The sequence below is a fragment of the Scyliorhinus torazame genome, chromosome 4, assembly GCF_047496885.1.
Source record: "Scyliorhinus torazame isolate Kashiwa2021f chromosome 4, sScyTor2.1, whole genome shotgun sequence".
NCBI classification, from domain to species: Eukaryota; Metazoa; Chordata; class Chondrichthyes; order Carcharhiniformes; family Scyliorhinidae; genus Scyliorhinus; species Scyliorhinus torazame.
Window position 1 is genome coordinate 55,413,845 of NC_092710.1, and position 64,742 is coordinate 55,478,586.

Sequence of the window (64,742 nt, forward strand, 5' to 3'; positions counted from 1 at the left end):
GTGAGATACAGAGTAAAGCTCCCTCTACACTGTCCCCATGAAACACTCCCAGTACAGGTACAACACAGGGTTAGATACAGAGTAAAGCTCCCTCCACACTGTCCCCATGAAACACTCCCAGGACAGGTACAGCACGGGGTGAGATACAGAGTAAAGCTCCCTCTACACTGTCCCCATCAAACACTCCCAGGACAGGTACAACACGGGGTTAGATACTGGGTAAGGTTTCCTCTACACTGTCTCCATGATCACTCCCAAGACATGGCAGAGGCAGTACAACGTGGAAATCACCATCCCTGTGTATAGTCTGAACAGTACTGTTGGAATGTAATACATTCCAATCAGAGCTCACAGAATCATAGAATATACATTGCAGGAGTAGGCCATTTGGACCATCGAGTCTGCACTGGCCCTCGGAGAGAGCACCCTACCCAAGCCCACGCCTCCACCCTCTCCAAATAACCCCAGTAACACCACCTAACCTTTGGGCCACTAAGGGGCAATTTAGCACGGCCAACATCTCCTCTCATCCTTCTCGGCTCTAGTGAATACAGGCACAATCATAGAATCCCTACAATGCAGAAGGAGGCCATTCTGCCCATCGAATCTACACCAACCCTCTGACACAGCACTCTATGTAAGCTCAGTCACCCGCTCTATCCCAATAACTCCTTAACCTAATCTAAACAATCTTTCTTGGACACTAAGGGGTAATTTAGCAGGACCATTCCACCTGGCCTGCACATCTTTGGACTGTGGAAGGAAACCGGAGCACCCGGAGGAAACCCACGCACACACGGGGAGAAACTGCCAACTCCACATAATCAGTCACACAAGGCCGGAATTTAACCCGGGTCACTGTGAGGCAGCAGTGCTAACCACTGTGCCACAGTCAAACCAATCTCTCCTTGTAGGACAGTCCGGTAACCTCCCTATCAGCCGATTGACCCTCCGCTGCACTCCCTCTCTGGCAACTCTCTCCTTTCTTAGTTAGGGCGACCGAAACTGTACGCAATACTCCAGGTGTGCTCTCACCAAGGCCTTGTGTAACTGCAGTAAGACATCTCCACTTCTGAACTCGAATCCCTCTTTCAATGAAAGCCAACATATCATTGGCCTTCTTAACTGCTTGCTGCACCCCCCTCTCCACTTTCAGTGACTGGTGTACAAGGACAGCCAGCTCCCTTTCTACATCCACATTCCCCAACAAATCACTGTTTAAATCAGACACTTTCCATCAGTATTTTGTTATACCAACGTGTACAAATGTCAGAAATGACTGTGCTGTGCTCACCTAAAATGGCCACCATTAAGTAACTTAAAATGGCTGACTGCTGATCGTGGATTTTGTTTTGACAATATTCCCAGACAGACAGAAAGAGAAGCAGAAACAGAGAGATTCATCAAATTCATAGAATTTACAGTGCAGAAGGAGGCCATTCGGCCCATCGAGTCTGCACCTTCTCTTGGAAAGAGCACCCTACCCAAGGTCAACACCTCCACCCTGTCCCCATAACCCAGTAATCCGACCCAACACTAAGGGCAATTTTGGACATTATGGGCAATTTATCATGACCAATCCACCGAACCTGCACATCTTTGGACTGTGGGAGGAAACCGGAGCACCCGGAGGAAACCTACGCAGTTCGGGGAGAATGTGCAGACTCCGCACAGACCCAAGCCGGAATCGAACCTGGGACCCTGTAGCTGTGAAGCAATTGTGCTATCCACAATGCTACCGTGCTGCCCTTACCATCCCACTTTTCCGGGTAATCTTAAATAGATAAACATAGAAATAATTAGCAATAACAGACCACAAGGAATAGGAGCAGGCCTGAACCATTCAGCCCTTCGAGCTCACTCCACCAGTCAATATGATCATGGAGATTCTTCCATTTCAACCCCGTGTTCCTGCCCTATCCCCGTGCCTCTTGCTGACCCATCAATCGCAGTCTAGAGCCGGTTCAATGACGGAGTCTCCACATCCCTCTGGGATAGAGAATTCCCAGGATTCACCACCATCTGAGTGACAAAATTCCTCCTCATCTCAGTCCGGCATATCGTTGGTTAATACATACAATAAATGATATCTGGGAATGAATTATAGACTGCAATCTAATCGAGGGGTTCAGGATAGATTATATACAGAATAACAGATACCCGGGAGTGAGTTACAGACTGCAATCTAATCGAGGGGTTCAGGATGGTTTATATATAGAATAACAGATACCCGGGAGTGAGTTACAGACTGCAATCTAATGGAGGGCTTCGGGATAGATTATATACAGAATAACAGATACCCGGGAGTGAGTTACAGACTGGAATCTAATCGAGGGGTTCAGGATGGTTTATATATAGAATAACAGATACCCGGGAGTGAGTTACAGACTGGAATCTAATCGAGGGGTTCAGGATAGTTTATATATGGAATAACAGATACCCGGGAGTGAGTTACAGACTGCAATCTAATCGAGGGGTTCAGGATAGTTTATATATAGAATAACAGATACCCGGGAGTGAGTTACAGACTGGAATCTAATCGAGGGGTTCAGGGTGGTTTATATATAGAATAACAGATACTCGGGAGTGAGTTACAGACTGGACTCTAATCGAGGGGTTCAGGATAGTTTATATATGGAATAACAGATACTCGGGAGTGAGTTACAGACTGGAATCTAATCGAGGGGTTCAGGATAGTTTATATACAGAATAACAGATACCCAGGAGTGAGTTACAGACTGGAATTTACACTGTCCCCATCAAACACTCCCAGGACAGGTACAGCACAGTGTTAGATACAGAGTAAAGCTCTCTCTACACTGTCCGCATCAAACACTCCCAGGAGAGGTACCGCACGGGGTTAGATACAGAGTAAAGCTCCCTCTACACTGTCCGCATCAAACACTCCCAGGACAGGTACCGCACGGGGTTAGATACAGAGTAAAGCTCCCTCTACATTGCCTCAACAAACACTCCCAGGGCAGGTACAGCATGGGGTTAGATACAGAGTAAAGCTCCCTCTACACTGTCCCCATCAAACACTCCCAGGACATGTACAGCACGGGGTTAGATACAGAGTAAAGCTCCCTCTACACTGTCCCCATCAAACACTCCCAGGACATGTACAGCACGGGGTTAGATACAGAGTAAAGCTCCCTCTACACTGTCCCCATCAAACACTCCCAGGACAGGTACAGCACGGGGTTAGATACAGAGTAAAGCTCCCTCTACACTGTCCACTTCAAACACTCCCAGGACAGGTACAGCACGGGGTTAGATACAGAGTACAGCTCCCTCTACACTGTCCCCATCAAACACTCCCAGGACAGGTACAGCATTGGGTTAGATACAGAGTAAAGCTCCGTCTACACTGTCGACATCAAACACTCCCAGGACAGGTACTGCACAGGTTTAGATACAGAGAAAAGCTCCCTCGACACTGTCCCCATCAAACACTCCCAGGACAGGTACTGCACGGGGTAGATACAGAGTAAAGCTCCCTCTACACTGTCCCCATCAAACAATCCCAGGACAGGTACAACACAGGGTGAGATAGAGAGTAAAGCTCCCTCTACACTGTCCCCATCAAACACTCCCAGGACAGGTACAGCACAGTGTTAGATACAGAGTAAAGCTCCATCTACACTGTCCCCATCAAACACTCCCAGGAGTGGTACCGCACGGGGTTAGATACAGAGTAAAGCTCCCCGACACTGTCCCCATCAAACACTCCCAGGACATGTACAGCACGGGGTTAGATACAGAGTAAAGCTCCCTCTACACTGTCCCCATCAAACACTCCCAGGACATGTACAGCACGGGGTTAGATACAGAGTAAAGCACCCTCTACACTGTCCCCATCAAACACTCCCAGGACAGGTACAGCACGGGGTTAGATACAGAGTAAAGCTCCCTCTACACTGTCCACTTCAAACACTCCCAGGACAGGTACTGCACGGGGTTAGATACAGAGTAAAGCTCCCTCTACACTGTCCTCCATCAAACACTCCCAGGACAGGTACAGCACGGGGTTAGATACAGAGTAAAGCTCCCTCGACACTGTCCCCATCAAACACTCCCAGGACAGGTACAGCACGGGGTTAGATACAGAGTAAAGCTCCCTCTACACTGTCCCCATCAAACACTCCCAGGACAGTTACAGCACTGGGTCAGATACAGAGTAAAGCTCCCTCTACACTGTCCACATCAAACACTCCCAGGACAGGTACAGCACGGGGTTAGATACAGAGTAAAGCTCCCACTACACTGCCCCATCAAACACTCCCAGGACAGGTACAGCACGGGGTTAGATACAGAGTAAAGCTCCATCTACACTGTCCCCATCAAACACTTCCAGGACAGGTACAGCACGAGGTTAGATACAGAGTAAAGCTCCCTCTACACTGCCCCATCAAACACTCCCAGGACAGGTACAGCACGAGGTTAGATACAGAGTAAAGCTCCCTCTACACTGTCCCCATCAAACACTCCCAGGACAGGTACCGCACGGGGTTAGATACAGAGTAAAGCTCCCTCTACACTGCCCCATCAAACACTCCCAGGACAGATACCGCATGGTGTTAGATACAGAGTAAAGCTCCCTCTACACTGTCCCCATCAAACACTCCCAGGACAGGTACCGCACGGGGTTAGATACAGAGTAAAGCTCCCTCTACACTGTCCACTTCAAACACTCCCAGGACAGGTACAGCACGGGGTTAGATACAGAGTACAGCTCCCTCTACACTGTCCCCATCAAACACTCCCAGGACAGGTACAGCATTGGGTTAGATACAGAGTAAAGCTCCTTCTACACTGTCGACATCAAACACTCCCAGGACAGGTACTGCATGGGTTTAGATACAGAGAAAAGCTCCCTCGACACTGTCCCCATCAAACACTCCCAGGACAGGTACTGCACGGGGTAGATACAGAGTAAAGCTCCCTCTACACTGTCCCCATCAAACACTCCCAGGACAGGTACAACACAGGGTGAGATAGAGAGTAAAGCTCCCTCTACACTGTCCCCATCAAACACTCCCAGGACAGGTACAGCACAGTGTTAGATACAGAGTAAAGCTCCATCTACACTGTCCCCATCAAACACTCCCAGGAGTGGTACCGCACGGGGTTAGATACAGAGTAAAGCTCCCCCGACACTGTCCCCATCAAACACTCCCAGGACATGTACAGCACGGGGTTAGATACAGAGTAAAGCTCCCTCTACACTGTCCCCATCAAACACTCCCAGGACATGTACAGCAAGGGGTTAGATACAGAGTAAAGCACCCTCTACACTGTCCCCATCAAACACTCCCAGGACAGGTACAGCACGGGGTTAGATACAGAGTAAAGCTCCCTCTACACTGTCCACTTCAAACACTCCCAGGACAGGTACTGCACGGGGTTAGATACAGAGTAAAGCTCCATCTACACTGTCCTCCATCAAACACTCCCAGGACAGGTACAGCACGGGGTTAGATACAGAGTAAAGCTCCCTCGACACTGTCCCCATCAAACACTCCCAGGACAGGTACAGCACGGGGTTAGATACAGAGTAAAGCTCCATCTACACTGTCCCCATCAAACACTCCCAGGAGTGGTACCGCACGGGGTTAGATACAGAGTAAAGCTCCCCGACACTGTCCCCATCAAACACTCCCAGGACATGTACAGCACGGGGTTAGATACAGAGTAAAGCTCCCTCTACACTGTCCCCATCAAACACTCCCAGGACATGTACAGCACGGGGTTAGATACAGAGTAAAGCACCCTCTACACTGTCCCCATCAAACACTCCCAGGACAGGTACAGCACGGGGTTAGATACAGAGTAAAGCTCCCTCTACACTGTCCACTTCAAACACTCCCAGGACAGGTACTGCACGGGGTTAGATACAGAGTAAAGCTCCCTCTACACTGTCCTCCATCAAACACTCCCAGGACAGGTACAGCACGGGGTTAGATACAGAGTAAAGCTCCCTCGACACTGTCCCCATCAAACACTCCCAGGACAGGTACAGCACGGGGTTAGATACAGAGTAAAGCTCCCTCTACACTGTCCCCATCAAACACTCCCAGGACAGTTACAGCACTGGGTCAGATACAGAGTAAAGCTCCCTCTACACTGTCCACATCAAACACTCCCAGGACAGGTACAGCACGGGGTTAGATACAGAGTAAAGCTCCCACTACACTGCCCCATCAAACACTCCCAGGACAGGTACAGCACGGGGTTAGATACAGAGTAAAGCTCCATCTACACTGTCCCCATCAAACACTTCCAGGACAGGTACAGCACGAGGTTAGATACAGAGTAAAGCTCCCTCTACACTGCCCCATCAAACACTCCCAGGACAGGTACAGCACGAGGTTAGATACAGAGTAAAGCTCCCTCTACACTGTCCCCATCAAACACTCCCAGGACAGGTACCGCACGGGGTTAGATACAGAGTAAAGCTCCCTCTACACTGCCCCATCAAACACTCCCAGGACAGATACCGCATGGTGTTAGATACAGAGTAAAGCTCCCTCTACACTGTCCCCATCAAACACTCCCAGGACAGGTACCGCACGGGGTTAGATACAGAGTAAAGCTCCCTCTACACTGTCCACTTCAAACACTCCCAGGACAGGTACAGCACGGGGTTAGATACAGAGTACAGCTCCCTCTACACTGTCCCCATCAAACACTCCCAGGACAGGTACAGCATTGGGTTAGATACAGAGTAAAGCTCCTTCTACACTGTCGACATCAAACACTCCCAGGACAGGTACTGCATGGGTTTAGATACAGAGAAAAGCTCCCTCGACACTGTCCCCATCAAACACTCCCAGGACAGGTACTGCACGGGGTAGATACAGAGTAAAGCTCCCTCTACACTGTCCCCATCAAACACTCCCAGGACAGGTACAACACAGGGTGAGATAGAGAGTAAAGCTCCCTCTACACTGTCCCCATCAAACACTCCCAGGACAGGTACAGCACAGTGTTAGATACAGAGTAAAGCTCCATCTACACTGTCCCCATCAAACACTCCCAGGAGTGGTACCGCACGGGGTTAGATACAGAGTAAAGCTCCCCCGACACTGTCCCCATCAAACACTCCCAGGACATGTACAGCACGGGGTTAGATACAGAGTAAAGCTCCCTCTACACTGTCCCCATCAAACACTCCCAGGACATGTACAGCAAGGGGTTAGATACAGAGTAAAGCACCCTCTACACTGTCCCCATCAAACACTCCCAGGACAGGTACAGCACGGGGTTAGATACAGAGTAAAGCTCCCTCTACACTGTCCACTTCAAACACTCCCAGGACAGGTACTGCACGGGGTTAGATACAGAGTAAAGCTCCATCTACACTGTCCTCCATCAAACACTCCCAGGACAGGTACAGCACGGGGTTAGATACAGAGTAAAGCTCCCTCGACACTGTCCCCATCAAACACTCCCAGGACAGGTACAGCACGGGGTTAGATACAGAGTAAAGCTCCCTCTACACTGTCCCCATCAAACACTCCCAGGACAGTTACAGCACTGGGTCAGATACAGAGTAAAGCTCCCTCTACACTGTCCACATCAAACACTCCCAGGACAGGTACAGCACGGGGTTAGATACAGAGTAAAGCTCCCACTACACTGCCCCATCAAACACTCCCAGGACAGGTACAGCACGGGGTTAGATACAGAGTAAAGCTCCATCTACACTGTCCCCATCAAACACTTCCAGGACAGGTACAGCACGAGGTTAGATACAGAGTAAAGCTCCCTCTACACTGCCCCATAAAACACTCCCAGGACAGGTACAGCACTGGGTTAGATACAGAGTAAAGCTCCCTCTACACTGTCCCCATCAAACACTCCCAGGACAGGCACCGCACGGGGTTAGATACAGAGTAAAGCTCCCTCTACACTGCCCCATCAAACACTCCCAGGACAGATACCGCATGGTGTTAGATACAGAGTAAAGCTCCCTCTACACTGTCCCCATCAAACACTCCCAGGACAGGTACCGCACGGGGTTAGATACAGAGTAAAGCTCCCTCTACACTGTCCACTACAAACACTCCCAGGACAGGTACAGCACGGGGTTAGATACAGAGTACAGCTCCCTCTACACTGTCCCCATCAAACACTCCCAGGACAGGTACAGCATTGGGTTAGATACAGAGTAAAGCTCCGTCTACACTGTCCCCATCAAACACTCCCAGGACAGGTACTGCACGGGTTTAGATACAGAGAAAAGCTCCCTCGACACTGTCCCCATCAAACACTCCCAGGACAGGTACTGCACGGGGTAGATACAGAGTAAAGCTCCCTCTACACTGTCCCCATCAAACACTCCCAGGACAGGTACAACACAGGGTGAGATAGAGAGTAAAGCTCCCTCTACACTGTCCCCATCAAACACTCCCAGGACAGGTACAGCACAGTGTTAGATACAGAGTAAAGCTCCATCTACACTGTCCCCATCAAACACTCCCAGGAGTGGTACCGCACGGGGTTAGATACAGAGTAAAGCTCCCCCGACACTGTCCCCATCAAACACTCCCAGGACATGTACAGCACGGGGTTAGATACAGAGTAAAGCTCCCTCTACACTGTCCCCATCAAACACTCCCAGGACATGTACAGCACGGGGTTAGATACAGAGTAAAGCACCCTCTACACTGTCCCCATCAAACACTCCCAGGACAGGTACAGCACGGGGTTAGATACAGAGTAAAGCTCCCTCTACACTGTCCACTTCAAACACTCCCAGGACAGGTACTGCACGGGGCTAGATACAGAGTAAAGCTCCCTCTACACTGTCCTCCATCAAACACTCCCAGGACAGGTACAGCACGGGGTTAGATACAGAGTAAAGCTCCCTCGACACTGTCCCCATCAAACACTCCCAGGACAGGTACAGCACGGGGTTAGATACAGAGTAAAGCTCCCTCTACACTGTCCCCATCAAACACTCCCAGGACAGTTACAGCACTGGGTCAGATACAGAGTAAAGCTCCCTCTACACTGTCCACATCAAACACTCCCAGGACAGGTACAGCACGGGGTTAGATACAGAGTAAAGCTCCCACTACACTGCCCCATCAAACACTCCCAGGACAGGTACAGCACGGGGTTAGATACAGAGTAAAGCTCCATCTACACTGTCCCCATCAAACACTTCCAGGACAGGTACAGCACGAGGTTAGATACAGAGTAAAGCTCCCTCTACACTGCCCCATCAAACACTCCCAGGACAGGTACAGCACTGGGTTAGATACAGAGTAAAGCTCCCTCTACACTGTCCCCATCAAACACTCCCAGGACAGGTACCGCACGGGGTTAGATACAGAGTAAAGCTCCCTCTACACTGCCCCATCAAACACTCCCAGGACAGATACCGCATGGTGTTAGATACAGAGTAAAGCTCCCTCTACACTGTCCCCATCAAACACTCCCAGGACAGGTACCGCACGGGGTTAGATACAGAGTAAAGCTCCCTCTACACTGTCCCCATCAAACACTCCCAGGACAGGTACAGCGCGGGGTTAGATACAGAGTAAAGCTCCCTCTACACTGTCCCCATCAAACACTCCCAGGACAGGTACAGCACGGGGTTAGATACAGAGTAAAGCTCCATCTACACTTTCTCCATCAACACTCCCAGGACAGGTACACAGGAACAGTAATGGGCCATTCAGCCGATCGAGCCTGCCTTAGCGACTAGACCACCTTGATCAATAACCTATTTTAATAATCCGATACAAAGCCCTTGATCAATTTATTTCCTGGCAGCATCAGTAGCTGTAAATGCTGCTCTACGCTATGTCTGAAATATTGCTGCATTAGAGAATGTCATTGTGAATATTACCTTGTAATATATAACCGTTCTCATCCATATCTCTATTTAAACACATTAGCTCCTATCCCAGTGATCACTGCAGTTAACCCAGTCACTGTTTATACTATAAGCTCTTGTCCCAGTTAATACTACATTACACCATACTGCCGTGGACACTACAATTAACCCTTTTGGAGTGCTGACTACAATGTACCCAGGGTAAGAGCCTGTGGGACTACCATGTATAATAATCTTTATTGTCACAAGTAGGCTTACATTAACACTGCAATGAGGTTACTGTGAAAATCCCCAAGTCGCCACATTCTGCCGCCTGTTCGGGTACACAGAGGGAGAATTCAGAATGTCCAAATTACCCAACAGCACATCTTTCAGACTTGTTGGAGGAAACCGGAGCTCCCGGAGGAAACCCACGCAGACACAGTGAGAACGTGCCGGGAATCGAACCCGGGACCCTGGACCTGTGAAGCCACAGTGCTACCCACTGTGCTATCGTGTCGCGTAATGAGTCACACACACAACCTCCCCCCCCCACCCCAGCCGCACAAACATGTGTACAGACAAACACAAACTCACACACAGACACAAACTTAGACAGGCTGCGTCAATATATCTTTCAAATGGAGCGAGATCCATTCTCCACCTTTAACTTGGAGAGGTGTATCTGGCCTGTGTGTGACCCAAGTTACACACTGACTCTGAATATCCTCACAACAGCTTGCGGACAGACTTTTCTAAAGCACTTTTCATAACCTTTGGGTATCACAAACTGCCAAAGTGATACACTTTGAAATCTAGTCAGTGGTTATTTAGGAAATGGACCAGCTAATTTCAGGGAGAGAGAGACACAGAAACAGGATGAGATTGTGCTGTGCATGTTTCACAGCTGACACTGAGACACACACGAGACGTACAATATCAATTATTATTCTGAAGCATGTGATTAAATCACCCCTCAAACTAAATTCCAGTGTTTCAGAGTAAAGCTTCATCTACTCTGTCCATCAAACACTCACAACCCAAATACTGTCTGGGCTTAAATACAGAGTCAAAATCCCTCTGTCCTGTCCAAGGAATTTTTCATTGCAGATAGTTATTTTTATTTTTTGGAAAAACAGAACTCAAATTGCACCGAATCCCAGGGTGGACTCATGTTTATTTCAGCCCTTCACATTTAAACATGAAGTTTAAGCTCTGATTACAGATGTCTGCTTGTCTCTGTTTGTATATTCTCTTTTACTGTTGTTTTGTCACTTGTATGAAGTATTTGAATAACAGCCTTGGTTAAGCAATCCTTTCTCTCAGCACATGGAAGTTGTGAATCTTCAAGGCTGTCAGTCTGATGAAGATAACAAAAAACGACATGCTTTGATCATCAATCAATTCCCCAACCCTAAATAGATCTCACACATTTCCATAATGCAGGATTATCTCCATCAAAACTTCTAATCAATTCCCAATACTCTTGTAAACATTTGTCTGTATAACCTAAATTCCACTGACAGATTCCGAAAGCTGCACAGAAAAATGACTGGTTATTTTAAACTTTGAAACAAAACTATTTGAACTTGTGCTTCAATCCTATTATACAGAAATGTTGTCCCTGTGGGCTGACAGTTTCTCAGTAAGACTGAAACATTGAGGTACGCCTCGCACTGCACTGGACAACATTTGTGGCACTTCCAAAATTCTACGACACATTGCTGTCTGTATTGTGTGAATCCAGCTGTGAAATATCTGTACAGTTTAAACTTCCACTGTTTCTGTCTTCTCATCATTTTTTAAAAAAATATATATATTTTATTGAAATTTTTCAAACAAAAATGTTCCGTTTTTGCAGCTTAATAAAGGAATATACATTAAACGTTATTTAAATAATATATTAAACTAACAACAAATGAAAAAAGGAAAAACAAAAAGCAAATATCAACAACTGGCAAAAAACAAAAACACGGAATAATACTCCCCCCCCCCCTCCCCCCTGGGTTGCTGCTGCTGTCCTTTCTGTTTTTTTCCCATTAGCGTTCCACGAGATAGTCAAGGAACGGTTGCCACCGCCTGGTGAACCCCTGAGCCGATCCTCTTAACGCATATTTTATTCGTTCCAGTCTTATGAACCCTGCCATGTCGTTTATCCAGGCCTGCACGCCCGGGGGCTTCGCTTCCTTCCACATAAGTAGAATCCTTCGCCGGGCTACTAGGGACGCAAAGGCCAAGACGTCGGCCTCTTTCGCCTCCTGGACTCCCAGTTCTTCTGCAACCCCAAATATAGCTAACCCCCAGCCTGGTTTGACCCGGACCCCCACCACCTTTGAAATCACTCTTGCCACACCCTCCCAGATCTCATGCAGTGTCGGACACGACCAGAACATGTGGGTGTGGTTCGCCGAGCTTCCCGAGCACCTCCCACACCTATCCACCACCCCGTAAAACCTGCTCAGTCTTGCTCCCGTCATATGCGCCCTGTGTAGAACCTTAAATTGAATCAGGCTAAGCCTGGCACACGAGGACAAGGAATTTACCCTACTTAGGGCATCTGCCCACAGCCCCTCCTCGATCTCTTCCCCCAGCTCCTCTTCACATTTTCCCTTCAGCTCCTCTACCATCGCCTCCCCCTCGTCTCTCATCTCCCTGTATATTTCGGACACTTTACCTTCTCCAACCCATGCCCCCGAAATCACTCTATCCTGGATCCCTTGCGTCGGGAGCTGCGGAAATTCCCTCACCTGTTGCCTCGTAAATGCCCTCACTTGCATGTATCGGAAGACATTCCCTGGTGGCAACTTATATTTTTCTTCCAGCGCTCCCAGACTCGCAAACGTCCCGTCTACAAACAGGTCCTTCAGCTTCCTCATTCCTGCTCGCTGCCAACATTGAAATCCCCCATCTATCCTCCCCGGGACGAACCTGTGGTTATTCCTTCTCGGGGACCACACCGAGGTACCCGTCACTCTCCTGTGACGTCTCCACTGCCCCCAGATCTTCAAGGTCGCCACCACCACTGGGTTTGTGGTGTACCTTTTCGGGGAGAACGGTAGCGGCGCCGTCACCAGAGCTTTTAGACTCGTTCCCTTACAGGACGCCATCTCTAACTTTTTCCACGCCGCACCCTCTTCCTCCCTCATCCACTTACAGACCATCGACACATTGGCGGCCCAATAGTAGTCGCTCAGACTCGGCAGTGCCAATCCACCTCTGTCCCTACTGCGCTGCAGGAACCCCCTCTTTACCCTCGGGGTCTTTCCAGCCCACACAAAGCTCATAATGCTCCTGTCTATTTTTCTGAAAAAGGCCTTTGTGATCAGGATGGGGAGGCACTGAAACACGAAAAGAAACCTCGGGAGGACCACCATTTTAACCGCCTGTACTCTGCCCGCCAATGACAGGGGCACCATATCCCACCTCTTAAAGTCCTCCTCCATCTGCTCTACCAGTCGCGTCAGGTTAAGTTTATGCAGGGTTCCCCAGTTCCTGGCCACCTGAATCCCCAGGTATCGAAAATTCCTTGCCACTCTCCTCAGCGGCAGAGCATCTATCCCCCTGCCCTGTTCCCCATGGTGCATCACAAAAAGCTCACTCTTTCCCATATTTAATTTGTATCCGAGAACTCTCCAAACTCCCTGAGTATCTGCATTACCTCTGGCATCCCCTCCACGGGGTCCGCCACATATAACAGTAAATCATCTGCGTATAGTGACACTCGATGTCCCTCTCCTCCTCTAAGCACCCCCCTCCACTTCTTAGAGTCCCTCAGCGCTATGGCCAATGTTTCAATTGCCAACGCGAACAGTAACGGGGACAGGGGGCATCCCTGTCTTGTACCCCTATGCAGTCGAAAGTATCCCGATCTTTGCCTGTTTGTAACGACGCTTGCCACCGGGGCCCGGTACAAGAGTCTGACCCATCTAATAAACCCCTTCCCGAACCCAAATCTCTTCAGCACCTCCCACAGATAGTCCCACTCCACCCTATCGAATGCCTTCTCGGCATCCATCGCCACCACTTTCTCTGCCTCCCCCTCCGGTGGGGGCATCATCATCACCCCCAGCAGCCTTCGTATATTGGCATTCAATTGTCTCCCCTTTACAAACCCTGTCTGGTCGTCATGTACCACCCCTGGGACACAATCCTCTATCCTTGTCGCCATCACTTTGGCCAGCAGTTTGGCGTCTACATTTAGGAGGGAGATGGGCCTGTATGACCCGCACTGCAGCGGGTCTTTGTCTCGTTTCAGAATTAGCGATATCGTCGCCTCCAACATTGTCGGGGGTAATATCCCCCTTTCCTTAGCCTCATTAAAGGTTCTCGCCAAAAGCGGGGCCAGCAGGTCCATATACTTCCTATAAAATTCCACCGGGAACCCATCTGGTCCCAGGGCCTTCCCTGCCTGCATGTTCCCTATTCCTTTGATCACCTCATCCACCTCAATCTGCGCCCCCAGACCTGCCGCCTCCTGCCCCTCCACCCTCGGGAACTCTAGCTGATCCAAAAAGTGTATCATTCCTTCTTCCCCTTCCGGGGGCTGGGACTTATACAGCCTCTCATAAAATGTCTTGAACACCTCGTTCACTTTCCCTGCTCTCTGCTCCATCTTTCCCGTTTCGTCCCTAACTCCTCCGATCTCTCTCGCCGCCCCCCTCTTCCGAAGTTGTTGGGCCAGCAGCCGGCTCGCCTTTTCCCCATATTCATATTGTATCCCCTGTGCCTTCCTCCACTGTGCCTCTGCCTTTCCCGTGGTCAGCAGGTCAAACTCCGTCTGTAATCTTCGTCTTTCCCTGTATAGCCCTTCATCTGGAGCCTCCGCAGCATACTTCTTAATCACCCTCAAAATTTCCCCCACTAATCTCTCTCTTTCTTTACCTTCTTGCTTCCCCTTGTGGGCTCTGATGGAAATCAGCTCTCCTCTAACCACCGACTTCAGCGCTTCCCATACTACCCCCACCTGGACCTCCCCATCGTCATTAACCTCCAGGTATCGTTCGATACATCCCCTCACCCTTCCGCATACCCCCTCGTCCGTCAGTAGTCTCATGTCTAATCGCTACCATTAAGTAACGTAAAATGGCTGACTGCTGATCGTGGATTTGTTTAGACAGATCCCCAGAGAGAGATAGAGAGATGCAGAGACAGAGAAGATGTGGAGAATAACTGAATACATGAATTCAAGATTCAGAATCTCCTTCAAACACTGTTAGCAAAAGTACATCATGGGGTTTGATACAGATTACACATCCCTCTACACTGTCCCCATCAAACACTCCCAGGACAGGTACAGCACGGGGTTAGATACAGAGTAAAGCTCCCTCTACACTGTCCCCATCAAACATTCCCAGGACAGGTACAGCACGGGGTTAGATACAGAGTAAAGCTCACTCTACACTGTCCCCATCAAACACTCCCAGGGCAGGCACAGCACTGGGTTAGATACAGAGTAAAGCTCCCTCTACACTGTCCACATCAAACACTCCCAGGACAGGTACATCACTGGGTTAGATACAGAGTAAAGCTCCCTCTACACTGTCCCCATCACACACACCCAGGACAGGTACAGTGCTGGGTTAGATACAGAGTAAAGCTCCCGCTACACTGTCCACATCAAACACTCCCAGGACAGGTACAACACGGTGTTAGATATCGAGTAAAGCTCCCTCTACACTGTCCCCATCAAACACTCCCAGGACAGGTACAGCACGGGTTTAAATACAAAGTAAAGCTCCCTCTACACTGTCCCCATCAAACACTCCCAGGACAGGTACAGCACGGGGTTAAATACAGGGTAAGGTTTCCTCTACACTGTCCCCATCAAACACTCCCAGGACAGGTACAGCACGGCGTTAGATACAGGGTAAGGTTTCCTCTACACTGTCCCCATCAAACACTCCCAGGACAGGTACAGCACGGGTTTAGATACAGAGTAAAGCTTCCTCTACACTGTCCCCATCACACACACCCAGGACAGGTACAGTACTGGTTTAGATACAGAGTAAAGCTCCGTCAACACTGTCGACATCAAACACTCCCAGGACAGGTACAGTACGGGTTTAGATACAGAGAAAAGCTCCCTCGACACTGTCCCCATCAAACACTCCCAGGACTGGTACAGCACGGGGTAGATACAGAGAAAAGCTCCCTCTACACTGTCCCCATTAAACACTCGCAGGATAGGTACAACACAGGGTGAGATAGAGAGTAAAGCTCCCTCTACACTGTCCCCATCAAACACTCCGAGGACAGGTACCGCACGGGCTTAGATATCGAGTGAACCTCCCTCTACACTGCCCCATCAAACACTCCCAGGGCAGGTACAGCACGGGGTTAGATACAGAGTAAAGCTCGCTCTACACTGTCTGCATCAAACACTCCCAGGACAGGTACCGCACGGGATTAGATACAGAGTAAAGCTCCCTCTACACTGCCCCATCAAACACTCCCAGGACAGGTACAGCACGGGGTTAGATACAGAGTAAAGCTCCCTCTACACTGTCCCCATCAAACACTCCCAGGACAGGTACAGCACGGGGTTAGAGACAGAGTAAAGCTCCCTCTACACTGTCCCCATCAAACACTCCCAGGACTGGTACAGCACGGGGTTAGATACAGAGTAAAGCTCCCTCTACACTGTCCCCATCAAACACTCCCAGGACAGGTACAGCACTGGGTTAGATACAGAGTAAAGCTCCCTCTACACTGTCCCCATCAAACACTCCCAGGGCAGGTACAGCACGGGGTTAGATACAGAGTAAAGCTCCCTCTACACTGTCCCCATCAAACACTCCCAGGACAGGTACAGCACGGGGTTAGATACAGAGTAAAGCTACCTCTACACTGTCCCCATCAAACACTTCCAGGACAGGTACAGCACGAGGTTAGATACAGAGTAAAGCTCCCTCTACACTGCCCCATCAAACACTCCCAGGACAGGTACAGCAAGGGGTTAGATACAGAGTAAACCTCCCTCTACACTGTCCACATCAAACACTCCCAGGATAGGTACAGCAAGGGTTAGATACAGAGTAAACCTCCCTCTACACTGTCCACATCAAACACTCCCAGGACAGATACAGCACTGGGTTAGATACAGAGTAAAGCTCCCTCTACACCCCATCAAACACTCCCAGGACAGGTACAGCACTGGGTTAGATACAGAGTAAAGCTCCCTCTACACTGTCCCCATCAAACACTCCCAGGACAGGTACACAGGAACAGTAATGGGCCATTCAGCTGATCGAGCCTGCCTTAGCGACTAGACCACCTTAATCAATAACCTATTTTAATCATCCGATACAAAGCCCTGGATCAATTTATTTCCTGGCAGCATCAGTAGCTATAAATGCTGCTCGACACTATGTCAGAAATATTATTGCATTAGAGAATGTCATTATGAATATTATCTTGTAATATATAACCGTTCTCATCCATATCTCTATTTAAACACATTAGCTCCTTTCCCAGTGATCACTGCAGTTAACCCAGTCACTGTTTATACTATAAGCTCTTGTCCCAGTTAATACTACATTACACCATACTGCTGTGGACACTACAATTAACCCTTTTGGAGTGCTGACTACCATGTACCCAGGGTAAGAGCCTGTGGGACTACCATGTATAATAAGCTTTATTGTCACAAGTAGGCTTACATTAACACTGCAATGAGGTTACTGTGAAAATCCCCGGCATGAACCATCTTTGGCAGGTAGGATCAAGGAAAACCCCAAGGCCTTTTACACATATGTGAGAAATATGAGAATGACTAGAGCGAGGGTAGGTCCGATCAAGGACAGTAGCGGGAGATAGTGTATTGAGTCTGAAGAGATAGGAGAGGTCTTGAACGTGTACTTTTCTTCTGTATTTACAAATGAGAGGGGCGATATTGTTGGAGAGGACAGTGTGAAACAGATTGGTAAGCTCGAGGAAATACTTGTTAGGAAGGAAGATGTGTTGGGCATTTTGAAAAACTTGAGGATAGACAAGTCCCCCGGGCCTGACGGCATATATCCAAGGATTCTATGGGAAGCAAGAGATGAAATTGCAGAGCCGTTGGCAATGATCTTTCCGTCCTCACTGTCAACAGGGGTGGTACCAGGGTATTGGAGAGTGGCGAATGTCATGCCCCTGTTCAAAAAAGGGACTAGGGATAACCCTGGGAATTACAGGCCAGTTAGTCTTACTTCGGTGGTAGACAAAGTAATGGAAAGGGCACTGAAGGATAGGATTTCTGAGCATCTGGAAAGACACTGCTTGATTAGGGATAGTCAGCACGGATTTGTGAGGGGTAGGTCTTGCCTTACAAGTCTTATTGAATTCTTTGAGGAGGTGACCAAGCATGTGGATGAAGGTAAAGCAATGGATGTAGTGTACATGGATTTTAGTAAGGCATTTGATAAGGTTCCCCATGGTAGGCTTATGCAGAAAGTAAGGAGGCATGGGATAGTGGGAAATTTGGCCAGTTGGATAACGAACTGGCTAACCGATAGAAGTCAGAGAGTGGTGGTGGATGGCAAATATTCAGCCTGGATCCCAGTTACCAGTGGTGTACCGCAGGGATCAGTTCTGGGTCCTCTGCTGTTTGTGATTTTCATTAATGACTTGGATGAGGGAGTTGAAGGGTGGGTCAGTAAATTTGCAGACGATGCGAAGATTGGTGGAGTTGTGGATAATGAGCAGGGCTGTTGTCGGCTGCAAAGAGACATAGATAGGATGCAGAGCTGGGCTGAGAAGTGGCAGATGGAGTTTAACCCTGAAAAGTGTGAGGTTGTCCATTTTGGAAGGACAAATATGAATGCGGAATACAGGGTTAACAGTAGAGTTCTTGGCAATGTGGAGGAGCAGAGAGATCTTGGGGTCTATGTTCATACATCTTTGAAAGTTGCCACTCAAGTGGATAGAGCTGTGAAGAAGGTCTATGGTGTGCTCGCGTTCATTAACAGAGGGATTGAATTTAAGAGCCGTGAGGTGATGATGCAGCTGTACAAAACTTTGGTAAGGCCACATTTGGAGTACTGTGTACAGTTCTGGTCGCCTCAGTTTAGGAAGGATGTGGAAGCTTTGGAAAAGGTGCAAAGAAGATTTACCAGGATGTTGCCTGGAATGGAGAGTAGGTCTTACAAGGAAAGATTGAGGGTGCTAGGCCTTTTCTCATTAAAACGGAGAAGGATGAGGGGCAACTTGATAGAGGTTTATAAGATGATCAGGGGAATAGATAGAGTAGACAGTCAGAGACTTTTTCCCCGGGTGGAACAAACCATTATAAGGGGACATATATTTAAGGTGAAAGGTGGAAGATATAGGAGGGATATCAGAGGTAGGTTCTTTACCCAGAGAGTAGTGGGGGCATGGAATGCACTGCCTGTGGAAGTAGTTGAGTCGGAAACATTAGGGACCTTCAAGCAGCTATTGGATAGGTACATGGATTACGGTAAAATTATATAGTGTAGATTTATTTGTTCTTAAGGGCAGCACGGTAGCATTGTGGATAGCACAATGCTTCACAGCTCCAGGGTCCCAGGTTCGATTCCGGCTTGGGTCACTGTCTGTGCGGAGTCTGCACGTCCTCCCCATGTCTGCGTGGGTTTCCTCCGGGTGCTCCGGTTTCCTCCCACAGCCCAAAGATGTGCAGGTTAGGTGAATTGGCCAATGATAAATTGCCCTTAATGTCCAAAATTGCCCTTGGTGTTGGGTGGAGGTGTTGAGTTCGGGTAGGGTTCTCTTTCCAGGAGCCGGTGCAGACTCAAAGGGCCGAATGGCCTCCTTCTGCACTGTAAATTCAATGATAATCTATGATTAATCTAGGACAAAGGTTCGGCACAACATCGTGGGCCGAAGGGCCTGTTCTGTGCTGTATTTTCTATGTTCTATATTCTATGAGTCGCCACATTCTGCCGCCTGTTCGGGTACACAGAGGGAGAATTCAGAATGTCCAAATTACCCAACAGCACGTCTTTCAGACTTGTGGGAGGAAACCGGAGCACCCGGAGGAAACCCACGCAGACACAGGGAGAACGTGCCGGGAATCGAACCCGGGACCCTGGAGCTGTGAAGCCACAGTGCTACCCACTATGCTATCGTGTCGCGTAAAGAGTCACACACACAACCTCCCACCCCACCCCAGACACACAAACACGTGTACAGACAAACACAAACTCACACACAGACACAAACTCAGACAGGCTGCGTCAATACATCTTTCAAATGGAGCGAGATCCATTCTCCACCTTTAACTTGGAGAGGTGTATCTGGCCTGTGTATGACCCAAGTTACACACTAACTCTGGACATCCTCACAACAGCTTGCGGACAGACTTTTCTAAAGCACTTTTCATAACCTTTGGGTATCACAAACTGCTTCACAGGCAATGGAGCCCTTTTGAAATCTAGTCAGTGGTTATTTAGGAAATGGACCAGCTAATTTCAGAGAGAGAGAGACACAGAAACAGGATGAGATTGTGCTGTGCATGTTTCACAGCTGACACTGAGACACACACGAGACGTACAATATCAATTATTATTCTGAAGCATTTGATTAAATCAACCCTTCAACTAAATTCCAGTGTTTCAGAGCAAAGCTTCATCTACACTGTCCATCAAACTCTCACAACCCAAAGACTGTCTGGGCTTAATTACAGAGTCAAAATCCCTCTGTCCTGTCCAAGGAATTTTTCATTGCAGATAGTTATTTTTATTTTTTGGAAAAACAGAACTCAGATTGCACCGAATCCCAGGGTGGACTCATGTTTATTTCAGCCCTTCACATTTAAACATTAAGTTTAAGCTCTGATTACAGGTGTCTGCTTGTCTCTGTTTGTATATTCTCTGTTACTGTTGTTTTGTTACTTTTCTGAAGTATTTGAATAATAGGCCTTGGTTAATCAATCCTTTCTCTCAGCACATGGAAGTTGTGAATCTTCAAGGCTGTCAGTCTGATGAAGATAACAAAAAACGCCATGCTTTGATCATCAATCCATTCCCCAACCCTAAATAGATCTCACACATTTCCATAATGCAGGAATATCTCCATCAAAACTTCTAATCAGTTCCCAATACTCTTGTAAACATTTGCCTGTATAACCTAAATTCCACTGACAGATTCCGAAAGCTGCACAGAAAAATGACTGGTTATTTTAAACTTTGAAACAAAACTATTTGAACTTGTGCTTCAATCCTATTATACAGAAATGTTGTCCCTGTGGGCTGACAGTTTCTCAGTAAGATTGAAACATTGAGGTACGCCTCGCACTGCACTGGACAACATTTGTGGCACTTCCAAAATCTACGACACATTGCTGTCTGTATTGTGTGAATTTGGTGTGAAATATCTGTACAGTTTAAACTTCCACTGTTTCTGTCTTCTCATCATTTATTTTTTTTAAAATATATTTTATTGAAATTTTTCAAACAAAAATGTTCCGTTTTTGCAGGAATACACATTAAACGTTATTTAAATAATATATTAAACTAACAACAAATGAAAAAAGGAAAAACAAAAAGCAAATATCAACAACTGGCAAAAAACAAAAACACGGAATAATACTCCCCCCCCCCCCCTCCCCCCTGGGTTGCTGCTGCTGTCCTTTCTGTTTTTTTCCCATTAGCGTTCCACGAGATAGTCAAGGAACGGTTGCCACCGCCTGGTGAACCCCTGAGCCGATCCTCTTAACGCATATTTTATTCGTTCCAGTCTTATGAACCCTGCCATGTCGTTTATCCAGGCCTCCACGCCCGGGGGCTTCACTTCCTTCCACATAAGTAGAATCCTTCGCCGGGCTACTAGGGACGCAAAGGCCAAGATGTCGGCCTCTTTCGCCTCCTGCACTCCCGGTTCTTCTGCAACCCCAAATATAGCTAACCCCCAGCCTGGTTTGACCCGGACCCCCACCACCTTTGAAATCACTCTTGCCACACCCTCCCAGCACTCATGCAGTGTCGGACACGACCAGAACATGTGGGTGTGGTTCGCCGAGCTTCCCGAGCACCTCCCACACCTATCCTCCGCCCCGAAAAACCTGCTCAGTCTTGCTCCCGTCATATGCGCTTTGTGTAGAACCTTAAATCGAATCAGGCTAAGCCTGGCACACGAGGACGAGGAATTTACCCTGCTTAGGGCATCTGCCCACAGCCCCTCCTCGATCTCTTCCCCCAGCTCCTCTTCACATTTTCCCTTCAGCTCCTCTACCATCGCCTCCCCCTCGTCTCTCATCTCCCTGTATATTTCGGACACTTTACCTTCTCCAACCCATGCCCCCGAAATCACTCTTTCCTGGATCCCTTGCGTCGGGAGCTGCGGAAATTCCCTCACCTGTTGCCTCGTAAATGCCCTCATTTGCATGTATCGGAAGGCATTCCCTGATGGCAACTTATATTTTTCTTCCAGCGCTCCCAAACTCGCAAACGTCCCGTCTACAAACAGGTCCTTCAGCTACCTAATTCCTGCTCGCTGCCAACATTGAAATCCCCCATCTATCCTCCCCGGGACGAACCTGTGGTTATTCCTTATCGGGGACCACACCGAGGTACCCGTCACTCTCCTGTGACGTCTCCACTGCCCCCAGCTCTTCAAGGTCGCCACCACCACTGGGTTTGTGGTGTATCTTTTCGGGGAGAACGGTAGCGGCGCCGTCACCAGAGCTTTTAGACTCGTTCCCTTACAGGACGCCATCTCTAACTTTTTCCACGCCGCACCCTCTTCCTCCCTCATCCACTTACAGACCATCGACACATTGGCGGCCCAATAGTAGTCGCTCAGACTCGGCAGTGCCAATCCCCCTCTGTCCCTACTGCGCTGCAGGAACCCCCTCTTTACCCTCGGGGTCTTTCCAGCCCACACAAAGCTCATAATGCTCCTGTCTATTTTTTTGAAAAAAGGCCTTTGTGATCAGGATGGGGAGGCACTGAAACACGAAAAGAAACCTCGGGAGGACCACCATTTTAACCGCCTGTACTCTGCCCGCCAATGACAGGGGCACCATATCCCACCTCTTAAAGTCCTCCTCCATCTGCTCTACCAGTCGCGTCAGGTTATGTTTATGCAGGGTTCCCCAGTTCCTGGCCACCTGAATCCCCAGGTATCGAAAATTCCTTGCCACTCTCCTCAGCGGCAGAGCATCTATCCCCCTGCCCTGTTCCCCGGGGTGCATCACAAAAAGCTCACTCTTTCCCATATTTAATTTGTATCCCGAGAATTCTCCAAACTTCCTGAGTATCTGCATTACCTCTGGCATCCCCTCTACCGGGTCCGCCACATATAGCAGCAAATCATCTGCGTATAGTGACACTCAATGTTCCTCTCCCCCTCTAAGCACCCCCCTCCACTTCTTAGAGTTCCTCAGCGCTATGACCAATGGTTCAATTGCCAACGCGAACAGTAACGGGGACAGGGGGCATCCCTGTCTTGTACCCCTATGTAGTCGAAAGTATCCCGATCTTTGCCTGTTTGTAACGACGCTTGCCACCGGGGACCGGTACAAGAGTCTGACCCATCTAATAAACCCCTCCCCGAACCCAAATCTCTTCAGCACCTCCCACAGATAGTCCCCCTCCACCCTATTGAATGCCTTCTCTGCATCCATCGCCACCACTATCTCTGCCTCCCCCTCCGGTGGGGGCATCATCATCACCCCCAGCAACCTTCGTATATTGGCATTCAATTGTCTCCCCTTTACAAACCCTGTCTGGTCGTCATGTACCACCCCTGGGACACAGTCCTCTATCCTTGTCGCCATCACTTTGGCCAGCAGTTTCAGAATTAGCGATATCGTCGCCTCCGACATTATCGGGGGTAATATCCCCCTTTCCTTAGCCTCATTAAAGGTTCTCGCCAAAAGCGGGGCCAGCAGGTCCATATACTTCCTATAAAATTCCACCGGGAACCCATCTGGTCCCAGGGCCTTCCCTGCCTGCATGTTCCCTATTCCTTTGATCACCTCATCCACCTCAATCTGCGCCCCCAGACCTGCCGCCTCCTGCCCCTCCACCCTCGGGAACTCTAGCTGATCCAAAAAGTGTATAATTCCTTCTTCCCCCTCCGCGGGTTGGGACTTATACAGCCTCTCATAAAATGTCTTGAACACCTCGTTCACTTTCCCTGCTCTCTGCTCCATATTTCCCGTTTCGTCCCTAACTCCTCCGATCTCTCTCGCTGCCCCACTCTTCCGAAGTTGTTGGGCCAGCAGCCGGCTCGCCTTTTCCCCATATTCATATTGTATCCCCTGTGCCTTCCTCCACTGTGCCTCTGCCTTTCCCGTGGTCAGCAGGTCAAACTCCGTCTGTAATCTTCGTCTTTCCCTGTATAGCCCTTCGACTGGGGCCTCCGCAGCATACTTCTTAACCACCCTCAAAATTTCCCCCACTAATCTCTCTCTTTCTTTACAATCTTGCTTCCCCTTGTGGGCTCTGATGGAAATCAGCTCTCCTCTAACCACCGCCTTCAGCGCTTCCCATACTACCCCCACCTGGACCTCCCCATCGTCATTAACCTCCAGGTATCGTTCGATACATCCCCTCACCCTTCCGCATACCCCCTCGTCCGCCAGTAGTTCCATGTCTAATCGCCACCATTAAGTTACTTAAAATGGCTGACTGCTGATCGTGGATTTGTTTAGACAGATTCCCAGAGAGAGAGATAGAGAGATGCAGAGACAGAGAAGATGTGGAGAATAACTGAATACATGAATTCAAGATTCAGAATCTCCTTCAAACACTGTTAGCAAAAGTACATCATGGGGTTTGATACAGATTACACATCCCTCTACACTGTCCCCATCAAACATTCCCAGGACAGGTACAGCACGGGGTTAGATACAGAGTAAAGCTCCCTCTACACTGTCCACATCAAACACTCCCAGGACAGGTACAGCACTGGGTTAGATACAGAGTAAAGCTCACTCTACACTGTCCCCATCAAACACTCCCAGGACAGGTACATCATGGGGTTAGATACAGAGTAAAGCTCCCTCTCCACTGTCCCCATCACACACACCCAGGACAGGTACAGTGCTGGGTTAGATACAGAGAAAAGCTCCCTCTACACTGTCCCCATCACACACACCCAGGACAGGTACAGTGCTGGGTTAGATACAGAGTAAAGCTCCCTCTACACTGTCCACATCAAACACTCCCAGGACAGGTACAACACGGTGTTAGATATCGAGTAAAGCTCCCTCTACACTGTCCCCATCAAACACTCCCAGGACAGGTACAGCACGGGTTTAGATACAAAGTAAAGCTCCCTCTACACTGTCCCCATCAAACACTCCCAGGACAGGTACAGCACGGCGTTAGATACAGGGTAAGGTTTCCTCTACACTGTCCCCATCAAACACTCCCAGGACAGGTACAGCACGGGTTTAGATACAGAGTAAAGCTCCCTCTACACTGTCCCCATCAAACACACCCAGGACAGGTACAGTACTGGTTTAGATACAGAGTAAAGCTCCGTCAACACTGTCGACATCAAACACTCCCAGGACAGGTACAGTACGGGTTTAGATACAGAGAAAAGCTCCCTCGACACTGTCCCCATCAAACACTCCCAGGACTGGTACAGCACGGGGTAGATACAGAGAAAAGCTCCCTCTACACTGTCCCCATTAAACACTCGCAGGATAGGTACAACACAGGGTGAGATAGAGAGTAAAGCTCCCTCTACACTGTCCCCATCAAACACTCCGAGGACAGGTACCGCACGGGCTTAGATATCGAGTAAACCTCCCTCTACACTGCCCCATCAAACACTCCCAGGGCAGGTACAGCACGGGGTTAGATACAGAGTAAAGCTCGCTCTACACTGTCTGCATCAAACACTCCCAGGACAGGTACCGCACGGGATTAGATACAGAGTAAAGCTCCCTCTACACTGCCCCATCAAACACTCCCAGGACAGGTACAGCACGGGGTTAGATACAGAGTAAAGCTCCCTCTACACTGTCCCCATCAAACACTCCCAGGACAGGTACAGCACGGGGTTAGAGACAGAGTAAAGCTCCCTCTACACTGTCCCCATCAAACACTCCCAGGACTGGTACAGCACGGGGTTAGATACAGAGTAAAGCTCCCTCTACACTGTCCCCATCAAACACTCCCAGGACAGGTACAGCACTGGGTTAGATACAGAGTAAAGCTCCCTCTACACTGTCCCCATCAAACACTCCCAGGGCAGGTACAGCACGGGGTTAGATACAGAGTAAAGCTCCCTCTACACTGTCCCCATCAAACACTCCCAGGACAGGTCCAGCACGGGGTTAGATACAGAGTAAAGCTACCTCTACACTGTCCCCATCAAACACTTCCAGGACAGGTACAGCACGAGGTTAGATACAGAGTAAAGCTCCCTCTACACTGCCCCATCAAACACTCCCAGGACAGGTACAGCAAGGGGTTAGATACAGAGTAAACCTCCCTCTACACTGTCCACATCAAACACTCCCAGGATAGGTACAGCAAGGGTTAGATACAGAGTAAACCTCCCTCTACACTGTCCACATCAAACACTCCCAGGACAGATACAGCACTGGGTTAGATACAGAGTAAAGCTCCCTCTACACCCCATCAAACACTCCCAGGACAGGTACAGCACTGGGTTAGATACAGAGTAAAGCTCCCTCTACACTGTCCCCATCAAACACTCCCAGGACAGGTACACAGGAACAGTAATGGGCCATTCAGCTGATCGAGCCTGCCTTAGCGACTAGACCACCTTAATCAATAACCTATTTTAATCATCCGATACAAAGCCCTGGATCAATTTATTTCCTGGCAGCATCAGTAGCTATAAATGCTGCTCGACACTATGTCAGAAATATTATTGCATTAGAGAATGTCATTATGAATATTATCTTGTAATATATAACCGTTCTCATCCATATCTCTATTTAAACACATTAGCTCCTTTCCCAGTGATCACTGCAGTTAACCCAGTCACTGTTTATACTATAAGCTTTTGTCCCAGTTAATACTACATTATACCATACTGCTGTGGACACTACAATTAACCCTTTTGGAGTGCTGACTACCATGTACCCAGGGTAAGAGCCTGTGGGACTACCATGTATAATAAGCTTTATTGTCACAAGTAGGCTTACATTAACACTGCAATGAGGTTACTGTGAAAATCCCCGGCATGAACCATCTTTGGCAGGTAGGATCAAGGAAAACCCCAAGGCCTTTTACACATATGTGAGAAATATGAGAATGACTAGAGCGAGGGTAGGTCCGATCAAGGACAGTTGCGGGAGATAGTGTATTGAGTCTGAAGAGATAGGAGAGGTCTTGAACGTGTACTTTTCTTCTGTATTTACAAATGAGAGGGGCGATATTGTTGGAGAGGACAGTGTGAAACAGATTGGTAAGCTCGAGGAAATACTTGTTAGGAAGGAAGATGTGTTGGGCATTTTGAAAAACTTGAGGATAGACAAGTCCCCCGGGCCTGACGGCATATATCCAAGGATTCTATGGGAAGCAAGAGATGAAATTGCAGAGCCGTTGGCAATGATCTTTCCGTCCTCACTGTCAACAGGGGTGGTACCAGGGTATTGGAGAGTGGCGAATGTCATGCCCCTGTTCAAAAAAGGGACTAGGGATAACCCTGGGAATTACAGGCCAGTTAGTCTTACTTCGGTGGTAGACAAAGTAATGGAAAGGGTACTGAAGGATAGGATTTCTGAGCATCTGGAAAGACACTGCTTGATTAGGGATAGTCAGCACGGATTTGTGAGGGGTAGGTCTTGCCTTACAAGTCTTATTGAATTCTTTGAGGAGGTGACCAAGCATGTGGATGAAGGTAAAGCAATGGATGTAGTGTACATGGATTTTAGTAAGGCATTTGATAAGGTTCCCCATGGTAGGCTTATGCAGAAAGTAAGGAGGCATGGGATAGTGGGAAATTTGGCCAGTTGGATAACGAACTGGCTAACCGATAGAAGTCAGAGAGTGGTGGTGGATGGCAAATATTCAGCCTGGATCCCAGTTACCAGTGGTGTACCGCAGGGATCAGTTCTGGGTCCTCTGCTGTTTGTGATTTTCATTAATGACTTGGATGAGGGAGTTGAAGGGTGGGTCAGTAAATTTGCAGACGATGCGAAGATTGGTGGAGTTGTGGATAATGAGCAGGGCTGTTGTCGGCTGCAAAGAGACATAGATAGGATGCAGAGCTGGGCTGAGAAGTGGCAGATGGAGTTTAACCCTGAAAAGTGTGAGGTTGTCCATTTTGGAAGGACAAATATGAATGCGGAATACAGGGTTAACAGTAGAGTTCTTGGCAATGTGGAGGAGCAGAGAGATCTTGGGGTCTATGTTCATACATCTTTGAAAGTTGCCACTCAAGTGGATAGAGCTGTGAAGAAGGCCTATGGTGTGCTCGCGTTCATTAACAGAGGGATTGAATTTAAGAGCCGTGAGGTGATGATGCAGCTGTACAAAACTTTGGTAAGGCCACATTTGGAGTACTGTGTACAGTTCTGGTCGCCTCAGTTTAGGAAGGATGTGGAAGCTTTGGAAAAGGTGCAAAGAAGATTTACCAGGATGTTGCCTGGAATGGAGAGTAGGTCTTACAAGGAAAGATTGAGGGTGCTAGGCCTTTTCTCATTAGAACGGAGAAGGATGAGGGGCAACTTGATAGAGGTTTATAAGATGATCAGGGGAATAGATAGAGTAGACAGTCAGAGACTTTTTCCCCAGGTGGAACAAACCATTATAAGGGGACATATATTTAAGGTGAAAGGTGGAAGATATAGGAGGGATATCAGAGGTAGGTTCTTTACCCAGAGAGTAGTGGGGGCATGGAATGCACTGCCTGTGGAAGTAGTTGAGTCGGAAACATTAGGGACCTTCAAGCAGCTATTGGATAGGTACATGGATTACGGTAAAATTATATAGTGTAGATTTATTTGTTCTTAAGGGCAGCACGGTAGCATTGTGGATAGCACAATGCTTCACAGCTCCAGGGTCCCAGGTTCGATTCCGGCTTGGGTCACTGTCTGTGCGGAGTCTGCACGTCCTCCCCATGTCTGCGTGGGTTTCCTCCGGGTGCTCCGGTTTCCTCCCACAGCCCAAAGATGTGCAGGTTAGGTGAATTGGCCAATGATAAATTGCCCTTAATGTCCAAAATTGCCCTTGGTGTTGGGTGGAGGTGTTGAGTTCGGGTAGGGTTCTCTTTCCAGGAGCCGGTGCAGACTCAAAGGGCCGAATGGCCTCCTTCTGCACTGTAAATTCAATGATAATCTATGATTAATCTAGGACAAAGGTTCGGCACAACATCGTGGGCCGAAGGGCCTGTTCTGTGCTGTATTTTCTATGTTCTATATTCTATGAGTCGCCACATTCTGCCGCCTGTTCGGGTACACAGAGGGAGAATTCAGAATGTCCAAATTACCCAACAGCACGTCTTTCAGACTTGTGGGAGGAAACCGGAGCACCCGGAGGAAACCCACGCAGACACAGGGAGAACGTGCCGGGAATCGAACCCGGGACCCTGGAGCTGTGAAGCCACAGTGCTACCCACTATGCTATCGTGTCGCGTAAAGAGTCACACACACAACCTCCCACCCCACCCCAGACACACAAACACGTGTACAGACAAACACAAACTCACACACAGACACAAACTCAGACAGGCTGCGTCAATACATCTTTCAAATGGAGCGAGATCCATTCTCCACCTTTAACTTGGAGAGGTGTATCTGGCCTGTGTATGACCCAAGTTACACACTAACTCTGGACATCCTCACAACAGCTTGCGGACAGACTTTTCTAAAGCACTTTTCATAACCTTTGGGTATCACAAACTGCTTCACAGGCAATGGAGCCCTTTTGAAATCTAGTCAGTGGTTATTTAGGAAATGGACCAGCTAATTTCAGAGAGAGAGAGACACAGAAACAGGATGAGATTGTGCTGTGCATGTTTCACAGCTGACACTGAGACACACACGAGACGGACAATATCAATTATTATTCTGAAGCATTTGATTAAATCAACCCTTCAACTAAATTCCAGTGTTTCAGAGCAAAGCTTCATCTACACTGTCCATCAAACTCTCACAACCCAAAGACTGTCTGGGCTTAATTACAGAGTCAAAATCCCTCTGTCCTGTCCAAGGAATTTTTCATTGCAGATAGTTATTTTTATTTTTTGGAAAAACAGAACTCAGATTGCACCGAATCCCAGGGTGGACTCATGTTTATTTCAGCCCTTCACATTTAAACATGAAGTTTAAGCTCTGATTACAGGTGTCTGCTTGTCTCTGTTTGTATATTCTCTGTTACTGTTGTTTTGTTACTTTTCTGAAGTATTTGAATAATAGGCCTTGGTTAATCAATCCTTTCTCTCAGCACATGGAAGTTGTGAATCTTCAAGGCTGTCAGTCTGATGAAGATAACAAAAAACGCCATGCTTTGATCATCAATCCATTCCCCAACCCTAAATAGATCTCACACATTTCCATAATGCAGGAATATCTCCATCAAAACTTCTAATCAGTTCCCAATACTCTTGTAAACATTTGCCTGTATAACCTAAATTCCACTGACAGATTCCGAAAGCTGCACAGAAAAATGACTGGTTATTTTAAACTTTGAAACAAAACTATTTGAACTTGTGCTTCAATCCTATTATACAGAAATGTTGTCCTGTGGGCTGACAGTTTCTCAGTAAGACTGAAACATTGAGGTACGCCTCGCACTGCACTGGACAACATTTGTGGCACTTCCAAAATCTACGACACATTGCTGTCTGTATTGTGTGAATTTGGTGTGAAATATCTGTCCAGTTTAAACTTCCACTGTTTCTGTCTTCTCATCATTTATTTTTTTTTAAATATATTTTATTGAAATTTTTCAAACAAAAATGTTCCGTTTTTGCAGGAATACACATTAAACGTTATTTAAATAATATATTAAACTAACAACAAATGAAAAAAGGAAAAACAAAAAGCAAATATCAACAACTGGCAAAAAACAAAAACACGGAATAATACTCTCCCCCCTCCCCCCTCCCCCCTGGGTTGCTGCTGCTGTCCTTTCTGTTTTTTTTCCATTAGCGTTCCACGAGATAGTCAAGGAACGGTTGCCACCGCCTGGTGAACCCCTGAGCCGATCCTCTTAACGCATATTTTATTCGTTCCAGTCTTATGAACCCTGCCATGTCGTTTATCCAGGCCTCCACGCCCGGGGGCTTCGCTTCTTTCCACATAAGTAGAATCCTTCGCCGGGCTACTAGGGACGCAAAGGCCAAGATGTCGGCCTCTTTCGCCTCCTGGACTCCCGGTTCTTCTGCAACCCCAAATATAGCTAACCCCCAGCCTGGTTTGACCCGGACCCCCACCACCTTTGAAATCACTCTTGCCACACCCTCCCAGATCTCATGCAGTGTCGGACACGACCAGAACATGTGGGTGTGGTTCGCCGAGCTTCCCGAGCACCTCCCACACCTATCCTCCGCCCCGAAAAACCTGCTCAGTCTTGCTCCCGTCATATGCGCTTTGTGTAGAACCTTAAATTGAATCAGGCTAAGCCTGGCACACGAGGACAAGGAATTTACCCTACTTAGGGCATCTGCCCACAGCCCCTCCTCGATCTCTTCCCCCAGCTCCTCTTCACATTTTCCCTTCAGCTCCTCTACCATCGCCTCCCCCTCGTCTCTCATCTCCCTGTATATTTCGGACACTTTACCTTCTCCAACCCATGCCCCCGAAATCACTCTATCCTGGATCCCTTGCGTCGGGAGCTGCGGAAATTCCCTCACCTGTTGCCTCGTAAATGCCCTCACTTGCATGTATCGGAAGACATTCCCTGGTGGCAACTTATATTTTTCTTCCAGCGCTCCCAGACACGCAAACGTCCCGTCTACAAACAGGTCCTTCAGCTTCCTAATTCCTGCTCGCTGCCAACATTGAAATCCCCCATCTATCCTCCCCGGGACGAACCTGTGGTTATTCCTTCTCGGGGACCACACCGAGGTACCCGTCACTCCCCTGTGACGTCTCCACTGCCCCCAGATCTTCAAGGTCGCCACCACCACTGGGTTTGTGGTGTACCTTTTCGGGGAGAAAGGTAGCGGCGCCGTCACCAGAGCTTTTAGACTCGTTCCCTTACAGGACGCCATCTCTAACTTTTTCCACGCCGCACCCTCTTCCTCCCTCATCCACTTACAGACCATCGACACATTGGCGGCCCAATAGTAGTCGCTCAGACTCGGCAGTGCCAATCCACCTCTGTCCCTACTGCGCTGCAGGAACCCCCTCTTTACCCTCGGGGTCTTTCCAGCCCACACAAAGCTCATAAAGCTCCTGTCTATTTTTTTGAAAAAGGCCTTTGTGATCAGGATGGGGAGGCACTGAAACACGAAAAGAAACCTCGGGAGGACCACCATTTTAACCGCCTGTACTCTGCCTGCCAATGACAGGGGCACCATATCCCACCTCTTAAAGTCCTCCTCCATCTGCTCTACCAGTCGCGTCAGGTTAAGTTTATGCAGGGTTCCCCAGTTCCTGGCCACCTGAATCCCCAGGTATCGAAAATTCCTTGCCACTCTCCTCAGCGGCAGAGCATCTATCCCCCTGCCCTGTTCCCCGTGGTGCATCACAAAAAGCTCACTTTTTCCCATATTTAATTTGTATCCGAGAACTCTCCAAACTCCCTGAGTATCTGCATTACCTCTGGCATCCCCTCCACGGGGTCCGCCACATATAACAGTAAATCATCTGCGTATAGTGACACTCGATGTCCCTCTCCCCCTCTAAGCACCCCCCTCCACTTCTTAGAGTCCCTCAGCGCTATGGCCAATGGTCCAATTGCCAACGCGAACAGTAACGGGGACAGGGGGCATCCCTGTCTTGTACCCCTATGTAGTCGAAAGTATCCCGATCTTTGCCTGTTTGTAACGACGCTTGCCACCGGGGCCCGGTACAAGAGTCTGACCCATCTAATAAACCCCTCCCCGAACCCAATCTCTTCAGCACCTCCCACAGATAGTCCCACTCCACCCTATCGAATGCCTTCTCGGCATCCATCGCCACCACCATCTCTGCCTCCCCCTCCGGTGGGGGCATCATCATCACCCCCAGCAACCTTCGTATATTGGCATTCAATTGTCTCCCCTTTACAAACCCTGTCTGGTCGTCATGTACCACCCCTGGGACACAATCCTCTATCCTTGTCGCCATCACTTTGGCCAGCAGTTTGGCGCCTACATTTAGGAGGGAGATGGGCCTGTATGACCCGCACTGCAGCGGGTCTTTGTCTCGTTTCAGAATTAGCGATATCGTCGCCTCCGACATTGTCGGGGGTAATATCCCCCTTTCCTTAGTCTCATTAAAGGTTCTCGCCAAAAGCGGGGCCAGCAGGTCCATATACTTGTTATAAAATTCCACCGGGAACCCATCTGGTCCCGGGGCCTTCCCTGCCTGCATGTTCCCTATTCCTTTGATCACCTCATCCACCTCAATCTGCGCCCCCAGACCTGCCGCCTCCTGCCCCTCCACCCTCGGGAACTCTAGCTGATCCAAAACGTGTATCATTCCCTCTTTCCTCTCCGGGGGCTGGGACTTGTACAGATTCTCATAAAATGTCTTGAACACCTCGTTCACTTTCCCTGCTCTCTGCTCCATCTTTCCCGTTTCGTCCCTAACTCCTCCGATCTCTCTCGCCGCTCCCCTCTTCCGAAGTTGTTGGGCCAGCAGCCGGCTCGCCTTTTCCCCATATTCATACTGTATCCCCTGTGCCTTCGTCCACTGTGTGGTGTTGGGTGTTCTAACACACAGAAGAGCCAACACAGTTGCATATGGTACAACACTTGTTTATTTAAACTCACTATTTACAACTTGGTCTTTGCACTCTGCACGTGGGGGGCTCCCTGCTTGTGGTGTTTCAACAGCTCTTTCATGCTTCCTTCTCCCCAGACCTACTGACCTCCAGGTGTCGTGCTCGTGCTTTTTATGTGGTTGGTGTTCTTGTCTGTGATTGGTTGTGGTGTTGTGTACTCTGATTTGCCTGTTAGTGTGTCCATCATGATGTGTGTGTTTGAATATCATGACATCCCCCCTTTTTACAAAGATATGTGCCTACGTGGTAATAAATATGATCGTGACGTGAGTGCATCTAAGAGTGTGTGTGTGTCGTGTGCAGCATGTGTCTATGACGGAACTATGTACATGGGGCGATGTCGAGTGCGTCACATGAATCCAGTTGTACCATAACATAACAGAAATGCGAACGAGAGAAGAAGAAAAAAAATTTTGAACAGTTGTCCAGTCAGACGACATCTGGAACGATAAACAACAACAGGTTATCATGTAAAATTGTCCAACTTATTAAACATATGAACTGTATTATAAGTCCATTCTAATGGGTTTGCGACGAATTCGGGTTGACCGCCTTAAGGGTGGATCAAGAACCACCGGCTGCTGTGCAGGCATGGCCATGGGTGGCGATGGAAAGGGCGTGATGTGCGGCAGCTCCACAAAGTCATCCTCGGAAGCCTGTTGAGGATCTGGCGTGTTGTGTGGCTGTGAACGTGGAAGTCGGCAAAGGGCGCGCCGATTGCGGCGACGCACGGAACCATCCGGCATGCGAACCAGGAACGAGCGGGGAGCCACTTGTCGGAGGACTTCGGCCGGTGCTGACCAGCCACCATACGGTTGATGGACGCGTACTTTGTCTCCGGAGGACAGGGGGGGCAGGTCCGTCGCTCGTGTGTCGTACCGACCTTTCTGGCGATCACGCTGCAGTTGCATGTCCCGAAGAACCGCCTCATGGTCTGTTGTCGGTGCCAGGACGGAAGGTACCGTCGTCCTGAGGGAGCGACCCATTAGTAGCTGCGCTGGCGAGAGGCCCGTGGATAACGGGGCCGATCGATAGGCCAGCAAGGCAAGGTTAAAGTCCGATCCGGCATCAGCCGCCTTGCACAGGAGCCGCTTTGCGATGTGGACACCCTTTTCAGCCTTCCCGTTCGATTGTGGATGCAGAGGGCTGGATGTCACATGAGTGAAACCATATGCTGCGGCAAAGGACGACCATTCACGGCTGGCAAAACAAGGTCCATTGTCTGACATGACAGTCCTTGGAATGCCATGGCGAGCAAACGTTTCCTTGCAGGCCCCAATGACTGCGGACGACGTCAGATCATGGAGAGGCATGACTTCCGGGTAGTTTGAGAAGTAGTCTATAATAACAATGTAATCTCTGCCGAGCGCGTGAAATAGGTCAACACCCACCTTCGCCCAGGGGGACGTCACCATCTCGTGTGGTAGAAGTGTTTCCGGAGGTTGCGCCGGCTGAAACCTCTGACAGGTTGTGCAGTTGAGCACCATGTTGGCTATGTCTTCATTAATACCCGGCCAATATACCGCCGCCCGGGCCCTTCGTCTGCATTTTTCGACACCCAAGTGGCCTTCGTGTAGTTGACGAAGAATCATCTGGCGCACACTGTGTGGAATGACGATCCTATGCGATTTCATAAGGACCCCGTCTATATTGGTGAGATCATCTCGCACATTGTAAAACTGGGGGCACTGCCCTTTTAGCCACCCTTCCGTCATGTGGCGCATCACTCGCTGCAGCAGAGGGTCAGTCGCCGTCTCTGCGCGTATGTGGGCCAGACAAGGATCATCAGCTGGCATATTTGCTGCTGTCAGAGTCACGTGTGCCTCAATTTGACGCACGAACCCCTCCGCATCTGGTGGTGTGCTCACTGCTCGGGAAAGAGTGTCCGCCACTATGAGTTCCTTCCCCGGAGTGTAGATCAGTTCAAAATCGTACCTCCTGAGTTTGAGTAAGATGCGCTGGAGGCGAGGAGTCATGTCGTTCAGGTCTTTGTTAATGATGTTGACCAGGGGGCGGTGGTCAGTTTCGACCGTGAATCGTGGCAGGCCATACACATAGTCGTGGAACTTGTCCAGTCCAGTTAACAAGCCCAGGCATTCTTTTTCGATTTGCGCGTAGCGCTGTTCGGTAGGGGTCATGGCTCGTGAGGCATACGCAACCGGGGCCCATGATGACGTGCTGTCTTTTTGCAGGAGTACCGCTCCAATACCAGATTGGCTGGCGTCTGTTGAGATCTTTGTAGGGCGAGTCGCGTCAAAGAAGGCCAGCACTGGTGCCGTGACCAGTTTGTGCTTGAGCTCCTCCCATTCCTGCTGATGCGACTGGTGCCAGTTGAATTCCGTCGATTTTTTTACGAGATGGCGCATGTTTGTTGTATGAGAAGCCAGGTTGGGAATGAACTTCCCAAGGAAGTTGACCATGCCCAGGAATCTTAAGACAGCCTTCTTGTCAGCCGGTCGTGGCATGGCTGTGATGGCGCTAACCTTGTCTGCATCGGGACGGACCCCGGACCTTGAGATGTGGTCCCCGAGGAATTTCAGCTCCGTCTGGCCGAAAGCACACTTCGCACGGTTGAGACGCAGGCCATTTTGCCGTATGCGGGTGAAGACACGTCGAAGACGATGCATGTGTTCCTGCGGAGTGGTGGACCAAATGATGATATCGTCCACATATACACGTACCCCTTCGATGCCTTCCATCATCTGCTCCATAATGCGGTGGAATACTTCAGATGCCGAAATGATGCCGAATGGCATCCGGTTGTAGCAGAATCTGCCAAAAGGGGTGTTGAATGTGCATAGTCTTCGGCTGGCCGGGTCCAGTTGGATCTGCCAGAATCCTTTGGACGCATCCAATTTAGTGAATATGTTGGCTCGCGCCATCTCGCTGGTGAGGTCTTCTCGTTTTGGGATGGGATAGTGTTCCCGCATGATGTTGTTGTTCAGATCTTTTGGATCTATACATATACGGAGCTCGCCAGAGGGCTTCTTTACACAGACCATGGAGCTGACCCATGGCGTGGGCTCCGTGACCTTGGATAGGACCCCTTGGTCCTGAAGAATCTGCAGTTGTGCCTTGAGGCGGTCTTTGAGAGGCGCAGGAACCCTGCGAGGTGCGTGAACGACAGGGATGGCGTCCGGTCTGAGTCGAATCTTGTACGTGTGTGGCAATGTCCCCATGCCTTCAAAAACCTCCTGGTTGTGAGCGAGGAGGGAATGGAGATTCGCGTGGAACTCAGCATCCGGGAAGTCGGATATCTCATCTGGAGAGAGAGACATGATGCGCTGTACCAGGTGAAGGACCTTACACGCTTGTGCGCCCAGTAACGAGTCCTTTGATGAGCCCACAACTTCGAAGGGGAGTGTGGCCGTGTACCCCTTGTGAGTCACCTGTAGCTGGCAAGATCCTACGGACGGGATAACGTTCCCGTTATAGTCAACCATCTTAAGCCGGGATGGTGTGATGAGTGGTTTGACCTTCATGGCCTGGACTGCAGAGTAAGCAATCAGGTTGGCGGATGCGCCGGTGTCCAGACGGAAGGCGACGCGCGATCGGTTGACCGTCAGGGTGGCACACCACTCATCGTCTGGATTGATGGCATTGACCTTGTTGACATCAATGACGGCAACTCTGAAGTCATCCTGGTCATCTGCATCACTTAACTGGAAGTCTTGATGCGTGGGCTGGACGGTCCTGACTCGTGTGCGAGGTTGTCGAGGATGCGCCGGATCCATGGGTTGAGCCGCACGACAGCGGGCTGCGTAGTGGCCTATCATGGCACATCTGTTGCACTGTTGGTATTTTGCAGGACATTGCCCTTTTAAGTGTAGACCTCCACACTTGCTGCACGTCATGACGTCACGGCGTTCGTTGCGCCACTGCGCATGCGCAGTGCGATCTTGCGGTGGGCGCGCCTGCGCAGTGCGTCCCTCGTTGTGGCCGTTATTCTTGGCGCGCACCTGCGCGGGAGACCGCGAAAAGCGCGGGAAGCGGCCGCTGTCGTCCGGGCCGTGGGGCGGGAAGAAATCGACGGCCTGGATGCGTTCAACGTCGTGGGCGGCCTGGCTTGCCGATTCGACGGCTGGGGACCCCCTCCGTGCCAACTCGGACGCCTGGAATCGGGCAAAACGGCAGGTCGCATTTTCATGGAGGACACAGGCTTCCACAGCAGACGCTAAGGTGAGGCTCTTTATTTTAAGAAGCTGCTGGCGTAGGCCACTGGAGGCAACGCCAAAAACAATCTGGTCCCTGATCATGGACTCTGTGGTGGTGCCGTAACCGCAGGACTGCGCTAGAATCCGGAGGTGCGTCAAAAAGGGTTGAAAAAGCTCCTCCTTACCTTGCAGGCGTTGCTGAAAGATGTATCTTTCGAAAGTTTCGTTTACTTCAGTTTGAAAGTGCTGGTCCATTTTGAGGATGACCGTGTCATATTTGGCCTGGTTTTCGCCTTCCTCGAACACCAGTGAATTAAAGACATCATTTGGGTGGGGGCCTGCGTAGAAGAGGAGCATTGCAATCTTCGAATCATCCGAGACATTCTGTTTTTCGGTGGCACGGATGTACAGGTCAAATCGCTGCCTGTAGAGCTTCCAGTTGGTGCCTAGGTTCCCCGTGACTTGCATCGGCTGCGGTTTGCCGGTGTGGTCCATGTCCAGAATGGCAGGTTGGTAGGCAGGTATCGATCCACTCCTGTACCATGTGGTGTTGGGTGTTCTAACACACAGAAGAGCCAACACAGTTGCATATGGTACAACACTTGTTTATTTAAACTCACTATTTACAACTTGGTCTTTGCACTCTGCACGTGGGGGGCTCCCTGCTTGTGGTGTTTCAACAGCTCTTTCATGCTTCCTTCTCCCCAGACCTACTGACCTCCAGGTGTCGTGCTCGTGCTTTTTATGTGGTTGGTGTTCTTGTCTGTGATTGGTTGTGGTGTTGTGTACTCTGATTTGCCTGTTAGTGTGTCCATCATGATGTGTGTGTTTGAATATCATGACACACTGTGCCTCTGCCTTTCCCGTGGTCAGCAGGTCAAACTCCGTCTGTAATCTTCGTCTCTCCCTGTATAGCCCTTCGACTGGGGCCTCCGCATACTTCTTATCCAACCTCAAAATTTCCCCCACTAATCTCTCTCTTTCTTTACCCTCTTGCTTCCCCTTGTGGGCTCTGATGGAAATCAGCTCTCCTCTACCCACCGCCTTCAGCGCTTCCCATACTACCCCCACCTGGACCTCCCCATCGTCATTAACCTCCAGGCATCGTTCGATACATCCCCTCACCCTTCCGCATACCCCCTCGTCCGCCAGAAGTTCCATGTCTAATCGCCACCATTAAGTAACTTAAAATGGCTGACTGCTGATCGTGGATTTGTTTAGACAGATTCTCAGGAGAGAGATAGAGAGATGCAGAGACAGAGAAGATGGGGAGAATAACTGACTACATTAATTCAAGATTCAGAATCTCCATCAAACACTGTTATCAAAAGTACATCATGGGGTTAGATACAGATTACACATCCCTCTACACTGCCCCCATCAAACACTCCCAGGACAGGTACAGCAAGGGGTTAGATACAGAGTAAAGCTCCCTCTACACTGTCCCCATCAAACACACCCAGGACAGGTACAGTGCTGGGTTAGATACAGAGTAAAGCTCCCTCTACACTGTCCCCATCAAACACACCCACGACAGGTACAGTGCTGGGTTAGATACAGAGTAAAGCTCCCTCTACACTGTCCCCATCAAACACTCCCAGGACAGGTACAGCACGGGATTAGATACAGAGTAAAGCTCCCTCTACACTGTCCCCATCAAACACACCCAGGACAGGTACAGTGCTGGGTTAGATACAGAGTAAAGCTCCCTCTACACTGTCCACATCAAACACTCCCAGGACAGGTACATCACGGGGTTAGATACAGAGTAAAGCTCCCTCTACACTGTCCCCATCAAACACACCCAGGACAGGTACAGCACGGGGTTAGATACAGAGTAAAGCTCCCTCGACACTGTCCACATCAAACACTCCCAGGACAGGTACATCACGGGGTTAGATACAGAGTAAAGCTCCCTCTACACTGTCCCCATCAAACACACCCAGGACAGGTTCAGTGCTGGTTAGATACAGAGTAAAGCTCCCTCTACACTGGCCCCATCAAACACTCCCAGGACAGGTACAACACAGGGTGAGATAGAGAGTAAAGTTCCCTCTACACTGTCCCCATCAAACACTCCCAGGACAGGTACAGCACGGGGTTAGATACAGAGTAAAGCTCCCTCTACACTGTCCACATCAAACACTCCCAGGACAGGTACAGCACGGGGTTAGATACAGAGTAAAGCTCCCTCTACACTGTCCCCATCAAACACTCCCAGGACAGGTACAGCACGAGGTTAGATACAGAGTAAAGCTCCCTCTACACTGTCCCCATCAAACACCCCCAGGACAGGTACAGCACGGGGTTAGATACAGAGTAAAGCTCCCTCTACACTGTCCCCAGCAAACACTCCCAGGTCAGGTTCAGCATGGGGTTACAGACGGAATAAATGTTCCTCTACAATTTCCAGAACAGAAGCTGCCAGGATATTTACAGCAAGTCGAGGGAATGAGGCAATGTTTCCAAAGGAAGGGTTTTATTTTTAAAAAAGATAGGGAATTATCAACATAACAGAAGTTACCCCAAATAATGATTACTCCAATATCCAAATCAAAAACATTGCAGAATTCATTCCCATCCCACTTTTCCGGATAATCTTAAATAGATAAACATAGAAATAATTAGCAATAACAGGCCACATGGAATAGGAGCAGGACTGAACCATTCAGCCCTTCGAGCTCGCTCCACCAGTCAATATGATCATGGAGCTTCTTCCATTTCAACCCCGTGTTCCTGCCCTATCCCCGTGCCTCTTACTGACCCATCAATCGCAGTCTAGAGCCGGTTCAATGACGGAGTCTCCACATCCCTCTGGGATAGAGAATTCCCAGGATTCACCACCATCTGAGTGACAAAATTCCTCCTCATCTCAGTCCGGCATATCGTTGGTTAATACACAGAATAAATGATATCTGGGAATGAATTATAGACTGCAATCTAATGGAGGGCTTCGGGATAGATTATATACAGAATAACAGATACCCAGGAGTGAGTTACAGACTGGAATCTAATCGAGGGGTTCAGGATGGTTTATATATAGAATAACAGATACCCGGGAGTGAGTTACAGACTGGAATCTAATCGAGGGGTTCAGGATAGTTTATATATAGAATAACAGATACCCAGGAGTGAGTTACAGACTGGAATCTAATCGAGGGGTTCAGGATGGTTTATATATAGAATAACAGATACCCAGGAGTGAGTTACTGACTGGAATATAATCGAGGGGTTCAGGATAGTTTATATACAGAATAACAGATACCCAGGAGTGAGTTACAGACTGGAATCTAATCGAGGGTTTCAGGATGGTTTATATATAGAATAACAGATACCCGGGAGTGAGTTACAGACTGGAATCTAATCGAGGGGTTCAGGATAGTTTATATATAAAATAACAGATACCCGGGAGTGAGTTACAGACTGGAATCTAATCGAGGGGTTCAGGATGGTTTATATATAGAATAACAGATACCCAGGAGTGAGTTACAGACTGGTATCTAATCGAGGGGTTCAGGATGGTTTATTTATAGAATAACAGATACCCGGGAGTGAGTTACAGACATGAATCTAATCGAGGGGTTCAGGATGGTTTATATATAGAATAACAGATACCCAGGAGTGAGTTACAGACTGGAATCTAATCGAGGGGTTCAGGATGGTTTATATATAGAATAACAGATACCCGGGAGTGAGTTACAGACATGAATCTAATCGAGGGGTTCAGGATGGTTTATATATAGAATAACAGATACCCTGGAGTGAGTTACAGACATGAATCTAATCGAGGGGTTCAGGATGGTTTATATATAGAATAACAGATACCCGGGAGTGAGTTACAGACTGGAATCTAATTGAGGGGTTCAGGATAGTTTATATACAGAATAACAGATACCCGGGAGTGATTTACAGACTGGAATCTAATCGAGGGATTCAGGATGGTTTATATATAGAATAACAGATACCCAGGAGTGAGTTACAGACTGGAATCTAATCGAGGGGTTCACAATGGTTTATATATAAAATAACAGATACCCGGGAGTGAGTTACAGAGCTAAATCTAATGGCTGGTTCAGGATGGTTTATATATCTCTCTCAGACAGACTGACTCAGTCATTCACACTCACTTACACACAATTACTCACTCACACTCACTCACGCTTACACACTCCTCTTACACTTACACAAACACTCACTCATTCTTTCACACTGACTCACACACACACATGATCTTACATACTTGCACACTCACTCACCTACTCACTCATTCTTACACACTAACTCGCTCACACACTCAAACTCACTTACACAGTCACTCACATTGACATACTCACACACTGACTCGCTCACTCTTAGACACACTATCCCTTACACACACTCGCCGTTTACAGATACGCTGCAGTGCGATACAATGTGCAATCTAATCGAGGGGTTAGATTTAACTAATTCTTACACACTCACTTGCACACACTCGTATGCACATACTCTTACACACTCACTGACAACCTTACACAATCACACACTAACACACACTCTCACTCGCTCATTCTTACACACAGACTCTTTATTACATACTGACTCTCACACTCACTGACTCTCACACACTCACTGACTCTCACACACTCACTGACTCTCACACACTCACTGACTCTCTCACACTCACTGACTCTCACACTCACTGACTCTCACACACTCACTGACTCTCTCACACTCACTGACTCTCACACTCACTGACTCTCACACACTCACTGACTCTCACACACTCACTGACTCTCACACTCACTGACTCTCACACTCACTGACTCTCACACACTCACTGACTCTCACACACTCACTGACTCTCACACTCACTGACTCTCACACTCACTGACTCTCACACACTCACTGACTCTCACACACTCACTGACTCACACACTCACTGACTCTCACACTCACTGACTCTCACACACTCACTGACTCTCACACACTCACTGACTCACACTCACTCACTGACTCTCAGACTCTCACACACTCTCTGACTCTCTCACACTCACTGACTCACACACTCACTGACTCTCACACTCACTGACTCTCACACACTCACTCTCACACAGACTCTTACACACTGTCACTCTGACACACTCACTCCCACACGCTAACACATACTCACTCTGCAATCTGGTAGAGAGAGAGAGAAATCTCAGATCAGAAACTCTGAACTCAATTTTGAAAGTGGTCATCATTTGTTGGGCTCTCCCTGTGCCCAGGTTGCCTGCAGAATTCACAAAATTAACGATAGTGGGGTCACTTTTAAAATGAACCCATTGACTGTAAAGTAATCTCGATTGCCCAGAATTAAAGTCCCTTAACTTGAAGCGGGTTTAATTCTGGAATGAAGCCTGTGTTTTAGGCCGAGACATAAATATGGAGGGTGAAATTAAATTCACAGGAGGTCATTTGAATTCAGTTTGAATTCACTCACTCTCACTCACACACAGACTGACTCACTCATTCACACTAACTTACACACAATTACTCACTCACTCTTACACACTCTCTCATTCACACTCACTCATACATACTCAGACACTCATATCCTCACTCATACACTCACACGCTCACTCACTCTTACACACTCACTCTTACACGCTCAATCACTCTCACTCACACACAGACGGACTCATTCATTCACACTCACTTACACACTCTCTCACTCACACTCACTTACTCTTACACACTCTCTCACTCACACTCACTCACACATACTCAGACACTCACTTCCTCACTCATACAATCACACGCTCACTCACTCTTACACATTCACACACTAACTCACTCTTACATGCTCAATCACTCTCTCTCAGACACAGACACAATCATTCACACTCACTTACACACAATTACTCACTCACACTCACTCACTCTTACACACAATTACTCACTCACACTCACTCACTCTTACACACAATTACTCACTCACACTCACTCACTCTTACACACTCTCACTCACACTCACTCGTACATACTCAGACACTCACTTCCTCACTCATACAATCACACGCTCACTCACTCTTACACATTCACACACACTCTCTCTTACACGCTCAATCACTCTCTCTCAGACAGACACTCTGTCATTCACACTCACTTACACACAATTACTCACTTACTCTTACACACTCTCTCATTCACACTCACTCACACATACTCAGACACTCACATCCTCACTCATACACTCACACGCTCACTCACTCTTACACATTCACACACACTCACTCACTCTTACACACTCTCACTCACACTCACTCATACATACTCAGACACTCACATCCTCACTCATACAATCACACGCTCACTCATTCTTACACATTCACACTCACTCACTCTTACACGCTCAATCACTCTCTCTCAGACACAGACTGACTCATTCATTCACACTCACTTACACCTTCTCTCACTCACACTCACTCACTCTTACACACTCTCTCACTCACACTCACTCATACATACTCAGACACTCACTTCCTCACTCATACACTCACACGCTCACTCACTCTTACACATTCACACACACACACTCTTACACGCTCAATCACTCTCTCTCAGGCACAGACTAACTCATTCATTCACACTCACTTACACACTCTCTCACTCACACTCACTCACTCTTACACACTCTCTCACTCACACTCACTCACACATACTCAGACACTCACTTCCTCACTCATACAATCACACGCTCACTCACTCTTACACATTCACACACACTCACTCACTCTTACACGCTCTCTCACTCACAGTCACTCACACATACTCAGACACTCACTTCCTCACTCATACACTCACACGCTCACTCACTCTTACACATTCACACACACACACTCACTCACACATACTCAGACACTCACACACTCTTACACGCTCAATCACTCTCTCTCACACAGACACACTGAGTCATTCACACTCACTTACACACAATTACTCACTCACACTCACTCACGCTTACACACTCCTCTTACACTCACACTTACACAAACACTCTCATTCTTTCACATTGACTGACACACATGATCTTACACACTCACACTCACTCTTACATACTCACACCCTCACACACACTCACTATTACTCACACATTCTTACATATGCACACTCTTACACACATACTCACTCACTTTTACACATTAACTCACTCACTGTTGCACACTCACCCACACTTGCAATCACTCACACTCACATACCCACTCCCACAGACTCACACTCATTCACATTCACTCACACGCTCAGTCTTACACACTCAGTCACTCTTATACAAACACACTGTTCACACACTCACTCGTACTCACTCACTCTCACTCTTACACTCACACACTAGTTCTCACTCTTACTCTATGACACACTCATTAACTGCTTTACATACTCACTCAGAGAGCGAGGGAGGCGCGCAGAGCGAGGGAGGCGCGCACGGAGCAAGGGAGGCGCACGGAGCAAGGGAGGCGCACGGAGCGAGGGAGGCGCACGGAGCGAGGGAGGCGCACGGAGCGAGGGAGGCGCACAGAGCGAGAAAGGCGCACAGAGCGAGAAAGGCGCACAGAGCGAGGGAGGCGCACAGAGCGAGGGAGGGGCACAGAGCGAGGGAGGCGCGCACGGAGCGAGGGAGGCTCACAGAGTGAGGGAGGCGCACAGAGCGAGGGAGGCGCACAGAGTGAGCGAGGCGCACAGAGCGAGGGAGGCTCACAGAGCGAGGGAGGCGCACAGAGCGAGGGAGGCTCACAGAGCGAGGGACGCGCACAGAGCGAGGGAGGCGCACAGAGCGAGGGAGGCGCACAGAGCGAGGGAGGCGCACAGAGCGAGGGAGGCGCACAGAGCGAGGGAGGCGCACAGAACGAGGGAGGGGCACAGAGCGAGGGAGGTGCACAGAGCGAGGGAGGCCCACACAGCGAGGGAGGCGCACAGAGCGAGGGAGGCTCATAGAGCGAGGGAGGCGCACAGAGCGAGGGAGGCGCACAAACCGAGGGAGGCGCACAGAGCGAGGGACGCGCACAGAGCGAGGGACGCGCACAGAGCGAGGATGGCGCACAGAGCGAGGGAGGCTCAAAGAGCGAGGGAGGTGCACAGAGCGAGGGAGGCGCACAGAGCGAGGGAGGCGCACAGAGCGAGGGAGGCGCACAGAGCAAGGGAGGCGCACAGAGCGAGGGAGGCGCACAGAGCGAGGGAGGCGCAGAGCGTGGGAGGCACACAGAGCGAGGGAGGTGCACAGAGCGAGGGAGGCGCACAGAGCGAGGGAGGCTCACAGAGCGAGTGAGGCTCACAGAGCGAGGGGGGCGCACAGAGCGAGGGAGGCTCACAGAGCGAGGGAGGTGCACAGATCGAGGGAGGCGCACAGAGTGAGGGAGGCGCACAGGGCGAGGGAGGCGCACAGAGTGAGGGAGGTGCACAGAACGAGGAAGGCTCACAGGGCGAGGGAGGCGCACAGGGCGAGGGAGGCGCACAGGGCGAGGGAGGCGCACAGAGCGAGGGAGGCGCCAGAGCGAGGGAGGCTCACAGAGCGAGGGAGGCTCACAGAGCGAGGGAGGGGCACAGAGCGAGGGAGGGGCACAGAGCGAGGGAGGCGCACAGAGCGAGGGAGGCCCACAGAGTGAGGGAGGCTCACAGAGCGAGGGAGGCGCACAGAGCGAGGGAGGCTCACAGAGCGAGGGAGGCTCACAGAGCGAGGGAGGCGCACAGAGCGATGGAGTGGCACAGAGCGACGCACAGAGCGAGGGAGGCTCACAGAGCGAGGGATGCTCACAGAGCGAGGGAGGTGCACAGATCGAGGGAGGTGCACAGAGCGAGGGAGGCGCCAGAGCGAGGGAGGCTCACAGAGCGAGGGAGGCTCACAGAGCGAGGGAGGGGCACAGAGCGAGGGAGGCGCACAGAGCGAGGGAGGCGCACAGAGCGAGGGAGGCTCACAGAGCGAGAGACGCACGCAGAACGAGGGAGGCACGCAGAGCGAGGGAGGCCCGCAGAGCGAGGGAGGCTCACAGAGCGAGGGAGGCGCACAGAGCGAGGGAGGGGCACAGAGTGAGGGAGGCTCACAGAGCGAGGGAGGCTCACAGAGCGAGAGAGGCGCACAGAGCGAGGGAGGCTCACAGAGCGAGGGAGGCGCACAGAGCGAGGGAGGCGCACAGGGCGAGGGAGGCGCACAGAGCGAGGGAGGCTCACAGAGCGAGGGAGGCTCACAGAGCGAGAGAGGCGCACAGAGCAAGGGAGGCTCACAGAGCGAGGGAGGCGCACAGGGCGAGGGAGGCGCACAGAGTGAGGGAGGCTCACAGAGCGAGGGAGGCTCACAGAGCGAGGGAGGCGCACAGAGCAAGGGAGGCTCACAGAGCGAGGGAGGCGCACAGAGCGAGTGAGGCGCACAGGGCGAGGGAGGCGCACAGAGTGAGGGAGGCTCACAGAGCGAGGGAGGCTCACAGAGCGAGGGAGGCTCACAGAGCAGAGAGGCGCACAGAGCGAGGGAGGCTCACAGAGCGAGGGAGGCGCACAGAGCGAGGGAGGCGCACAGAGCGAGAGAGGCCCACAGAGCGATGGAGGCCCACAGAGTAAGGGAGGCTCACAGAGCGAGGGAGGGTCACAGAGCGAGAGAGGCGCACAGAGCGAGGGAGGTGCACAGAGCGAGGGAGGCGCACAGAGCGAGGGAGGGGCACAGAGCGAGAGAGGCCCACAGAGCGATGGAGGCCCACAGAGTGAGGGAGGCTCACAGAGCGAGGGAGGCTCACAGAGCGAGAGAGGCGCACAGAGCGAGGGAGGCGCACAGAGCGAGGGAGGCGCACAGAGCGAGGGAGGGGCACAGAGCGAGGGAAGGGCACAGAGCGAGGGAGGCGCACAGGGCGAGGGAGGCGCACAGAGCGATGGAGTGGCACAGAGCTACGCACAGAGCGAGGGAGGCTCACAGAGCGAGGGATGCTCACAGAGCGAGGGAGGAGCACAGAGCGAGGGAGGGGCACAGAACGAGGTAGGTGCACAGAGCGAGGGATGCTCACAGAGCGAGGGAGGAGCACAGAGCGAGGGAGGGGCACAGAACGAGGTAGGTGCACAGAGCGAGGGAGGGGCACAGAGCGAGGGAGGGGCACAGAGCGAGGGAGGGGTACAGAGCGAGGGAGGCTCACAGAGCGAGGGAGGCGCACAGAGCGAGGGAGGGGCACAGCGCGAGGGAGGGACACAGAGCGAGGGAGGGACACAGAGCGAGGGAGGCTCACAGAGCGAGGGAGGCGCACAGAGCGAGGGAGGTGCACAGAGCGAGGGAGGCGCACAGAGCGAGGGAGGCGCACAGTGCGAGGGAGGCGCACAAAGCGAGGGAGGTGCACAGATCGAGGGAGGCGCACAGAGCGAGGGAGGCTCACAGAGCGAGAGAGGCCCACAGAGCGCGGGAGGCGCACAGAGCGAGTGAGGCGCACAGAGCGAGGGAGGCTCACAGAGCGAGGGAGGCGCACAGAGCGAGGGAGGGGCACAGAGCGAGGGAGGGGCACAGAGCGAGGGAGGCGCACAGAGCGAGTGAGTCTCACAGAGCGATGGAGGCGCACAGAACGAGGGAGGCGCACAGAGCGAGGGAGGCGCACAGAGCGAGGGAGGAGCAGAGCGAGGGAGGCACGCAGAGCGAGGGAGGCCCGCAGAGCGAGGGAGGCTCACAGAGCGAGGGATGCTCACAGAGCGAGGGAGGTGCACAGATCGAGGGAGGTGCACAGAGCGAGGGAGGCGCCAGAGCGAGGGAGGCTCACAGAGCGAGGGAGGGGCACAGAGCGAGGGAGGCTCACAGAGCGAGGGAGGCGCACAGAGCGAGGGAGGCGCACAGAGCGAGGGAGGCGCACAGAGCGAGGGAGGCTCACAGAGCGAGGGACGCGCACAGAGCGAGGGAGGCTCACAGCGCGAGGGAGGCGCACAGAGCGAGGGAGGCGCACAGAGCGAGGGAGGCGCACAGAGCGAGGGAGGCGCACAGAGCGACGGAGGCGCACAGAGCGAGGGAGGCTCACAGAGTGAGGGAGGCGCACAGAGCGAGGGAGGCGCACAGAGCGAGGGAGGCGCACAGAGCGAGGGAGGCGCACAGAGCGAGGGAGGCGCACAGAGCGAGGGAGGCGCACAGAGCGAGGGAGGCTCACAGAGCGAGGGACGCACCCAGAACGAGGGAGGCACGCAGAGCGAGGGAGGCCCGCAGAGCGAGGGAGGCTCACAGAGCGAGGGAGGCGCACAGAGTGAGGGAGGCTCACAGAGCGAGGGAGGCTCACAGAGCGAGAGAGGCGCACAGAGCGAGGGAGGCTCACAGAGCGAGGGAGGCGCACAGAGCGAGGGAGGCGCACAGGGCGAGGGAGGCGCACAGAGTGAGGGAGGCTCACAGAGCGAGGGAGGCTCACAGAGCGAGGGAGGCTCACAGAGCGAGAGAGGCGCACAGAGCGAGGGAGGCTCACAGAGCGAGGGAGGCGCACAGAGCGAGGGAGGCGCACAGAGCGAGGGAGGCGCACAGAGCGATGGAGTGGCACAGAGCGAGGGAGGCGCACAGAGCGAGGGAGGCGCACAGAGCGAGGGAGGCGCACAGAGCGAGGGAGGCTCACAGAGCGAGGGAGGCGCACAGAGCGAGGGAGGCGCACAGAGCGAGGGAGGCTCACAGAGCGAGGGAGGCGCACAGCGCGAGGGAGGCTCACAGAGCGAGAGAGGCCCACAGAGCGAGGGAGGCGCTCAGAGCGAGGGAGGCCCACAGAGTGAGAGAGGCCCACAGAGCGATGGAGGCCCACAGAGTGAGGGAGGCTCACAGAGCGAGGGAGGCTCACAGAGCGAGAGAGGCGCACAGAGCGAGGGAGGCTCACAGAGCGAGGGAGGCGCACAGAGCGAGGGAGGCTCACAGAGCGAGAGAGGCGCACAGAGCGAGGGACGCGCACAGAGCGAGGGAGGCGCACAGAGCGAGGGAGGGGCACAGAGCGAGGGAGGGGCACAGAGCGAGGGAGGCGCACAGGGCGATGGAGGCGCACAGAGCGATGGAGTGGCACAGAGCTACGCACAGAGCGAGGGAGGCTCACAGAGCGAGGGATGCTCACAGAGCGAGGGAGGAGCACAGAGCGAGGGAGGGGCACAGAACGAGGTAGGTGCACAGAGCGAGGGAGGCGCACAGAGCGAGGGAGGCTCACAGAGCGAGGGAGGCGCACAGAGCGAGGGAGGCGCACAGAGCGAGGGAGGGGCACAGAGCGAGGGAGGGGCACAGAGCGAGGGAGGGGTACAGAGCGAGGGAGGCTCACAGAGCGAGGGAGGCGCACAGAGCGAGGGAGAGGCACAGCGCGAGGGAGGGACACAGAGCGAGGGAGGGTCACAGAGCGAGGGAGGCTCACAGAGCGAGTGAGGCGCACAGAGCGAGGGAGGTGCACAGAGCGAGGTAGGCGCACAGAGCGAGGGAGGCGCACAGAGCGAGGGAGGCCCACAGAGTGAGGGAGGCGCACAGAGCGAGGGAGGTGCACAGATCGAGGGAGGCGCACAGAGCGAGGGAGGCTCACAGAGCGAGGGAGGCCCACAGAGCGAGAGAGGCCCACAGAGCGCGGGAGGCGCACAGAGCGAGGGAGGCGCACAGAGCGAGTGAGGCGCACAGAGCGAGGGAGGCTCACAGAGCGAGGGAGGCCCGCAGAGCGAGGGAGGCGCACAGAGCGAGGGAGGCGCACAGAGCGAGGGAGGTGCACAGATCGAGGGAGGCGCACAGAGCGAGGGAGGCTCACAGAGCGAGGGAGGCCCACAGAGCGAGAGAGGCCCACAGAGCGCGGGAGGCGCACAGAGCGAGGGAGGCGCACAGAGCGAGTGAGGCGCACAGAGCGAGGGAGGCTCACAGAGCGAGAGAGGCCCACAGAGCGCGGGAGGCGCACAGAGCGAGGGAGGCGCACAGAGCGAGTGAGTCTCACAGAGCGATGGAGGCGCACAGAGCGAGGTAGGCGCACAGAGCGAGGGAGGCGCACAGAGCGAGGGAGGCGCAGAGCGAGGGAGGCACGCAGAGCGAGGGAGGCCCACAGAGCGAGGGAGGCGCAGAGCGAGGGAGGCGCACAGAGCGAGGAGGCGCACAGAGCGAGGGAGGCCCGCAGAGCGAGGGAGGCTCACAGAGCGAGGGAGGCGCACAGAGCGAGGGAGGCGCACAGAGCGAGGGAGGCTCACAGAGCGAGGGACGCGCACAGAGTGAGGGAGGCTCACAGAGCGAGGGAGGCTCACAGAGCGAGGGAGGCTCACAGAGCGAGAGAGGCGCACAAAGCGAGGGAGGCTCACAGAGCGAGGGAGGCGCACAGAGCGAGGGAGGCGCACAGAGCGAGGGAGGCGCACAGAGCGATGGAGTGGCACAGAGCGAGGGAGGCGCACAGAGCGAGGGAGGCGCACAGAGCGAGGGAGGCGCACAGAGCGAGGGAGGCTCACAGAGCGAGGGAGGCGCACAGAGCGAGGGAGGCGCACAGAGCGAGGGAGGCTCACAGAGCGAGGGAGGCGCACAGCGCGAGGGAGGCTCACAGAGCGAGAGAGGCCCACAGAGCGAGGGAGGCGCTCAGAGCGAGGGAGGCCCACAGAGTGAGAGAGGCCCACAGAGCGATGGAGGCCCAAAGAGTGAGGGATGCTCACAGATCGAGGGAGGCGCACAGATCGAGGGAGGCGCACAGAGCGAGGGAGGCGCACAGAGCGAGGGAGGCTCACAGAGCGAGAGAGGCGCACAGAGCGAGGGAGGCTCACAGAGCGAGGGAGGCGCACAGAGCGAGGGAGGCGCACAGAGCGAGGGAGGGGCACAGAGCGAGGGAGGGGCACAGAGCGATGGAGGCGCACAGGGCGATGGAGGCGCACAGAGCGATGGAGTGGCACAGAGCTACGCACAGAGCGAGGGAGGCTCACAGAGCGAGGGATGCTCACAGAGCGAGGGAGGAGCACAGAGCGAGGGAGGGGCACAGAACGAGGTAGGTGCACAGAGCGAGGGAGGCGCACAGAGCGAGGGAGGCTCACAGAGCGAGGGAGGCGCACAGAGCGAGGGAGGCGCACAGAGCGAGGGAGGGGCACAGAGCGAGGGAGGGGCACAGAGCGAGGGAGGGGTACAGAGCGAGGGAGGCGCACAGAGCGAGGGAGGCGCACAGAGCGAGGGAGGGGCACAGCGCGAGGGAGGGACACAGAGCGAGGGAGGGACACAGAGCGAGGGAGGCTCACAGAGCGAGTGAGGCGCACAGAGCGAGGGAGGTGCACAGAGCGAGGGAGGCGCACAGAGCGAGGGAGGCGCACAGTGCGAGGGAGGCGCACAGAGCGAGGGAGGCTCACAGAGCGAGAGAGGCCCACAGAGCGCGGGAGGCGCACAGAGCGAGGGAGACGCACAGAGCGAGTGAGTCTCACAGAGCGAGGGAGGCGCACAGAGCGAGGGAGGCGCACAGTGCGAGGGAGGCGCACAGAGCGAGGGAGGCTCACAGAGCGAGAGAGGCCCACAGAGCGATGGAGGCGCACAGAGCGAGGTAGGCGCACAGAGCGAGGGAGGCGCACAGAGCGAGGGAGGCGCAGAGCGAGGGAGGCACGCAGAGCGAGGGAGGCCCGCAGAGCGAGGGAGGCTCACAGAGCGAGGGAGGCGCACAGAGCGAGGGAGGCGCACAGAGCGAGGGAGGCGCACAGAGCGAGGGAGGCTCACAGAGCGAGGGACGCGCACAGAGCGAGGGAGGCTCACAGCGCGAGGGAGGCGCACAGAGCGAGGGAGGCGCACAGAGCGAGGGAGGCGCACAGAGCGAGGGAGGCGCACAGAGCGACGGAGGCGCACAGAGCGAGGGAGGCTCACAGAGTGAGGGAGGCGCACAGAGCGAGGGAGGCGCACAGAGCGAGGGAGGCGCACAGAGCGAGGGAGGCGCACAGAGCGAGGGAGGCTCACAGAGCGAGGGAGGCGCACACAGCGAGGGAGTCGCACAGAGCGAGGGGGACGCACAGAGCGAGGGAGGCGCACAGAGCGAGGGAGGCGCACAGAGCGAGGGAGGGGCACAGAGCGAGGGAGGCGCACAGAGCGAGGCAGGCGCACAGAGCGATGGAGGCGCACAGAGCGAGGGAGGCGCACAGAGCGACGGAGGGACACAGCGAGAGAGGGACACAGCGAGAGAGGGACACGGCGAGAGAGGCAGAGAGAGGGACACAGCGAGAGCGAGGGACACAGCCAGAGAGAGGGACACATAGAGGGAGAGGGACACAGAAAGAGTGACACCGATAGAAAGAGGTACGCAGTGAAAGAGAGGGATAGAGTGAGATAGGAGGACTCAGCGAGAGAGCGGGACACAGAGGGAGAGAGGGATACACACAGAAAGAGGTACACAGCGGGTCTGGATCAGAGGTTTCGGGGACGTGAGTGGGTCAGGATGTGAGGGTTAGGGGACATGAGGGTGTGATGGTGTGAGGGTGCCAGGACGTGAGGCAGTCAGGACATTGGGGTTATCAAAATGACCGTTTTCATTGAATCCAAATTGTTTCTTTATAAATTCCAGTCTCAGGAATTGACATCAGAGGATTTCAGTGAAAAATCCCATTGAACCCCCTTGTCTAATAAAATGATATTGTTGCCAATGACCGTGTATTGATTCAGGAATAAACTTTACATCTCACAGTGTGAAAAAGTCAAATTGAATCCAAATTTATACAGCAGCTCATTGAAGAAATCTGTCTGTGAACAACATGTAAAATATGAAGTGGAACTTTGCAATGAGCTTTGTTTTTGTGGCCAGGAATCTTCTCTTAAAATGGAGGCAGAAATGAAGTTGTGTTTAACTCACATTCTGTGATTTCTTGCTGGTTTTTACTCATTCTATGGAAAGCCTTCCTAAGGCGACAGACGAATGGTCATTCCAAACAGGTCAGAAACTCAGAGGGAAACATTTGTCAAACAAAGACAGAAATAATGACAGGACATTGCTGAATCTCTTGTTGACTGCTGAATTAACATAACCATAGACAGGACAAGTGTCTTCCTTAGCAGACACAGGAACCACACCGAGGGGGACATTCCTGACAGAACGTCGGGGGTGGGGTCGGCACACAGGTCACTGAGGAGATCTCAGTCCAAATTGTTTCCAATCATTTCCCAAACGTTTGACGTTTGTGGCTCTTCCAAAATTTATGATACTTTGCTGTCTCTATTCTGTGAATCCAGCTGTGAAATATCTTCACTTCAATGTCTTTTCCCCAACACTATCCCCATGTCCCTTTATGTCAATGGGATTTAGAAATCAGTCAATCTCTGCTTTAAACTTGGTCAATATCTTTCCATCTTTGAGAGTGGAGAAATCACCAGGAATGTGGGATTTGATCTCCAGGGTTAGGTTGGAGAAACAGGGCTCGTTCAGGCCCTATTGAACCAATATCTCCTCCTAGGACAGTCCGGCAATCTCACTATCAGCCAATTGACCCTCCGCTGCACTCCCTCTCTGGCAACTATATCCTTTCTATGTTAGGGAGACCGAAACTGTACACAGTACTCCAGGTGTGGTCTCACCAAGGCCTTGTGTAACTGCAGTAAGACATCTCCACTTCTGAACTCAAATCCCTCTTGCAATGAAGGCCAACATGTCATTGGTCTTCTTAACTGCTTGTTGCACCCCCTTCTCCACTTTCAGTGACTGGTGTACAAGCTCCCTTTGTACATCCACATTGCCCAACATACCACCATTTAAATTTGACTCTTTCCTTCAGTTTTTGTTTGACACTAACTTGGACAACTGTCCGAATTGTCTCAGTGTTGTGCTCACATAAAATGGCCACCATTAAGTAACTTAAAATGGCTGGCTGCTGATCGTGGATTTGTTTAGACAGATTCCCAGAGAGAGAGATAGAGAGATGCAGACAGAGAAGATGGGGAGAATACAGAATACATTAATTCAAGATTCAGAATCTCCATCAAACACTGTTAGCAAAAGTACATCATGGGGTTAGATTCAGATTACACATCCCTCTACACTGTCCCCATCAAACATTCCCAGGGCAGCTACAGTACGATGATGCAGAGTAAAGCTCCCTCTACACTGTCCCCATCAAACACTCCCAGGACAGGTACAGCACTGGGTTAGATACAGAGTAAAGCTCCCTCTACACTTTCCCCATCAAACACTCCCAGGACAGGTACAGCACGGGGTTAGATACAGAGTAAAACTCCATCTACACTGTCCCCAACAAAAACGCCCGGACAGGTACATCACGGGGTCAGATATCGAGCAGGGCTCTCTCTACACTATACGGTTTCCATTTTCTCTCATCATATTTGCTTCTTTGCCAATTCACTTTAATTCTGTGTCTTCTCGTTCTTGAGCTTCTTAATAGTGGGAACAGTTTCTCCCTGTCTACTCTGTCCAGCACCCCCATGAATTTGAACACCTCTATCTAATCTCCTCTTGGCCATTTCTCTGCGTGGAGAACAGACCCAACCTCTCCAATCTAACCTCATCACTGAAGTTTCTCATCCCTGAACCATTCTTGTGAACCTCCTCTGCACTCGCTCCAGTGTGTTCACATCAATCCCATAGTGTGGTGCCCAGAACTGTCCACAATATTCCAGCTGAGGTCTAACTAGTGTCTTGTATAAGTTCAGCATTACCTCCTCGCTCGTGTACCAATGCGGGAAAATACTGAGCAGGTCAGGCAGCATCTATGGAGAGAGAAACAGAATCTTGGACCAGGGAGACTGGCAGATAGACAGATAGAGAAAAGTCCACACACACAGTAACACACTTACCCTCACACAGACACCCCGCTCTAAACAGATAGAAAATGCGGCAGATCACTTCTCCATCAGTCAATGGAAGGAGATTAATTGGATTTCTCTTCAAAAGGTCCAGCACATATTTAAAAGAATGGGTGGGTGGGAGAGTTGGCGCTTCCCAATCTTTTGTATTGGGCTGTGAATTTGGAGAAGATTGGGCAATGGTGGGGAGAGGAAGAAGCGGAATGGGTACAGGTGGAGGAAGCATCGTGTAAGGTGCTAGTTTGCAGACTTCCGCTGCGGCTCCACTCCCATTTCCCCCGGGGAGGTTTACACAAAGCCCGGTGCTGGCATCTTCCTTCAGCATCTGGAGCAAGCGGAGACGCCATTTTGCTTTGGTAAACGTGACAGTGCGAGCCCCTATTTATGGAAACCACCGATTCACCCTGGCGGCAAGTTTGATACAATATTATCACAGTGGCATAAAGCTGGGTTGAGACAGGTTATCATAGGTTATCATAGAATTTATAGTGCAGAAGGAGGCCATTCGGCCCATCGAGTCTGTACCGGCTCTTGGAACGAGCACCCTACCCAACACCTCTACCCTATCCCCATAACCCAGTAACCCCATCCAACACTAAGGGCAATTTGGGACATTAAGGGCAATTTGTCATGGCCAATCCACCTAACCTGCACATCTTTGGACTGTGGGAGGAAACGGGAGCACCCGGAGGAAACCCACGCACACACGAGGAGGATGTGCAGACTCCGTACAGACAGTGACCCAAGCCGGAATCGAATCTGCGACCCTGGAGCTGTGAAGCAATTGTGCTATCCACAATGCTACCGTGCTGCCCACGGTAGCACGGTTAAAGACTTGTTGTTGGAAAGTAGATTTGAAGAATTGAGGGAGAAACATAAAATGCAGAGGGAGGTGAAGTTTAATTATCTTCAATGAAGAAACTTGGTGAAAAAGGAGTTGTCCTCTTTTGTTTGCCTACCGGAGAACAAGCTGCTGGAGAAATTGCTCCTCCCAGCTGAGTTGGTGATGGGAGAATTACTAACATTTACAGGTGGCTGATGGACAGAAAGAAAGCAGCGATTGAAGAGATGAAACAAAAGTGGAAGGAAGAGTTGGATGTGGAGTTGGAATGGGGACTATGGGGTGAGATTATACACAGGGTCAATGCGACATCTTCATGTGCTCGGATGGGCTTGATACAATTCAAGGATGTACACAGGGGCCCATATGACACAGGAACGAATGAGCAGATTCCTCACAGAGGAAGAAGATAAATGTGAGAGTGTAAAGGAGGACCAGTTAACCATGTCCACATCGTCTGGTCACGTCCACGATTAGTGGGCTTCTGGCTCTTGCTATTTAAAACACGAACAAAAGTTGTGGAGGTGGAAATATTACTGGGACCACATGAGGCAATTTCTGGGGTGTCGGAAGTACCGGGACTAATAGATGGGGACGGGGCCGATGTGGTGGCCTTTGCCACATTGATCGCCCGGAGGCTAATTTTATTGGAAGGGAAGTCAGAAGATCCACCAAAAATATCGACATGGTTGAGGGATATTGCGGAATTCCTTAAACTTGAGAAAGTAAAGTTAGCCCTTTGTGGCTCAGATGGGGGTTTCTGGATGAGATGGAAGCTGTTCTTGTCTCTATTTGCAGATCTGTTTGTTACCAGTGGGCAAGGGGAGGGAAAGGATTAATGGAAATAAAGGAATAAATCTCAAATGAGGAGAATAGTATTTTGTTTGTGTTGTGACTGACTGAATGTTTGTATGTTGTTATGTCCGTCCTCATCGGAATGAAAATATTTTCAAAAAACACAGCAACAGTGACCACACTTTTTAAAAAGTAGCTCTCTGACTGCAGAATGGGTTTGAAGGTCATGAGTTAAAAGTCTTAAACTTAAACGTGGGAATGAGGGAGTTAATTCATCCTTTCCACAGGGGACGTGGGGGAATTTTCCACCATGATCACATTTCTGGGGCGGGATTCTCCGATATCGGCGCGATGTCCGCCGACCGGCGCCAAAAACGGCGCGAATCAGTCCAGCATCGCGCTGCCCCAAAGGTGCGGAAGTCTCCGCATCGTGAGGGGCCGAGCCCACATCTTGAGGGGCTAGGCCCGCGCCGGACTGATTTCCGCCCCGCCAGCTGGCGGGAAAGGCCTTTGGTGCCCCGCCAGCTGGCGTGGAAATGACTTTGCCGGGCGGCGCATGCGCGGGAATGTCAGCGGCCGCTCACGGCATCCCCGCGCATGCGCAGTGGAGGGGGTCTCTTCCGCCTCCGCCATGGTGGAGACCATGGCAAAGGCGGAAGGAAAAAAGTGCCCCCACGGCACAGGCCCGCTCGCGGATCGGTGGGCCCCGATCGCGGGCCAGGCCCCCGTGGGGGCACCCTGCGGGGCCAGATCGCCCCGCGCCCCCCCCCCCAGGACCCCGAGCCTGCCTGCGCCGCCGTGTCCCGCCGTCCCAAAGGTGGTTCAATCCACGCCGGCTGGCATGGGTTGACAGCAGCGGGACTTCGGCCCATCGCGGACCGGAGAATCGCCGGGGGGGGGGTTCCTGCCGAACGCCGCGGTGCGATTCCCACCCCCGCCGAATCTCTGGTGGCGGAGAATCCGCGACACGGCGGGGGCGGGATTCATGCCGGTCGGTGGGGGGTCGGAGAAACGCGCCCCAGATTGTGGAATCTTACTGTGCAATCAATATGCCCGCTGTCAGTTTGTACATGTTCAACTAGAAAGAGAGAAAGAAATCCATCTTCAGAGACTCTGAACTGAATTTTGAAAGTGCCCCATTTCTGGGCTCTTCCTGTGCACAAGCTGCCTGCAGAATTCCCCAAATTAAAAACCAGGGGCGAAATTCTCCGTTATCGGCGGAAACTCCGCCGATCGGCGCAAAAAACGGCGCAAATCCCACTTGCGTCACGTCATAAAAATGGGCCGATAGTCTGCGGCCCGAAATGGGCTAGCAGCGACGTAACGGGATCCGCGCTTGCGCAGTGGTTCACGCCGTGCAGCGTCATACGCGCTGCACGGCGTGACGGCTCATAAGGCCGCGCAGCTCCCCCCCACCCGACCGGAACACCCGACCGCAACACCCGACTGGATGGCTGGCCGTCGCTCAGCCCCGAGGTTCCAGTCACGCGATGTGGAGGCGCTCCTGGACGCGGTGGAGCAGAGGAGGGATGCCCTGTATCCCGGGCACGGCCGCAGAGTTGCCCCACACCACAGCCGGCGTCTGTGGAGGGAGGTGGCAGAGGCCGTCACCGCTGTGGCCCTAACACCACGGACAGGCACCCAGTGCCACAAGAAGGTGAACAACCTCGTCAGAGCAGGCAGGGTGAGCCTCCCCCATATCCCCCCTCCCCATATCCCCCCTCCCCCATATCCCCCAAATCCCCCTCCCCCATATCCCCCCTCCCCCATATCCCCCCTCCCCCATATCCCCCCCTCCCCATATCCCCCCTCCCCCATATCCCCCATATCCCCCCTCCCCCATATCCCCCTCCCCCATATCCCCCCTCCCCCATATCCCCCCTCCCCCATATCCCCCTCCCCCATATCCCCCATATCCCCCCTCCCCCATATCCCCCCCTCCCCCATATCCCCCTCCCCCATATCCCCCTCCCCCATATCCCCCATACCCCCCTCCCCATATCCCCCCTCCCCCATATCCCCCCTCCCCCATATCCCCCATATCCCCCCTCCCCCATATCCCCCCTCCCCCATATCCCCCATCCCCCATATCCCCCCTCCCCCATATCCCCCCTCCCCATATCGCCCCTCCCCCATATCCCCCCCTCCCCCATATCCCCCCTCCCCCATATCCCCCCTCCCCCATATCCCCAAGTGAATCCAGCCCTAACCTTAACCTCTGCAATGCACGCGCAACCGATGGCGTGCATTCATATACCTGCCTAACACTGTTGCCTTGTACCCCTGCCACCCCCCCCCCCCCCCACAGGAGAAGCGCGCACACAACAATAGGGAGCATGTGAGGACTGGAGGAGGGCCCGCTGATGAGAGGCCACTGACCGTACACGAGGAAAGGGCCCTGGAACTGGCTGGCGGACCTGAGGACCGGGAGGTTGCTGATGCAGAGGTCGGGGCCCCACGAGCAAGTGAGCCACCAACAGCCCGTCCCCATATCCCCCCTCCCCTATAACCCCCTCCCCCGTATCACCTGATCACTGCCTGATGTCTAACCATGCATGCTTCATTGTGTATCGCAGGACCAAACGTCCAGGCACCCATCCCCGCAGATGCAGACCGCCCGCAGGATGCCCCTCGGAGACCACGGGAGACGGAGAGACCCGCACCCTCCAGCATGCGACGCCCGCAGGATGCCCCTCGGAGACCACAGGAGACGGAGAGACCCGCACCCTCCAGCATGCGACGCCCGCATGATGCCCCTCGGAGACCACAGGAGACGGAGAGACCCGCACCCTCCAGCATGCGACGCCCGCAGGATGCCCCTCGCACACCACGGGAGACGGAGAGACCTGGAGCAACAGGGAGACGACACCCCCGTCACGTGCGGGAGCGACCACCCAGCGATGAGGGGGGCAGCCACAGGCCCCCGTCACATCCGAGCCAGGACACCACTACCCAGGACACCACTATCCAGGACACCCCTACCCGGGACACCATTACCCAGGACACCCCTACCCGGGACAGCACTACCCGGGACAGCACTACCCGGGACAGCACTACCCGGGACAGCACTACCCGGGACAGCACTACCCAGGACACCCCTACCCGGGAAGACGAAATACCGGACAGTGACTCAGAGTGGATGGGTGGAGACGAACCCCCACCCCAAAGTGCCATGGACTCAGAGTGGGACGAAGAGCACGACACAACGCCACTGCTGTCACCAACACCCTCCACCATCGCAGAAACACTCACCACGGTTGGGCACTTTAGTGATGAGGCGTCTGGTACACTCACTGGTGCGCACAACACAGACGTCCCGGTACAGCAGGTGGAGGTAGGAGCAGCAGAGGGACCGGGCGGTCGGAGGGCAGCCCAGGCCAAGCGAACATCTTCCGCCCAGATGGATCCCGGGTTCCTGCAGTTACCACACCCACACATAGATCCGATGCAACCACCGACACGGAGACGAGCGAATAGGGTGACGGGTGGCTTGCGGCGGCTGCGGTCGCAGGTGGAGGAGTCCACCCGCGTCCAGGAGCTGGGAGTGGTCCCGGTCATGCGTGCCACCCAGGCTGACACCGCACGGGTGGCGTCCGCGGTGGAGGCAATGGGTGCGACGGTGTCAGACATGGGGAACGGTTTGCGAGGCCTGGGGCCTTCCGTGCAGGCGGCGTCTGTGGCCCAGGAAATGGCTGCCCTCTCACAGGAGGCCATGAGCCAGTGCCAGCGCCAGATGGCAGAGGCGCTCAACGCCATAGCCCAGTCTCAGCAGGCCATGGCCCAGTCTCAGCAGGCCATGGCCCAGTCTCAGCAGGCCATAGCCCAGTCTCTGCAGGCCATGGCCCAGTCTCAGCAGGCCAACGCTGAGGGCATCGGCGCCAGTGGCCATGTGCGAGCTGGCGTCGCACTGTCGCAGACAGGGTTCGACAACCCCCTGGGCTCCATGGCTGCAAACCTGCAGACCCCTGTCGATACCAGCACGGGCCTCCAGGACTGGCAGCGCCAGATGTCGGGGGCGCGTCGGATGGCCAGTCCGTTCACATCCCCCACCCATGTCGAGGCCTGGGGGCCATCGGGCACCCCGAGGGAGGAGGAGGTGGTGTGGTCCGTCCCGGCTCCCTCTGTAGGGGAGGTCCCGGTACACCGCGACACCTCGGACTCCCCCCCTTCCGTCCCAGGTGCATCGGGTGGGCAACGGGCAGGACAGGCTGGCAGCTCGCCATCCCAGTCGCCCGGGCCGCAGCCTGGCCCATCTAGGCCAGGACGCCTCAGGAAACGGCCGCCAAAGGGATCCGGTGTCAGAGGGCAGGAATCACAGGAGTCCACCTCCAGTTCTGCTGTACCGTCTGGGGAACCACGTAGACGTAGTCAAAGGGCCCGTAAGGCCAAACAATTAGCCACTGAGTAAGTTGGCACGGGTGCAGGGCACAGATGAGTTTTAGGGGCTAGGGCACGTGCATGAACTCCTTTGGTTATTAAAGTCAATGTTACACCTACCGAAGCTGCCTTTGTGCTCTGTCCAAAGTGTGCGGGCGTGTCATGTACGTTGAGCGCAAGTGTGTGTGTGACGGGTGGTCTTACCTCAGCCCCAGGTGAGTCTGCCCCCTTCCCCCTGGGCCGCCATCAACATCCCCCGGGCAGAGGACGGGACCGTGCGCTGCAGTGTCACAGCCGCATGCAGGGATGGTCCGGGTGAATGGTGGGACTGTGGCCATGGGTCAGACATAGTCCAACGATGTAGAGCCAGGAGCTCATCGGAGGCGGGTTGTCATCATCCTCCATGGCCTGCGATAGACACGCGTCCACCCGCAACTGGGTGAGCCCGGCCCGTTGTGCCGCCGGTGGATCGGCAATTGGGGGTGGGGGGGTGGTGTGCATGCGGGTGGGGTGTGTGGGGTTGGGGAGGGGGGTGAGGGTGCTGGGTGGGTGGATGGGTGGGGGGTGTGGGTGGTCGGCTGTTGTCATGGTGTGCGGTCTGTGGCCATACTACCCGATTCCCACGCCCATCTAGTCAGTGAAGCGGGCGTCTATCAGTCTGTCCCGTGCCCGCTGGGCCAGCCGGTAACGGTGGACAGCCACCCGCCTGTGTCTGCCCCGTCTGCCCTGACCATTGCCCCCATCCCCCTCATCTGGGGAGGACTGGGCCTCTTCCTGCTGCTCCTCCACTCCGCCCTCCTCTGCCTGCGGCACATCGCCCCTCTGCTGGGCTATGTTGTGCAGGACGCAGCACAATGATGCGGCCGACCCTATCTGACCGATACTGGAGGGCGCCCCCAGAGAGGTCCAGGCACCTGAAACGCATCTTCAGCACGCCAAAGCACCTCTCGATCACTCCCCTTGTCGCTACATGGGCATCATTGTAGGGGTTCTCCGCCTCATTGCGTGGCCTCCGTATAGGCGTCATCAGCCACGATCGCAATGGGTAGCCCCTGTCGCCCAGCAACCAGCCCCTCAGCCGGGGATGGCGTCCCTCGTACATGCCGGGGATGGATGACCGCGACAACACGAATGAGTCGTGTACACTGCCTGGGTGACGGGCGCAGACGTGCAGGATCATCATGCGGTGGTCGCAGACCACCTGTACGTTCATCGAATAGGTCCCCTTCCTATTAGTGAACACGGCCCTGTTCTCTGCAGGTGGCCGCACGGCGACGTGCATCCCATCGATCGCGCCCTGGACCATGGGGAACCCGGCAACGGCAGAGAAGCCCACGGTCCGGGCATCTTGGCTGGCCCGGTCCACGGGGAAGCGGATGTAGCGGTGGTGCCATGGCATAAAGGGCATCTGTCACTGCCCGGATGCACCGATGCACCGATGTCTGCGATATGCCGGACAGGTCCCCACTCGGTGCCTGGAATGACCCCGTTGCATAAAAGTTCAGGGCCACCGTAACCTTGACGGACACGGGGAGAGGGTGTCCCCCGCCAGTGCCACGCGGTGACAGGTGTGCCAGCAGGTGGCAGATGTGTGCCACGGTTTCCCGGCTCATCCGGAGTCTCCTCCTGCATTCCCGGTCCGTGAGGTCCTGGTATGACTGCCGGGGCCGGTACACACGGGGCGCCCTCGGGTGCCTCCGTTGCCGTGGGGCCACGACGTCCTCCTCCCCCTCCTCGTCCGGTCGGTCAGGTGTCCCTCCAGCCTGGGCGGCTGCCGCCTGCCCCTCTGCGGCAGCCTGCGCCGCCTCTCTGGCACGCTCCTCCTCCTCCTCCTCCTCCTCCTCATCCAGGGCAACATAGACATGAGCGGCTGCCACCACGGCGGCCAACATCGCTGGATGGTCTGAAAACATGACGGCCTGGTGGGGGGGGAGGGGAACGACGACATGTCATCATTGCCCATATCCCCTCCTCCCCCCAGCCAGGTGGCATGGACCGCATGGGTCCAACTGTTGGAGGCTGGCACCTGGCCAGGTGGACCAACTCATTTGCCCTCCCATCACCCACCCCGGCACGGACCCCCTCCCCAACCCCCAACCTCCACCCCGGCACGGACCCCCCCCCCCCCAACCTCCACCCCGGCACGGACCCCCTCCCCAACCCCCAACCTCCACCCCAGCACGGACCCCCTCCCCAACCTCCACCCCAGCACGGACCCCCCCCCCCCAACCTCCACCCCGGCACGGACCCCCTCCCCAACCTCTACCCCAGCACGGACCCCCCCCCCCAACCTCCACCCCGACACGGACCCCCTCCCCAACCTCCACCCCGGCACGGACCCCCTCCACAACCCCCAACCTCCACCCCGGCACGGACCCCCTCCCGGCACTCCCCCGGAGCCCAGCCTACTCTAACCACCCCCCCCCCCACCCCGCCGCACACACACACAAGCCGAGACACACCTCTCCTCACGCAATCAGTCTGCGGCCACGCCATTTCCTGCCCAGAGCCAACCCCCCAGGCCATCACTCACCTCCTCGCTGGTCGGCGTGAGCCTGGAGCACCGGGTCACGCCGATGAAAAGGAGGTTTGATTGACGTCGACGTGAACGGTCATCACGTCGACGGGACTTCGGCCCATCCGGAAGGGAGAATATCGGCAGGCCGAAAATCGGCTGCCTTGCGCAGACCCGTGACATTCTCCGCGGCAGCGGCGCCATTAACGCCCCGCCGACTTTTCTCCCTTCGGAGACTTCGGCGGGGGCGGGGGCGGGAATCACGGCGGCCAACGGCCATTCTCCGACCCGGCGGGGGGTCGGAGAATGACGCCCAAGGTGAGGAGAGTGAGGGGCGAGTTAACAGAAAGCAGTTGGGGTTACCAAACTAACCGTTTTCACTGAATCCAAATTGATTCATTATTAATTCCAATCTCAGGAATTGGCATCAGAGGATTGAACCCCCTTGTCTAATAAAATGATGTTGTTGCCGATGACCGTGTATTGATTCAGGAATAAGCTTTACATCTCACAGTGAGAAATCAAATCGAATCCAAATTTATAGCGCAGCTCATTGAAGAAATCTGTCTGTGAACAACACGTAAAATATGAAGTGAAACTTTGCAATGAGCTTTGATCTTGAGGCCAGGAATCTACTCGTAAGACTTCCGGTTGTGGCGATGACCAGCTAAGTCGCACGTTTCGGCACCTCCCGTTTTA

The 64,742-nt window shown here is 52.6% G+C and overlaps 1 long non-coding RNA gene across 1 annotated transcript; it reads right to left on the reverse strand.

Annotated features, from left to right (window-relative positions):
* Window positions 1-29,995: 29,995 nt before the first annotated feature.
* LOC140410223 (uncharacterized) lies at window positions 29,996-53,620 on the reverse strand. The gene is made up of 3 exons (XR_011940578.1): window positions 53,555-53,620; window positions 40,333-40,407; window positions 29,996-30,199 (listed from the first exon to the last, which is right to left on the reverse strand). It is a non-coding gene; the product is annotated as an uncharacterized lncRNA (long non-coding RNA).
* Window positions 53,621-64,742: the final 11,122 nt, after the last annotated feature.